At 45.3% G+C, this 60,648-nt stretch overlaps 1 protein-coding gene across 3 annotated transcripts; it reads left to right on the top strand.

Moving 5' to 3' along the window:
* The first annotated feature begins 22,085 nt into the window (after positions 1-22,085).
* On the top strand, positions 22,086-51,568 carry SLC35B1 (solute carrier family 35 member B1). Of its 3 annotated transcripts, XM_073683226.1 has the most exons (11): positions 22,086-22,191; positions 25,859-25,960; positions 31,007-31,222; positions 32,383-32,486; positions 34,882-35,015; positions 36,565-36,595; positions 40,669-40,829; positions 42,763-42,889; positions 44,987-45,093; positions 45,520-45,673; positions 51,332-51,568. In XM_073683226.1, exons 2-11 carry the CDS (start codon positions 25,905-25,907, stop codon positions 51,382-51,384), a joined length of 1,143 nt encoding a protein of 380 aa, XP_073539327.1. In that variant the 5' UTR covers positions 22,086-22,191; positions 25,859-25,904; the 3' UTR covers positions 51,385-51,568. The 3 variants fall into 3 exon arrangements, with proteins under 3 accessions (XP_073539327.1, XP_073539326.1, XP_073539328.1); XM_073683225.1 differs by lacking the exon at positions 22,086-22,191 and having other exon boundaries at positions 25,649-25,960; XM_073683227.1 differs by lacking the exon at positions 22,086-22,191 and having other exon boundaries at positions 25,848-25,960; positions 31,002-31,222.
* The last annotated feature ends 9,080 nt before the right edge of the window (positions 51,569-60,648 follow it).

The following is a 60,648-nucleotide window of genomic DNA, read 5'->3' as shown; positions in this document are numbered from 1 at the left end:
CCCCTTAGGGAACTTATCTAGATGTGTGGTGAGCACCTTGCACCCCCAGCTGCTTCACAGAAGTTTATAATATTGAGCCGTAAAAATAAAATTTTCACATTTTTCCCATAAAAAATGTTTTTCATTCCCTAATTTTGCATTATCATAAGGGTAACAGGATAAATTGCACCATGAAATTTGTTGTACAATTTCTCCTGAGTACGCCGATACCCCATATGTGGGGGAAAACCACTGCTTTGGTGTACGGCAGGGTTCGGAAGAGAAAGAAGCGCTATGTTGGCTGGGATAGGCAGCAGACACCATGTCACATTTGAAGAGTCGCTGACATGCCAAAACAGCAGAAACCCCCACAAGTGACCCCATTTTGTAAACTACACCTCTCAAGGAATTCATCTAGGGAAGTAGTGAGCATTTTTTAATTTTTAAATTTATACCATTGGGCAGTGAAAAAAGCATAATTATATTTTTACCACAAAAAAATGTTTTACCCTCAGATTTTACATTTTCACACAGGGCAATGGGTAAAAATGGTGCCGAAATGTGTCACACAATTGCTTCTAAAAGTGTCAATACCCCATATGTGGCTGTATCGTACCACTTAGCCATACGGTGAGATTTGAGGGGGAAGGAGCGCTATTTGACAATTGGAGAACAAATTATTGTAGAATAGGCATTTGGATTTGGGAGCACAAAATTTTCTGAATTTCTTTTGGGGGGCAAGGACCATTTTGCTTTTCCAGAGCCTTTCTGCTACCAGTAACTTGGAAGTCCCTTATATTTTTAACAGATGATGGACCTGAGTGGGGACTAGCTTTTTTTGAGGACTGAGTTGAAGCTTTTATTGGGAACATTTTACGTAACATTTATCCGGCGCTCTAGGCTGAGCACTTACATCGGGGTTTCCATCTAAATTTCCAAGTGATGTAATTCAGATGAAACCCCTGCAGGATCCATTCACTGTAATGAGGCAGCAGAGTTACTCTGGACTCCGTCTGGCCTCTGTTTAGTGGTGTCCTTTTTTTCAGAAGTGCACAAAACTGTGGCCAACCGCACTTTTATGCACGCCTAAAACAAATGACACCGTGGGATCCCAGGCTAGACGGCATCCACAGTGGCCTATATCTGCCTCATTACAGGGAATCTTCCATCATGGGTTCTGGCTGAATCACGTATTTCAGAGATTTACACGGAAACTCTGGCGTAAGTGCTCAGCGCAGAGCACAGGATAAATGTGAGCAGAGCCTTACTGGGATCTTTGGGAGACATAATAAACAAATCAGTAGCAGGTGAATAATATTTGTTTTATTTATTTTTTATGCCGTTCCTAGTGTGATATAACTGATTAGATTACTTTATTCTTCGGGTCGGTGCGATTACAGAGATACCAGATTTATATCGGGTTTTTATGACTGACAGCTGTCACACACTAAAATACGCTTTTTTTGCAAAATCTAGTTTTTGCATCACCATATTTTGAGAGCTATAATTTTTCCATATTTCGGCCGATAGAGTCATGTGACGGCTTGTTTTTTGCGGGACGAGTTGAAATTTTTATTGGAACCATTTTTGGGCACGTGACATTTTTTGATCGCTTTCTATTCCGTTTTTTGGGAGGTAAAGTTAACAAAAACAAACACTTCAGGAATTGTTTTTTGAGTTTTTTTTTATGCCGTTCTGCGTGTGGTAAAAGTGATCAGGCAGCGTTATTCTTCGGGTCAGTACGTTTACAGCGATACTACACTTACTGTATTTTTTTTATGTTTTGGCGCTTTTACACAATAAAACAATTTTATAGAAAAAAAAATATTTTTTTTGCATTGCTTTATTCTGAGCGCTATAACTTTTTTATTTTTTGGCTGATGGAGCTGTATGGCGGCTTTTTTTTGCGGAACAAGATGACGTTTTCAGTGGTACCATTTTTATTTCTATTCTGCTTTTTGATCGCATTTTTTTCCACTTTTTGTTTGGCGATATGATGAAAAAGCATATTTTTTTGCTCCGTTTTTTATTTATTTTTATTACGGTGTGCACAGAAGGAGTTAATTAGTGTGACAGTTTTATAGCTCAGGTTGTTTCGGACGCGGCGATACCAAATATGTGTACTTTTTTTGGTTTTGTAATAATTTACGGATTTATTGGTTTAATATTTTATTTATTTATTTTTATTTATTTTGTGATTTTTTTTTTTGATAGTTTAAAAACTATTTTTTTTACTTTTTTTTACATTTGTACTTAGTCCCTGTATGGGACATTAATTTTTATTTTTCTGATCACTGATCTCATGTAATGTAATACACATATATTACATTATACGAGATCTTCACTGACTGTTTCAGTCAGAGTCTCCTGTCTGACTTCAGCTACATACAGGCTGAAGTCAGACAGGAAGGACACCATATATGGCAGAGCTGGAGGCGGTCATGTGACCTCCAGCTGCCATAGCAACCCCAGGTCCTCAAACGAAACGGAGGTCTTCGGAGGTAAGTAAGACGACCCCCTCTCTTCCTGCTGTCTCCTATATGCCGCGATCACTATAGATCACAGCATATAGAAGACAGCAAAGGGTTAACATCACTGGGACCTGATCTAATCAGGTCCCGATGATGTACCCTGTCAGAGCTAACGCTCTGCACCGGAATCGCAGTGCTTGCAGGACCCTGGGGGTCCTGAGCACTGCGAGACCACCCACCGTTTTTAAACGTCGGCACTGCACAGAGCCCGGCAAGCGCCGACGTTTATCTACAGTGGGCGGTCGGGAACCGGTTAACACCTAAACAGAAGAAAACAAGGTTACAATGGGCTAAGGAAAAGCAATCGTGGACTGTGGATGACTGGATGAAAGTCATATTCAGTGATGAATCGCGAATCTGCATTGGGCAAGGTGATGATGCTGGAACTTTTGTTTGGTGCCGTTCCGATGAGATTTATAAAGATGACTGCATGAAGAGAACATGCAAATTTCCACAGTCATTGATGATATGGGGCTCCATGTCAGGTAAAGGCACTGGGGAGATAGCTGTCATTACATCTTCAATAAATGCCCAAGTTTACATTGATATTTTGGACAGTTTTCTTATCCCATCAATTGAAAGGATGTTTGGGGATGATGATATCATTTTTCAAGATGATAATGCATCCTGCCATAGAGCAAGAACTGTGAAAACATTCCTTGAAAGAAGACAGATAAGGTCAATGTCATGGCCTGCAAATAGTCCGGATCTCAATCCAATTGAAAATCTTTGGTGGAAGTTGAAGAAAATGGTCCATGACAAGGCTCCAACCTGCAAAGCTGATCTGGCAACAGCAATCAGAGAAAGTTGGAGCCAGATTGATGAATAGTACTGTTTGTCACTCATTAAGTCCATGCCTCAGAGACTGCAAGCTGTTATTAAAGCCAGAGGTGGTGCAACAAAATACTAGTGATGTATTGGAGTGTTCTTTTGTGTGTTTGTTTTTCATGATTCCATAATTTTTTTCCTCAGAATTGAGTGATTCCATAATTTTTCCCTCTGCTTGGTCTGAAAAAAATTACCCTTACTGAGTACCACATTTTTTATCTTGATTTCTTTTAGTGTTTCTTAAAGCCACAAAGTTGCCATTGGAAATGACTTTAGTTTTGTGCCATGTCTGTGATCTGCTTTTTTTCAACAACGTTAAATAACTGAATGAACATCCTCCGAGCCCGGTGATTCCATAATTTTTGCCAGAGGTTGTATTATTTATTATTATGAGTAAGACCCGGACTGGGTCGTAACGTTAACTCTATTTTGTTGCATGTTTCCCGGCACCTGTGTGTTTGATTTGCTTTAGTGGATATACAATAAATTTTGCATCAACAAAGTCCAGAGTGTGCAGTGAATTCTCTTTCCTTGGACCGCGGGTACATACCAGGTTCCACCTGCACCTCGCCATACGACAGAGTGCACGCCACTCTTCCCAATTATTACCTTGTGAGACGCCCCCATGGAAAAGATTATAACAATTAACACTAGATAAAAAGGTTCGTATGGCAGATTTAAAATAAAAAACGGAAAACTCAGAAGCAACAGGAATAAAATAAGAATAAAAAAATGGACACTTTTCACCTGGTGACAGGTCCTCTTTAAAGGGTTTGTTCCAAGTTACAAAGTTATAACTTATTGATCGCTGGGGGTTCGACCACTGGCAACCCACCACCAATCCAGAGCCTCATGTGACGGGCAAGCATGCTCACTTCCGTTCCATTCATTCACTAAGGGACTGCTGGAGATAGTCAAGTCCAGAATTCAGCTATGCCAGGCAATCCCATAGAGAATGAATGGAACAGTGGAAGTCACTGTGACCATAGACGGGAGGAAGATGTGCGCCTTGCGAAAAAAGTGAAGTCCGCAGGTGCGGGATTTGGGTGCCGCAACTGCACATCACAGGGCACTGGAATCATTAAAATTAACACAGTAGGCAGGGATTTCTTCTGGGCCCTGGGCCTGCAAGCATCAGGAACTTGTATGAATAAAAAGAAATTTCACAGCAACAAGACCTCTAATATGAGGCAAACAGGTAGGTATAGATTTACATTTCTACAGCAACAAGACCTCTACTATGGGGCATGCAGATATGTATGGATTTACATTGCTATTGTGGCGCCCCTGAGGGTTCAGTCGCCACAGAGGTACTGCATCTCAACCAGAGGTGTGGTATCTCACTCTCAGGTAAGGAAGGAGTACAGCTCAGGACCCTAACACCTGCATCCAACACATACCCGCAGTGGGGGTAGGACGAGATTGTTCCTAAGGGAGAGCACAGTCCCGGGTCCCTAGCTGGGGGGCAGGAACTATGTAGTGGGTGTGGGTGGAGGAAGTAGCTTAGGGGAGCACATGAGAGGAAGGTATAAAAAGTGAAGCCATCTTAGAAAGCCAGTCAGTCTGAGGAGAGATAGAGAACAGTCTACAGTGAGAGGAGTGGAGCAGGGCTCTGCAGGAGCTCTGCTCAGGCAGAGGGCCTGAGGAGAGGCCCAAGACTGAAGAAAGAGGAGAGAGGGAGCAGGAAGGGCTCCAGGAACGGAAGAAGGGACCCCAGGGGTACGGGCAGTGCTGGAAGCCACCCGTATGCATGAATCTACCGGGAGGTGGAGGGGTCAGGCCACACAAAGGGGACCGGTCCCTCAACTAGCAGAGAACTTTATGACTCAACTAGAAACCGGAGGCTGCAGTATTTCAAGTCCTGCAGCCAACAGTCCATATCAGTCTCACCAAGAAGGTAGCTATAGAGGACCCAGGGGACGGAACAGACGTCGCCCGACAAGGCCCGCAGGTACCGGATTGGGACACTTGGCATGAGGTGCAGGGAGACGGCCAGAGAGAGGACACAGAAGGGGGTCCTGCTAAGTACTCCAGAGATATCTGAGGGTGGACTGAACCCCTCCCTGAGTAAGCGCAGCCCGACGAGGGAAGTTATTGTGGTACCTGTAACTTGGACTGCAACAACCGTGAGTAAAGACCCTGAGGACTGCACTTCATTGTCTCTGTGATTATTGCTGCGCCATCAAACCCTGCACTACAACGCCCAGCACAACCCATAACATCTACACTGCCCTGGAGCTAAGCTCTACCTGTGGAGAGCCACACCATCCCTGCTGCAGTAACATCAGCTCCAGAGGACCTGCTCCGCAGCGGCAGCTCCCTTTTGCCGCATACCACAGGTGGCGTCACAAACTTTGTACAGAAATCCCCTGTAAATAATTCCCTATTGAAAGACCGCCCTGGGTCACGGACCAGGTCACCGCCACTGTGACATCACCCCCCCAGCATTTACCGGCCCGGCACCGGGTACCCCACGGCCCAGGGGGCGCGTCACTATCACCTGTATGCCCATATTAGTAGGTTATATACGTCCCGGGGGTGACAGATTCCCTTTAAAAACACAAGGATGGCATGCGGACATAAAAAGCGGACACATGGATGGTGTGCGGCCATAAAAAGCAGACACACAGATGACATGCGGATATAAAAAGCAGACACACGGATGGCATGCGGACATAAAAAGCGGACACATGGATGACATGCGGACATAAAAAGCAGACACACAGATGATATGCAGACATAAATAGCGGACACACGGATGGCATGCGGACATAAAAAGCAGACACACAGATGACATGCGGACATAAAAAGCGGACACACGGATGGTATGCGGACATAAGCAGACACATGGATGGCATGCGGACATAAAAAGCTGACACACGGATGGCATGCGGACATAAAAAGCAGACACGCGGATAACATGTGGACATAAAAAGCAGACACACGGATGACATGCGGACATAAAAAGCAGACACACAGATGACATGCGGACATAAAAAGCAGACACATGGATGGCATGCGGACATAAAAAGCAGACACACGGATGACATGCGGACATAAAAAGCTGACACACAGGTGACATGCGGACATAAAAAGCAGACACACGGATGGCATGCGGACATAAAAAGCAGACACATGGATGGCATGCGGACATAAAAAGCAGACACACGGATGACATGCGGATATAAAAAGCAGCCACACAGATGACATGCGGACATAAAAAGTAGACACACGGATGGCATGCGGACATAAAAAGCAGACACATGGATGGCATGCGGACATAAAAAGCAGACACACGGATGACATGCGGACGTAACAAGCAGACACGCAGATGACATGCGGACATAAAAAGCAGACACACAGATGGCATGCGGACATAAAAAGCAGACACACGGATGACATGCGGGCATAAAAAGCAGACACACGGATGGCATGCGGACATAAAAAGCAGACCCACGGATGGCATGCTTACATAAAAAGCAGACACACGGATGGCATGCGGACATAAAAAGCAGACACACGGATGGCATGCGGACATAAAAAGCAGACACACGGATGACATGCGGGCATAAAAAGCAGACACACGGATGGCACGCGGACATAAAAAGCAAACACACGGATGGCATGCGGACATAAAAAGCAGACACACGGATGGTATGCGGACATAAAAAGCAGACACACGGATGGCATGCGGACATAAAAAGCAGACACACGGATGACATGTGGACATAGAAAGCAGACACACGGATGGCATGCGGACATAAAAAGCAGACACACGGATGACATGCGAACATAAGAAGCAGACACACGGATGACATGTGGACATAAAAAGCAGACACACGGATGGCATGCGGACATAAAAAGCAGACACACGGATGACATGCGGACATAAGAAGCAGACACACGGATGGCATGCGGACATAAAAAGCAGACACACGGATGGCATGCGGACATAAAAAGCAGACACACGGATGACATGCGGACATAAAAAGCAGACACACGGATGGCACGCGGACATAAAAAGCAGACACACGGATGGCATGCGGACATAAAAAGCAGACACACGGATGGTATGCGGACATAAAAAGCAGACACACGGATGGCATGCGGACATAAAAAGCAGACACAGGATGGCATGCGGACATAAAAAGCAGACACACGGATGGCATGCGGACATAAAAAGCAGACACATGGATGGCATGCGGACATAAAAAGCAGACACACGGATGACATGCGGACATAAAAAGCAGACACACGGATGGCATGCGGACATAAAAAGCAGACACAAGGATGGCATGCGGAGATAAAAAGCAGACACACGGATGGCATGCGGAGATAAAAAGCAGACACACGGATGACATGCGGACATAAAAAGCAGACACACGGATGGCATGCGGACATAAAAAGCAGACACACGGATGACATGCGGACATAAAAAGCGGACACATGGATGACATGCGGACATAAAAAGCAGACACACAGATGACATGCGGACATAAAAAGCGGACACACGGATGGTATGCGGACATAAGCAGACACATGGATGGCATGCGGACATAAAAAGCTGACACACGGATGGCATGCGGACATAAAAAGCAGACACGCGGATAACATGTGGACATAAAAAGCAGACACACGGATGACATGCGGACATAAAAAGCAGACACACAGATGACATGCGGACATAAAAAGCAGACACACGGATGGCATGCGGACATAAAAAGCAGACACACGGATGACATGCGGACATAAAAAGCTGACACACAGGTGACATGCGGACATAAAAAGCAGACACACGGATGGCATGCGGACATAAAAAGCAGACACATGGATGGCATGCGGACATAAAAAGCAGACACACGGATGACATGCGGACATAAAAAGCAGCCACACAGATGACATGCGGACATAAAAAGCAGACACATGGATGGCATGCGGACATAAAAAGCAGACACACGGATGACATGCGGACATAAAAAGCAGCCACACAGATGACATGCGGACATAAAAAGCAGACACATGGATGGCATGCGGACATAAAAAGCAGACACACGGATGACATGCGGACGTAACAAGCAGACACGCAGATGACATGCGGACATAAAAAGCAGACACACAGATGGCATGCGGACATAAAAAGCAGACACACGGATGACATGCGGGCATAAAAAGCAGACACACGGATGGCATGCTTACATAAAAAGCAGACCCACGGATGGTATGCGGACATAAAAAGCAGACACACGGATGGTATGCGGACATAAAAAGCAGACACACGGATGGCATGCGGACATAAAAAGCAGACACACGGATGACATGCGGGCATAAAAAGCAGACACACGGATGGCACGCGGACATAAAAAGCAAACACACGGATGGCATGCGGACATAAAAAGCAGACACACGGATGGTATGCGGACATAAAAAGCAGACACACGGATGGCATGCGGACATAAAAAGCAGACACACGGATGACATGTGGACATAAAAAGCAGACACACGGATGGCATGCGGACATAAAAAGCAGACACACGGATGACATGCGAACATAAGAAGCAGACACACGGATGACATGTGGACATAAAAAGCAGACACACGGATGGCATGCGGACATAAAAAGCAGACACACGGATGACATGCGGACATAAGAAGCAGACACACGGATGGCATGCGGACATAAAAAGCAGACACACGGATGACATGCGGACATAAAAAGCAGACACACGGATGACATGCGGGCATAAAAAGCAGACACACGGATGGCACGCGGACATAAAAAGCAGACACACGGATGGCATGCGGACATAAAAAGCAGACACACGGATGGTATGCGGACATAAAAAGCAGACACACGGATGGCATGCGGACATAAAAAGCAGACACAGGATGGCATGCGGACATAAAAAGCAGACACACGGATGGCATGCGGACATAAAAAGCAGACACATGGATGGCATGCGGACATAAAAAGCAGACACACGGATGACATGCGGACATAAAAAGCAGACACACGGATGGCATGCGGACATAAAAAGCAGACACAAGGATGGCATGCGGAGATAAAAAGCAGACACACGGATGGCATGCGGAGATAAAAAGCAGACACACGGATGACATGCGGACATAAAAAGCAGACACACGGATGGCATGCGGACATAAAAAGCAGACACACGGATGACATGCGGACATAAAAAGCAGACACACGGATGACATGTGGACATAAAAAGCACACACACGGATGGCATGCGGAGATAAAAAGCAGACACATGGATGGCATGCGGACATAAAAAGCAGACACACGGATGGCATGCGGACATAAAAAGCAGACACACGGATGGCATGTGGACATAAAAAGCAGACACACGGATGGCATGCGGACATAAAAAGCAGACACATGGATGGCATGCGGACATAAAAAGCAGACACACGGATGACATGCGGACATAAAAAGCAGACACACGGATGACATGCGGACATAAAAAGCAGACACACGGATGACATGCGGACATAAAAACCAGACACATGGATGACATGCGGACATAAAAAGCTGACACATGGATGGCATGCGGACATAAGAAGCAGACACACGGATGACATGCGGACATAAAAAGCAGACACACGGATGACATGCGGACATAAAAAGCAGACACACAGATGACATGCGGACATAAAAAGCAGACACACAGATGACATGCGGACATAAAAACCAGACACACGGATGGCATGCGGACATAAAAAGCTGACACACGGATGGCATGCGGACATAAGAAGCAGACACACGGATGGCATGCGGACATAAAAAGCTGACACACGGATGGTATGCGGACATAAGAAGCAGACACACGGATGGCATGCGGACATAAAAAGCAGACACACGGATGACATGCGGACATAAGAAGCAGACACACGGATGACATGCGGACATAAGAAGCAGACACACGGATGACATGCGGACATAAAAAGCAGACACACGGATGACATGCGGACATAAAAAGCAGACACACGGATGACATGCGGGCATAAAAAGCAGACACACGGATGGCACGCGGACATAAAAAGCAGACACACGGATGGCATGCGGACATAAAAAGCGGACACATGGATGGCGTGCGGCCATAAAAAGCAGACACACAGATGACATGCGGATATAAAAAGCAGACACACGGATGGCATGCGGACATAAAAAGCGGACACATGGATGACATGCGGACATAAAAAGCAGACACACAGATGATATGCAGACATAAATAGCGGACACACGGATGGCATGCGGACATAAAAAGCAGACACACAGATGACATGCGGACATAAAAAGCGGACACACGGATGGTATGCGGACATAAGCAGACACATGGATGGCATGCGGACATAAAAAGCTGACACACGGATGGCATGCGGACATAAAAAGCAGACACGCGGATAACATGTGGACATAAAAAGCAGACACACGGATGACATGCGGACATAAAAAGCAGACACACAGATGACATGCGGACATAAAAAGCAGACACACGGATGGCATGCGGACATAAAAAGCAGACACACGGATGACATGCGGACATAAAAAGCTGACACACAGGTGACATGCGGACATAAAAAGCAGACACACGGATGGCATGCGGACATAAAAAGCAGACACGGATGGTATGCGGACATAAAAAGCAGCCACACAGATGACATGCGGACATAAAAAGCAGACACACGGATGGCATGCGGACATAAAAAGCAGACACATGGATGGCATGCGGACATAAAAAGCAGACACACGGATGACATGCGGGCATAAAAAGCAGACACACGGATGGCATGCGGACATAAAAAGCAGACCCACGGATGGCATGCTTACATAAAAAGCAGACACACGGATGGCATGCGGACATAAAAAGCAGACACATGGATGGCATGCGGACATAAAAAGCAGACACACGGATGACATGCGGGCATAAAAAGCAGACACACGGATGGCACGCGGACATAAAAAGCAGACACACGGATGGCATGCGGACATAAAAAGCAGACACATGGATGGCATGCGGACATAAAAAGCAGACACACGGATGACATGCGGGCATAAAAAGCAGACACACGGATGGCATGCGGACATAACAAGCAGACACGCAGATGACATGCGGACATAAAAAGCAGACACATGGATGGCATGCGGACATAAAAAGCAGACACACGGATGACATGCGGGCATAAAAAGCAGACACACGGATGGCATGCGGACATAAAAAGCAGACCCACGGATGGCATGCTTACATAAAAAGCAGACACACGGATGGCATGCGGACATAAAAAGCAGACACATGGATGGCATGCGGACATAAAAAGCAGACACACGGATGACATGCGGGCATAAAAAGCAGACACACGGATGGCACGCGGACATAAAAAGCAGACACACGGATGGCATGCGGACATAAAAAGCAGACACACGGATGGTATGCGGACATAAAAAGCAGACACACGGATGGCATGCGGACATAAAAAGCAGACACACGGATGACATGTGGACATAAAAAGCAGACACACGGATGGCATGCGGACATAAAAAGCAGACACACGGATGACATGCGAACATAAGAAGCAGACACACGGATGACATGTGGACATAAAAAGCAGACACACGGATGGCATGCGGACATAAAAAGCAGACACACGGATGACATGCGGACATAAGAAGCAGACACACGGATGACATGCGGACATAAAAAGCAGACACACGGATGACATGCGGACATAAAAAGCAGACACACGGATGACATGCGGGCATAAAAAGCAGACACACGGATGGCACGCGGACATAAAAAGCAGACACACGGATGGCATGCGGACATAAAAAGCAGACACACGGATGGTATGCGGACATAAAAAGCAGACACACGGATGGCATGCGGAGATAAAAAGCAGACATACGGATGGCATGCGGAGATAAAAAGCAGACACACGGATGACATGCGGAGATAAAAAGCAGACATACGGATGGCATGCGGAGATAAAAAGCAGACACACGGATGACATGCGGACATAAAAAGCAGACACACGGATGGCATGCGGACATAAAAAGCAGACACACGGATGACATGCGGACATAAAAAGCAGACACACGGATGACATGTGGACATAAAAAGCAGACACACGGATGACATGCGGACATAAAAAGCAGACACACAGATGGCATGCGGACATAAAAAGCAGACACACGGATGGCATGCGGACATAAAAAGCAGACACACAGATGGCATGCGGACATAAAAAGCAGACACATGGATGGCATGTGGACATAAAAAGCAGACACACGGATGGCATGCGGACATAAAAAGCAGACACACGGATGACATGCGGACATAAAAACCAGACACATGGATGGCATGCGGACATAAAAAGCAGACACACGGATGACATGCGGACATAAAAAGCAGACACACGGATGACATGCGGACATAAAAAGCAGACACACGGATGACATGCGGACATAAAAAGCAGACACACGGATGACATGCGGACATAAAAAGCAGACACACGGATGGCATGCGGACATGAAAAGCAGACACACAGATGGCATGCGGACATAAAAAGCAGACACATGGATGGCATGTGGACATAAAAAGCAGACACACGGATGGCATGCGGACATAAAAAGCAGACACATGGATGGCATGCGGACATAAAAAGCAGACACACGGATGACATGCGGACATAAAAAGCAGACACACGGATAACATGCGGACATAAAAAGCAGACACACGGATGGCATGCGGACATAAAAAGCAGACACACAGATGACATGCGGACATAAAAAGCAGACACATGGATGGCATGCGGACATAAAAAGCTGAGACACGGATGGCATGCGGACATAAAAAGCAGACACACGGATGACATGCGGACATAAAAAGCAGACACACGGATGGCATGCGGACATAAAAAACAGACACACGGGTGACATGCGGGCATAAAAAGCAGACACACGGATGGCACGCGGACATAAAAAGCAGACACACGGATGGCATGCGGACATAAAAAGCGGACACATGGATGGCGTGCGGCCATAAAAAGCAGACACACAGATGACATGCGGATATAAAAAGCAGACACACGGATGGCATACGGACATAAAAAGCGGACACATGGATGACATGCGGACATAAAAAGCAGACACACAGATGATATGCAGACATAAATAGCGGACACACGGATGGCATGCGGACATAAAAAGCAGACACACAGATGACATGCGGACATAAAAAGCGGACACACGGATGGTATGCGGACATAAGCAGACACATGGATGGCATGCGGACATAAAAAGCTGACACACGGATGGCATGCGGACATAAAAAGCAGACACGCGGATAACATGTGGACATAAAAAGCAGACACACGGATGACATGCGGACATAAAAAGCAGACACACAGATGACATGCGGACATAAAAAGCAGACACACGGATGGCATGCGGACATAAAAAGCAGACACACGGATGACATGCGGACATAAAAAGCTGACACACAGGTGACATGCGGACATAAAAAGCAGACACACGGATGGCATGCGGACATAAAAAGCAGACACGGATGGTATGCGGACATAAAAAGCAGCCACACAGATGACATGCGGACATAAAAAGCAGACACACAGATGACATGCGGACATAAAAAGCAGACACACAGATGACATGCGGACATAAAAAGCAGACACACAGATGACATGCTTACATAAAAAGCAGACACACGGATGGCATGCGGACATAAAAAGCAGACACATGGATGGCATGCGGACATAAAAAGCAGACACACGGATGACATGCGGGCATAAAAAGCAGACACACGGATGGCACGCGGACATAAAAAGCAGACACACGGATGGCATGCGGACATAAAAAGCAGACACATGGATGGCATGCGGACATAAAAAGCAGACACACGGATGACATGCGGGCATAAAAAGCAGACACACGGATGGCATGCGGACATAACAAGCAGACACGCAGATGACATGCGGACATAAAAAGCAGACACATGGATGGCATGCGGACATAAAAAGCAGACACACGGATGACATGCGGGCATAAAAAGCAGACACACGGATGGCATGCGGACATAAAAAGCAGACCCACGGATGGCATGCTTACATAAAAAGCAGACACACGGATGGCATGCGGACATAAAAAGCAGACACATGGATGGCATGCGGACATAAAAAGCAGACACACGGATGACATGCGGGCATAAAAAGCAGACACACGGATGGCACGCGGACATAAAAAGCAGACACACGGATGGCATGCGGACATAAAAAGCAGACACACGGATGGTATGCGGACATAAAAAGCAGACACACGGATGGCATGCGGACATAAAAAGCAGACACACGGATGACATGTGGACATAAAAAGCAGACACACGGATGGCATGCGGACATAAAAAGCAGACACACGGATGACATGCGAACATAAGAAGCAGACACATGGATGACATGTGGACATAAAAAGCAGACACACGGATGGCATGCGGACATAAAAAGCAGACACACGGATGACATGCGGACATAAGAAGCAGACACACGGATGACATGCGGACATAAAAAGCAGACACACGGATGACATGCGGACATAAAAAGCAGACACACGGATGACATGCGGGCATAAAAAGCAGACACACGGATGGCACGCGGACATAAAAAGCAGACACACGGATGGCATGCGGACATAAAAAGCAGACACACGGATGGTATGCGGACATAAAAAGCAGACACACGGATGGCATGCGGACATAAAAAGCAGACACACGGATGGCATGCGGACATAAAAAGCAGACACACGGATGACATGCGGACATAAAAAGCAGACACACGGATGGCATGCGGACATAAAAAGCAGACACAAGGATGGCATGCGGAGATAAAAAGCAGACACACGGATGGCATGCGGAGATAAAAAGCAGACACACGGATGACATGCGGACATAAAAAGCAGACACACGGATGGCATGCGGACATAAAAAGCAGACACACGGATGACATGCGGACATAAAAAGCAGACACACGGATGACATGTGGACATAAAAAGCAGACACACGGATGACATGCGGACATAAAAAGCAGACACACAGATGGCATGCGGACATAAAAAGCAGACACACGGATGGCATGCGGACATAAAAAGCAGACACACAGATGGCATGCGGACATAAAAAGCAGACACATGGATGGCATGTGGACATAAAAAGCAGACACACGGATGGCATGCGGACATAAAAAGCAGACACACGGATGACATGCGGACATAAAAACCAGACACATGGATGGCATGCGGACATAAAAAGCAGACACACGGATGACATGCGGACATAAAAAGCAGACACACGGATGACATGCGGACATAAGAAGCAGACACACGGATGACATGCGGACATAAAAAGCAGACACACGGATGACATGCGGACATAAAAAGCAGACACACGGATGACATGCGGGCATAAAAAGCAGACACACGGATGGCACGCGGACATAAAAAGCAGACACACAGATGGCATGCGGACATAAAAAGCAGACACACGGATGGTATGCGGACATAAAAAGCAGACACACGGATGGCATGCGGACATAAAAAGCAGACACATGGATGGCATGCGGACATAAAAAGCAGACACACGGATGACATGCGGACATAAAAAGCAGACACACGGATGGCATGCAGAGATAAAAAGCAGACACACGGATGGCATGCGGAGATAAAAAGCAGACACACGGATGACATGCGGACATAAAAAGCAGACACACGGATGACATGCGGACATAAAAAGCAGACACACGGATGACATGTGGACATAAAAAGCAGACACACGGATGGCATGCGGACATAAAAAGCAGACACACGGATGACATGCGGACATAAAAAGCAGACACACGGATGACATGCGGACATAAAAAGCAGACACACGGATGACATGTGGACATAAAAAGCAGACACACGGATGGCATGCGGACATAAAAAGCAGACACACGGATGACATGCGGACATAAGAAGCAGACACACGGATGACATGCGGACATAAAAAGCAGACACACGGATGACATGCGGACATAAAAAGCAGACACACGGATGACATGCGGGCATAAAAAGCAGACACACGGATGGCACGCGGACATAAAAAGCAGACACACGGATGGCATGCGGACATAAAAAGCAGACACACGGATGGTATGCGGACATAAAAAGCAGACACACGGATGGCATGCGGACATAAAAAGCAGACACACGGATGGCATGCGGACATAAAAAGCAGACACACGGATGACATGCGGACATAAAAAGCAGACACACGGATGGCATGCGGACATAAAAAGCAGACACAAGGATGGCATGCGGAGATAAAAAGCAGACACACGGATGGCATGCGGAGATAAAAAGCAGACACACGGATGACATGCGGACATAAAAAGCAGACACACGGATGGCATGCGGACATAAAAAGCAGACACACGGATGACATGCGGACATAAAAAGCAGACACACGGATGACATGTGGACATAAAAAGCAGACACACGGATGACATGCGGACATAAAAAGCAGACACACAGATGGCATGCGGACATAAAAAGCAGACACACGGATGGCATGCGGACATAAAAAGCAGACACACAGATGGCATGCGGACATAAAAAGCAGACACATGGATGGCATGTGGACATAAAAAGCAGACACACGGATGGCATGCGGACATAAAAAGCAGACACACGGATGACATGCGGACATAAAAACCAGACACATGGATGGCATGCGGACATAAAAAGCAGACACACGGATGACATGCGGACATAAAAAGCAGACACACGGATGACATGCGGACATAAGAAGCAGACACACGGATGACATGCGGACATAAAAAGCAGACACACGGATGACATGCGGACATAAAAAGCAGACACACGGATGACATGCGGGCATAAAAAGCAGACACACGGATGGCACGCGGACATAAAAAGCAGACACACAGATGGCATGCGGACATAAAAAGCAGACACACGGATGGTATGCGGACATAAAAAGCAGACACACGGATGGCATGCGGACATAAAAAGCAGACACATGGATGGCATGCGGACATAAAAAGCAGACACACGGATGACATGCGGACATAAAAAGCAGACACACGGATGGCATGCAGAGATAAAAAGCAGACACACGGATGGCATGCGGAGATAAAAAGCAGACACACGGATGACATGCGGACATAAAAAGCAGACACACGGATGACATGCGGACATAAAAAGCAGACACACGGATGACATGTGGACATAAAAAGCAGACACACGGATGGCATGCGGACATAAAAAGCAGACACACGGATGACATGCGGACATAAAAAGCAGACACACGGATGACATGCGGACATAAAAAGCAGACACACGGATGACATGTGGACATAAAAAGCACACACACGGATGGCATGCGGAGATAAAAAGCAGACACACGGATGGCATGCGGACATAAAAAGCAGACACGCGGATAACATGTGGACATAAAAAGCAGACACACGGATGACATGCGGACATAAAAAGCAGACACACAGATGACATGCGGACATAAAAAGCAGACACACGGATGGCATGCGGACATAAAAAGCAGACACACGGATGACATGCGGACATAAAAAGCTGACACACAGGTGACATGCGGACATAAAAAGCAGACACACGGATGGCATGCGGACATAAAAAGCAGACACGGATGGTATGCGGACATAAAAAGCAGACACACGGATGACATGCGGACATAAAAAGCTGACACACAGGTGACATGCGGACATAAAAAGCAGACACACGGATGGCACGCGGACATAAAAAGCAGACACGGATGGTATGCGGACATAAAAAGCAGCCACACAGATGACATGCGGACATAAAAAGCAGACACACAGATGACATGCGGACATAAAAAGCAGACACACAGATGACATGCGGACATAAAAAGCAGACACACAGATGACATGCTTACATAAAAAGCAGACACACGGATGGCATGCGGACATAAAAAGCAGACACATGGATGGCATGCGGACATAAAAAGCAGACACACGGATGACATGCGGGCATAAAAAGCAGACACACGGATGGCACGCGGACATAAAAAGCAGACACACGGATGGCATGCGGACATAAAAAGCAGACACATGGATGGCATGCGGACATAAAAAGCAGACACACGGATGACATGCGGGCATAAAAAGCAGACACACGGATGGCATGCGGACATAACAAGCAGACACGCAGATGACATGCGGACATAAAAAGCAGACACATGGATGGCATGCGGACATAAAAAGCAGACACACGGATGACATGCGGGCATAAAAAGCAGACACACGGATGGCATGCGGACATAAAAAGCAGACCCACGGATGGCATGCGGACATAAAAAGCAGACACACGGATGGCATGCGGACATAAAAAGCAGACACATGGATGGCATGCGGACATAAAAAGCAGACACACGGATGACATGCGGGCATAAAAAGCAGACACACGGATGGCACGCGGACATAAAAAGCAGACACACGGATGGCATGCGGACATAAAAAGCAGACACATGGATGGCATGTGGACATAAAAAGCAGACACACGGATGGCATGCGGACATAAAAAGCAGACACACGGATGACATGCGGACATAAAAACCAGACACATGGATGGCATGCGGACATAAAAAGCAGACACACGGATGACATGCGGACATAAAAAGCAGACACACGGATGACATGCGGACATAAGAAGCAGACACACGGATGACATGCGGACATAAAAAGCAGACACACGGATGACATGCGGACATAAAAAGCAGACACACGGATGACATGCGGGCATAAAAAGCAGACACACGGATGGCACGCGGACATAAAAAGCAGACACACAGATGGCATGCGGACATAAAAAGCAGACACACGGATGGTATGCGGACATAAAAAGCAGACACACGGATGGCATGCGGACATAAAAAGCAGACACATGGATGGCATGCGGACATAAAAAGCAGACACACGGATGACATGCGGACATAAAAAGCAGACACACGGATGGCATGCAGAGATAAAAAGCAGACACACGGATGGCATGCGGAGATAAAAAGCAGACACACGGATGACATGCGGACATAAAAAGCAGACACACGGATGACATGCGGACATAAAAAGCAGACACACGGATGACATGTGGACATAAAAAGCAGACACACGGATGGCATGCGGACATAAAAAGCAGACACACGGATGACATGCGGACATAAAAAGCAGACACACGGATGACATGCGGACATAAAAAGCAGACACACGGATGACATGTGGACATAAAAAGCACACACACGGATGGCATGCGGAGATAAAAAGCAGACACACGGATGGCATGCGGACATAAAAAGCAGACACACAGATGGCATGCGGACATAAAAAGCAGACACACGGATGGCATGCGGACATAAAAAGCAGACACACGGATGGCATGCGGATGACAACATGGATGAAAAATCGTCATTTTTTTCTGGAAGTAAAGCGGACGATTTTACTTATTCTTGTGTGAACCCGGCCTAACTTGTGCAGTGTCCACCCAGGACACCATGGCCCTTCAGTCCCTGACATTTGCCCATGAAGGACACTACAATTGTGTAATATTTTTGGTGAATTTGTCCTTATGTCACATATAAATTGCACCAATCAGCCAACAAGAAAAAAATGTCGTCGAAATGGCACTTTTTTTTATGAATGCGCCTTGTTGTGTCACTTCAGCTTATCTGAGAAGGAGCCATTAAGGAGAGCCGCCTCGTACCTATTACCTCCTTTTCTCTCCCCGGTTCTCTAATATTTAGCAGTGTAAGTTGATGGCTGAGAAAGCGTTTCTGCTTCTGGTTTGTTTTTTTTAATTTCTCTTTCTCTCTTAATTAGTTCCAAAAATACCCAGGGGGCGTCTGCTGTGCTCAGAGACCACTCTTTTGAATGCAGAATGAGTTTGCCGTGTACATAGGGGCCTCTGGGAGCAAAGATTCAATTGAAATTGTAATACAGCCTCATGATCTGTGTCTGGCTCAGCTTCCCAGAGAAACACCGCCGCAGTACCAGCAATGTCACGTCTGCGCCGGCTCCCACGAGTTAACTGTTACCTGCATGCGCCCCTGTACTTTATATTTGGCTATGTTCACAATGAGTTTTTTGATGAAAATTTTAAAGCAGATCTGCTCCAAAATCCACATCCAAAGCCAAAATAGTTTTTTTTCCAGCGAGGTTTTGAAAACTGTAGAAAAGCAGAAACATGCCACTTCTTTTAGGGTATTTTCAGAGCAGAACCTCTCCAAGGGTAAGAGCACACAGCGTCATTTTTAGGGGGATTTCACCAGGAAAAGCGCCCCATAAAGTGGGCATAATGCATAGCAAGGTCAAAACAATACCCTGCAGCGGTTAAGAGAAGTGACGCACATTATTTGGACGGCATCTACTGGGAAGCTGCCCGCTCTCTATGAGGGCGCAGTCAGACGACCATATAAATCGGGCCGAGATTGGACCACAATGCTTGGACTGGCTGGCTGGGTGTCCCGACCAGAACATATATTTCTATGAAGCAGTCACGCTTGGGTCAGGAGACCCTCCAGCCAGTTTGAACATTGTGGCCAATCTCGGTCCGATTTATACGGTCACCTGACTGCGCCCTATTTAACAGCATAGAGAGAATGCCACCACCGGCAGAACTGCAGCAAGAACGACGGAGAAGCCACCTCAAGAAAACAACCACTAGCATTTTCCTGAAGCTTCACCTGGAAAAAATTATGCTGTGTGCACATTTTTGAACTTCTCATGGTTTTTAGAGAGTTTCTCCCCAAAAAACTCTGCAAAAAAACCCTCAATGTGGTCACTCTCTAATGCACATTCTTCGAACTGTCAAGTCAAAATGCTTAAAAGGAATTTTATGGAAAAAAATGCTTTAAAAATGCTTCACGGAAAAAATGGCTCTCAAACCAAAATTCCCTGTGACCGTACTCTCAGAAGTGTCTGAAAGCTTCTTCAGGGTACGTGCACAAAGTCTTATTGAAGAGTTTTCAGGGGAGAAACTTGCTTTTGAGATTTGGAGGATTTGGGCAGCACAGTGGCTCAGTAGTTAGCACTGCAGCACTGGGGTCCTGGGTTCAAATACCACCAAGGACAACATCTGCAAGGAGTTTGTATGTTCTCCCCATGTTTGTGTGGGTTTTCTCTGGGTTCTCTGGTTTCCTCCCACACTCCATAGACATACTGATAGAGAATGTAGATTGTGAGCCCCAATGGGGACAGAGATGATAATGTCTGTAAAGCGCTGTGGAATTAATGGCACTATATAAGTAAGTAAAATAAAATAAATAGATTTATAGAGTTTCTGCTCCAAAAATTCCTCAAAAAAAACTCTGTGAACATAAAGGGTGCTTGAAGCAGTTTTTGAAGGGAATTTTGGAGCAGAATACACTTCAAAATTCACATGAAAAAACAGACTCTGTTGACATGGATTTCGGAGCAGATTCTGCTGCAAAATCCACATTGATCAATAAGGCTTCAGAAGGGCTACACCATGTCAAAAATGTTTTGAAAGTGTAGTTAAAATTTAAGTGATGACTTGTATTAATTTTTTATAGAAGGAAAGGGTCAGATAGAAGCGGTCATAATGAATCTGGCCTTTATCAGTGGGGTCAGCGTGATCCCTGTGTGGAGGGAGGTGACACAGAGCAGCTCCTGGAACACTGTGACTTAGAGTTTGGAAATGAAATGAACTGGAACAGTGCAAGTGGCTGTAAAAGCAGAGAAGAACAGACGCTCCCTGTGATATACTGCCCAGGTAAGGCAGGAGGGGGCCGCACTGGGGGACAACCAGGTCTCATCATAGGCAGGAGTAAGCAATGTTCTGCATCGTCTCTACCAGGCAGCCGGCCAGTCAGAAAATTAGAAAGTTAATAATAGAAAAATTGCTTGGGTCGCGAAAAACTGTAAATTAAATGACTGAGTCTTCATACCTGCACTTCGGTGTGGTGGTGGTTTAAAGGGCCGCAGCATCTGTAGGAAGAACTGGAGATGAGAGAAAGTAGTTATAATCCCGTCAGCAGATATTTATCTGAAATGGCTGAAAACAGGGAACAATAGACTTAGACTTCAGCTTCATGACAAATGTAGATAATGTAGCTATAGGGAATACAAGAGAAAAAGCCTCTGCATGAAGCAGGAGACAAAAGGAGGTACAGTAGAGGCCTCTGTAAAAAATGAAGCTTATTAAAGGGGCTTCCTACTAAATACATTTATCACCTATCCTGTGAATGGATAATTGCTGTGGATCCCAACCAATCCTAGTGGGGTCCCCCGAGTCCAAATGGTAGGGAGCATGCGGTCACTGTCTATGACACAGAGGTTGGACCCTCATCCATCTCGAGAATGGGAATCTGCACAGCCCCATCTGAATAGAGTGAAGGTGGGCATGCCGAGATCCCCTCAATTCATTGTATAGGAGGCTTTTCCGGCCATACATATTAAATGCTTGTTAGTTGAATGATGCTTCAGCTGATCATTGGGCCGACAGCTATCTCAGCTGACTCTCCATTACACAAGAGCGCTAGTTCGGTCGAGCGTTTCTGTGTTCTCTATGACAAAGCCTCCGTCTGACACGTTGGCTTGCCGCTTATGTCCGGGAGAACAATGTGATCGGCAGTCAGAAATCAGGTATGCACAATCAACATCTCTCCTAACCAGTAGTTGGCCAGTGCCCCCATACAGATTAGACCGCCGGCTGAACCCGCTGATATCAGCGGGTTCAGACGATTTAGTATAATGTGTATGGAGGCCTTAACATAAATAGCTGAATTCTCTACTCAGGTTTCTCCAGCAGTCCTATAGACAATTAATGGACCAGAGGTTGAGCATGCACTTCCACTCCATTCATGCCCTTTCCCATGATGACTGGGGGTCCCAGTGGTCACACCCCCTAGTGATCACTAAGTTACAGATAAGGGATAACTTTAAATTAAACAGGTCAGATTATTGTTTTGGGTGTTTCAGAGTTTATTGAGGTTTACAAAATAAGGGTAGACCTCCTAAATGTTATGTCTCACCTGACGAGGTGGATCCTCAAAGTCTTTGATCCAGTTGAGAAGATGGAATGCAGCAGGAACCGAAGATTTTGAGGAATCGAGGAGAACCAGCCGGAACAAAGGAGACTAAAGTTGCTAATGATGGCTGGAGGTAAAGTGGCTGTAGTGGCGGGATGGCAACTGGAGCTGAGTATGCTGGATGGCACCTTGGTTGAGGAACAGCAGAGCTGAATATGCAAGATGGCACCTTGAAACTGCAGAGCACAGAATGCGGACAGAGACCTTAGAACAGCTGAGCCGAGCATGCGGACAGCAGAGTTGAGTATGCTAGATGAAGCCTTGGTTGTGAGCTGAGTATGCAAAACGGAACTCTGAAGCAGCAGAACCAGGAATGGGGACAGGAACGTTAGAAAACCTAAGCTGAGTATGTGGACCACAGTGCTGGATATGTCAGAAGACTCATTTGGATGGAGTAGCAGAGCCAAGCAAAACAGCGGACCTGGATTTTACAGGAACTAAAGACTGGGTGGAACGCCAGCTCACCTGGGAATTAGGTGCACAGACCAGATAGAGGCATCATATAAGGCAGGAAAAAAAGAAGTACGTCCGGAAAATGGTAGTAGCTCTATTCTTTGTGATAAAATCCAGAACAAGAACATAGAATTCTTCTGACCCGTTTCGGACACTATAGTTCCTCTTAGTCGTAGCCATAGTGGGTTTGACAGGAGGTACACTCGAAATGGTACAGCAGAGCCCAGCAGACCTGGAGATTTGTCAGAAGACACACTGTATGAGCAAAGCCCATTGGATTGGTAGTTGTGAACACGCCTAACTACCTGAATACTTAAGGCCCCGTCACACTTAGCGACGCTGCAACGATCCCGACAACGATACGACCTGTCAGGGATCGTTGCTGCGTCGCTATGTGGTCGCTGGTGAGCTGTCAAACAGGCAGGCTCACCAACGATCAGGGGAGCAGCGACATCGTGGAAAGAATCTTTCCACGATGTCTTGCTCCTGGTTACCAGCCTGCTGAAGCAGGAGCAGGCTGGTAACCATGATAAACATCGGGTTACTAGGGGCACACGCGCACCTAGTAACCCGTTGTTTATCATGGTTACCACTCTGCTATGGTGAGCGGGAGGTTACCGCTCACTTTAGCAGGCTCGTAACCATGATAAACAACGGGTTACTAGGAGCGCGTGTGCCCCTAGTAACCTGATGTTTATCATGGTTACCAGCCTGATCGCTGCTCCCGCTGGTCACACACAGCGATGTGTGCTGACCAGCGGGAGGGCAACGACCAAAAAATGGTCCAGGACACTTTGCAGCGATCAGCGACCTCACAGCAGGGGCCTGATTGCTGCAAAGTGTCACACATAGCGACATCGCTGGTGAGGTCGCTGTTGCGTCACCAAAACCGTGACACAGCAGCGATCTCGCTAGCGATCTTGCTATGTGAGACGGGGGCTTTAGATGGCACTCAGCTGCCTGAGCCAGTGGCTTGTGACATCAAAGGTGCTTGTCATGGTAACCTGACGGGCACAAGAGCGGAGGGAGATGGCCATATGGGAAGAAGAACGCAGAGCTTGGCACTGAAGCTAAGACATGTGAGGAATACTAAACCTGACAAATCTCCATTGTACTGCAAAAACTTTCCAGAAAGCAAGAACTCCCGAGAGGCTTCCTGTTCATGGGGCTGGAGCGCTCTGTTGTCCGTCATTAGACTTCACTCACTGGCATTGGCCTGTCTGCTCTACTCCAAAGTTTAAAGAGGAGATGCAAGAGAACAGAGGAGATGAAAGTATTATTTTTTTATATATTTTACCCCACTAGTACCGTACTGATGGGCCATGACGGCTATCCAGTCAGGAGATAATTGCTTTATTTGAAGGTCACTTGTTAATGGTCCAACCGCTGGGGGCACAATTTTCCATTATAGATTGGGTTCTCTGCCCAGATTGGAAAATATCTGAAATCCAAAATTGTGGGCATTTCTTTATTCCCATCTGCTTATTGGATGCATATATTACCTTGCTTAGGGTGCAGTCACGGGTTAATGGTTGACATTACGTCCCCATTGCTCAGCACAGTAATACAAACATCTCTAGCGCCAGTTCATGTGTACATAGATTTCCATTTCTCCCCGCAGCTCGCTGTTTGCTATTATCTGGTTGGCAGGATCTTCTCCAGTCCTCTGTAAACAGGAACAAGACTTGCCAAAGAGTTACACTGTGGGTTCTGCACTGTACTCCGCAGCTAAATAATGGATGGGTTACAGTCAGTAGCCAAATGTGCACCCCCACCCAAATACACAGTTTACTTATCCTCATGCCTCTACGACTTTCCTTAAAGTTTGCTGGCAAACAACCAGTTAGGAGTATATAGAATCCCTGTAATTATGACTGACGTTCTCTTCTCCGGCAGCCGCTGTTCCCTTCCTGTTCAAGACGGAAAACACATTCTAGACGGGATGGAAGGCAGAGATGTAGACCTGGGGGTCTTGGATCTGGCTGTTGGTGATGTCAGGTGAGAGGCTGGTTATCAGCACGACTTCCTTCTTGGGTAGCTTTGTAAGTACTTGTAGTAAAGGGGCTAGAAAGCTCTATGGAGCCCCTTTGTTTTAGAGATCATTAGTTATCCAGGAACATAGACATCACCAAACCTTCTTAAAATGGGCAAAATGTAGCACTAGACACAAACGCATGGACATTTGCACAGGTATAAGGCCACACTGTCCTGTGGGATGAAGGGGATGCAGTCGCACCCGGGCCCTAGAGCCTAGGCGACCCTAAAGAACCCTCTATCCCATATTTTTCTACTAAATGTATTATATCCAGCCCTTAGTCCACGTACCCTCTAGTCTAAGTTCCTCCTGTTCTCCATGCACATGGTATCTATGGAGTCCCATGAGCAAATTCCCTCCGATACTTAATTATATTTGTTCATCTTGCTTTCAGCATACCCCCTGCCCACCGTAACCTCGTCAGTGCTCTGCCTCCTCTTTCCCCCTGAGGTGCCCGATTTATTCATGCAACCCACAAAGGCTCAAATCAATTCTCTTGTCTGCGAAATGATATCTGCATGATCCCGCTTTCTCAAGATGTGCATTACAGTTTCAATTAGATGGCTCCATAAATGTGCCTTCCATGAAATCACCAGGTTTATCTGCTGGCGGCACACAGATGGCTGTTTAAATACAATGGAATGAAAATTGGTCTAGGCGATGTAACTAGAGACCTTGCGGATTAGAATCATATTATTTTAATCCAGCGGTGTAGGTGTATAGAAGGCAGAAGTTGCAATTGTAGCCGGTAACCAATAGGGGGCCCCTATGTTACACAGAATGAGCCGTGATGGTAGAACACAGAAAAGTAATAGATGTGATAAGAGCCATCTTTATCCATTAGAGACGAGCAAATCGATTCGCAGGACTCTGGTCCAGCAGTCACGTCAGGAGTCCGTGGCCCCAAGACAGGAACCTTGCAAACTTCCTACTACAGTACCTGTGTCATTCCCGACGCCTCTACTAATAAGTAGGCCTGCGCAACATCATGCATGCATCGCGACAAGCTTACTAATCAGAATGGGGATCAGGGATGCCGGCAGGTAGGATGTGGTTTTCAAGGCTCCCGTCCACGACCATGTAATATCGACATCGATTCTGGTCCAGGGTCCTGCAAATCTTATTTCAAGTGGATATGCCATAAATGTCTGTGACGAGAATACGCCTTTAATGTTAACGCTCATTCCTTCTACCCCATCGCTGCAGGTAAAAGGCCACGGTTCCAGCTGTGATAAAAGAATGTCTATCTGTAAATTGGCATCCCTGAAGTGTGCCAATGTTGTTATAATTATTTATTTATATAGCACCATTGATTCCATGGTGCTGTACATGAGAAGGGGTTACATACAAAACACAGATATCACTTACAGTAAACCAACTAACAATGATAGACCGGTACAGAGGGAAGAGGACCCTGCCCTTGCGGGCTTACATTCTACTGGATGATGGGGAAGGAGACTGTAGGTTGCAATAGCTCTGGTGTGCTGAGGTGGCAGCGGGGTCATTGCAGGTTGTAAGCTTTCTTGGGTTTTCAGGTTCCGTCTGAAGTATCTGAATTTGGTGGCTAATTGGACGTGTTGAGGCACAGAATTCCAGAGGATGGGTGATATTCAGGAGAAGTCTTGGAGGCGATTGGGTGAAGAACAAATAAGTGTGGAGGAGAGAAGGAGGTCTTGGGAGGACTGGAGATTACGTGAGGGAAGACATTGGGATATTTGTTCGGAGATGTACAGAGGAGAAAGGTTATGGATGTCTTTGTAGGTCATTGTTAGTAGTCTGACCTGGATACGCTGGGGAATTTGGAGCCAGTGAAGGGATTGCAAAGGGGGAAGCAGAGGAGTAGCGAGGAGAGATTAGCTCGTTGGGCAGCAGAGTGAAAGAAGGACTGGAGCGGTGAAACAGTGTTAGCAGGGAGGCCTCACCGAATGATGTTGCAGTAGTCGAGGTGGGAGATGATGAGGGCATGCACAAGCAGTTTAGTAGATTGAGAGTTGAGGGAAGGACGGATTCTGAAAATATTTTTGAGCTGGAGGTGACAGGAGGTGACTAGAGAGTGTGAATGTGGGGTTTGAAGGACAGAGCAAAGTCAAGGATTACTCCAAGGCAGCAAATTTACGGTACAGGGGAAAGTGTGATGTAATTTATTGTGATAAAAAGATCAGGTGGGGAAGTTACGTGACATGGAGTAAAGATAATGAGTTCAGATTTGTCCACGTTGAGCTTGAGAAAGCAAGAGGAGAAGGAGGAGGATATGGCTGATGGACACATTGTAATTCTGGACAGCAGAGAGTTGACATCTGGGCCAGAGAGGTAGATCTGAGTGTCATCAGCGTACAGATGGTACTGGAAGCCATGGGACTTTGAGTAGTCCCAGGCCAAGGGTATAGATGGAGAAGAGTAGGGTTCCTAGGACAGAGCCTTGAAGGACTCCAACGGAGAGAGGGTGGGATGAGGAGGTAATGTGGGAGTGGGACACTCTAAATGTGCGGTTGGAAAGGTATGAGGAGATCCAGGATAGGGCAAGGTCTTTGATGCCAAAGGAAGAGAGGATCTGTAGTAGGAGGCAGTGGTCAACTGTGTCAAAGGCAGAGGACAGGTCAAGAAGGAGAATTGTCTGTTAGCTTTGGCTGTAAGTCATTAGTAATTTTGGTCAGGGCAGTTTCGGTGGAATGGTTGGGACGGAAGCCAGATTGTAGGTTGTCGAAGAGAGAGCTAGATGATAGATGAGAGGTGAGAGGAAAGTTCAGCATGAACGTGTTGCTCAAGGAGTTTGGAGGCAAATTGGAGCAGCGATATGGGGTGATAGCTGGACAAAGCGGTTGGGTGGAAGGATGGGTTTTTGAGGATGAGCGTGATTGTGGCATGTTTGAAAGCAGAGGGTAAGGTAGCAGAAGTCAGTGATACGTTGTAGAGATGAATTAAGGATGGGATAAGTGTGAGGAGGAAGTGGGATGGGGTCAAGTGCACAAGTGGTGAGCTGTGATTTGGAGAGGAGACCAGTAAGCTCTCCTTCAGTGATGTTGGAGAGGGAGGTTATGGGGGAAGGGCATTGGCTTGGTAAACAAAGGGGTTGTGGTGCTCCAACAATAAAGACTTGCCTTGTTTGGTCGATCTTGTTTTTGAAGTGTGTGGCAAAGTCCTCAGCAGAGAGTAGGGAGGTTGGAGGGGGCAGTGAAGGGAGTCAAAAGTGTTGAATAACTGTTTGGGGTTGTAGGATAAGGAAGATACAAGGGATGTAAAGTAGGCCTGTTTAGCAGAGGTGAGGGCTGATTTGAATATGAGTGTTGCTTGTTTGAATGCAGTGACGTCTTCTTGCGAATGTGTTTTCTTCAGTGAAACCTGATGTCACAGAACGATGTGCTGCCGAGAACGAAGTTCTTTTACGCTGTGCAAAAGATCGTTTCACCCAATCGATGAAAGTTTTGCCCTTTCTATGGGTGATTGGCAACCGATTTACACGGCAAGATAGTGGTGAAAGATCAGTTCTTAACATCACTCATTCCCGATTATCTAGCAGTGTAAATGCCCCTATAAGACCACGTTCACATGTTCAGTATTTGGTCAGTATTTTACATCAGTATTTGTAAGCCAAAACCAGGAGCTGAACAATCAGAGGAAAAGTATAATAGAAACACGTCACCACTTCTGTATTTATCACCCACTCCTAATCTTGGCTTACAAATACAGATGAAAAATACTGAAAGTGTGAATGTGGCCTAAATGGGATTGTCTACATAATCTCTCCCACCCGTCCTGACCCCAGGACTGGAGAGATGCTGGTGGTGACCACCAAGACAACATCCCTACTATAAAATAAAATGGTCCTCAAGGTCTGTTTACACTGGCCTCTCCTTTCAGTGGTAAAAGAAAATATCCGCCATTTGTTAAGCAGAAGATGCTTCTTTTCTCTGGAGCTTTGTAAACCTGAAGCGTCTTTTCATTCTTTCTTGAGCTCCTCTTTAATGTTGTTTTCCACCTGCCCTTTTTTTGAGCATTTTTTTTTTTAATCCAATAAAGAATTGAAAAATTGAAAAACCGCTAGCATATTGTTAAAGCAAAAACATTGACAAAAACGCTCAAAAAGATGCCCGGGTGTCTTTTCAGACATCCCATTTACTTTTATTGAGCGACTTAAGATCAGAATCCGCCCAGAACTGTCAGGTTATTTGTTGTAAAAGTTTAGTGTCTTTGAAAGCTTGAAGAGGTTAAAAGAATTGAAAAAAACTGACTATATGAACAGCAAGTCGCCTTCCCATACAGATTAATAGGACCATTCTTTTGACAATTTTGTTTGTGGTCCTTCTGACTTTGCTTCTTTTTTTTTATTTCTTTAACGTGGATCCACTAAAAAAAACTGCAGAAAAAGATGCAGTGTGAATGGTTAGAAAAGATTGGGAGTAAAGCCGCTATTGACCACAGAAAAATGTCTCCTGCACCAGAGACAGCGCGCACTACGGCCTCTAGTGATCCGTTCCCCTCCACCGCTCATTGGGCTAATAGTCGCTACCCGGCAGTTGGTTCCTTACACGTGTAAACAACAGCCAATCAGAGCTCTCCACATGAGGCTACGTCACCACACGTCTGCACAGTGGCGCTATGGGCCCTGAGGTAGGCGTCTATGTAGATGCCTGATATTTATAGTCTGCACTGTCCGCTATGGGGAAGTTCGCTCAGTCGCCACAGTAATAACGAGGCAGTCACCACCACAGAGAGCACAGAAACAGCTTGTTCACCGCATTAGAGCTCACTGAATTGGCACGGCGCTTACTTTATTTACTGAACTTTTGCATAAACTTCCCAGCCGCTGGGTGTACCAATATGGCTGACTGAGGCTCACCTGCGTGGCGTCACAATATGAGTTCCATCATGGCTGCCAGTGTCAGCTAATCTCTGCCTGAGATAATAATTTACTTGTAATCGATCCGTGTGAGCCGTATAAGCGGCGCCATGTGACCTGGACTTTCTCTCACTGATGTCATCTCCCCGTGTGTTCTCTTCCGGCAGTGCAGTGGGCAGCCCCAGCCGGGTCCTTCCGTGGTGTGGACACGCTGTGGGTGTATGAGGTCCCCGGCGGCAGAGAGAGATGTGCGGCTGGAGGTGCCGGTGACAGCTGGAGGCGACATGGACGGAGGGGGAGTGCTCGGCCACGGGGGGCTGAGGCTCCTGGCCTGTTTTCTGGGGGTCTTTGTTTGTTACTTCTACTACGGGATCCTGCAGGAGACAATGTGAGTAACTGGAGGCATTATACTGTATATAACCGAGCTGCAGCCATCCTCTAGAGACCAGGGGGCGCTCTCCCCCTGCCCTGATCAGTACTAGAGTACTATACATTACTTATACACTTCTTATGTTATGTACTCCAGAGCTGCGCTCAAAATGCAGCCTTCAGAGCTGAACTCTGCTGCCCGGCATCATGTGCTAGCTCAATGTCTGCACTGAGCTCATGGTAATAATCGCAAGTACACCATGACACCACCGTGGAACAGTGAGTGCAGCTCTGGAGTATAAAACGAGACGTAACACAGGCAATATAATACATGTACACAGTGACTACCCCAGCAGAACAGTGAGTGCAGCTCTGGAGTATGAAATGATATGTAATGTATGCACACCATGTAGTGACTCCACCAGCTGAATAGTGAGTGCAGCTCTGTAGTATAATACAGGATGTAATATATATTGAGATATTGAGTGCTGCTCTGGAGTATTATACAGTACTTAACTCACTATTGGTGGGAGATAGATTACATTATTGGCGGAATAGTGAGTTCAGCTCTGGAGTATAAAACGTGATGTAACTCGGGATATGTAATGTATGTACACCATATAGTGACTCCACCAGCTGAATAGTGAGTGCAGCTCTGGAGTGTTATAGCATAAGTTATATTTATACAAGTTGACATTATTGGCAGAATAGTGAGTGCAGCTCTGGAGTACAATATTCAGTCTGTAACTCAGGATAAGGCTAGGTCCACACGTGTCTGTGACCATTATCAGGTGCATACGCTCAGGATGATGCCAAGGCCTCCGTTCACCGTACGGTTTACCTGTATTCACAGAGGCCCTTTGTATAGAAAGCACAGTCTGCTGCAATCTCCCATATGGCGTAAACAGTCACTGGCCAGATGGAGAACACACCATCGGCCTCCTGGTGGATGGTCGCCTATAGCGATGTGATACATCGGGGAACGCTCCTGACGAATACTGTAGGCCAAGATGCAGTGTGCACCTAGTGTTAGTGATGCCTGTATGTAGTGTCTCCACCAGCAGAATGGTGAGTGCAGCTCTGGAGCATCGTACAGGATGTAACTCTGGATCAGTGCAGGATAAGTATTGTAGACTAATGCTGAATATAAGATGTGCAATGCACCTTTTGCCTTTGCAGTACACGAGGGACGTATGGTGAAGGACAGAACAAGGAGAAGTTTCGTTATGCGCTGTCTCTGGTCTTTGTTCAGTGTGTGATTAATGCTCTGTTTGCTAAGTTATGTGAGTATTTTCTGGTAGTCATCATCATTTAGATTTGTGGCTCTGACTATTAAAACCACAAATATATATTGATCCCCAGTGCTCAGATACATATCACCGATCCCTAAGATGGGTCATTAATGTGGTAGATGGAGCAACCCCTTTATGTGGTTGTGTATGATTAGTTAGCCAAGGCTGGTTTTATCCAGGCTCGGCACCAAATGTCACCATGGTTTATGTCCGGTGTTGCAGCTTGGCTCCATTGAAGCAAATAAGGCTGAGCTGCAATACCTCTTGTAACCTTTGAACTGATGTGGCGCTGTATGCAGTGGAAAGTAGACATTTAACCCTGGGCAGTTCCTTTACCTGTGGCACAGATGTGGGAGTTGTATTTGAGATCGGGCCTTGTATTTCCAGTAGGTGACACTACACGGCCCCAGTTACCATAGTCGTGCCCTCATTTGTACTATTCTCCTAGGCTTCCTCCTTTACAACTGTAGTCACTGACACACCGATCCTTCATGCCTGATCCCAATGCGACAGCACCCAGGGCTGAAAGGCACATCGTGGCAGAATTTCCACAGTGGCGTTCTAGTCTGTGGTATGCAGTGGCTTGTGAAATTATTCACCCCTTCCCTCCCTTTGAATTTTTTTCATTTTTTGCTACCTCACAACCTGTAATATCACAGGTTTTTTTGAAGGTTTGCATCAGTTCTTGTAAAGAACATACCTACACCTGTGAACATTTGGTTTTCTTTTTATTGTGACGAAAACAACAAATAGGACAAAATAACTGAAAACTTCATTGTGCTTAACTATTCACCCCCCTAATGTCAGTACTTTGTAGAGCCTCCTTTTACAGCAATTACAGCTGCAAGTCACTTTGGATAAGTCTCTATGAGCTTTCCACAACTTGCCACTGGGATTTTTGTCCATTCCTCAAGGCAAAACTGTTCCAGCTCCTTTAAGTTAGGTGGTTTCCTCTGAACAGAAATTTTCAAGCAATATCCCTTTATTTCGCACTATCCATTTTCCCCTCGACTCGGACCATGTTCTCTGTCCCTGCTGCCGAAAAACATCCCCACAGCATGTTTCTGCCACCATGTTTCACCGTGGGGATGGTGTTCTTGGGGTAATGAGCTGTGTTGGTTTGGCACCAGACATAGCGTTTACTTTGGTGGCCAAAGCACCTTCCTTCATACATTTGGGGAGTTTCCCATACCTTTTGGCAAACTCAAAACAAGCCTTACAATTTGTGTGGAAGAAAAGGCTTTTTTCTGTCCACTCTTCCATGAAGGCCACCTCTATGGAGTGTACGGCTTATTGTGGTCTTATGGACAGATACTCCAGTCTCTTCTTGGGAACTATGCAGATCTTTCAGGGTTACCTTTGGTCTCTGTGCTGCCACTCTGATTAATGCCCTCCTTGCCCGGGCTGAGAGTTTTGGTGGATGACCCTATCTTGGCAGGTTCATTGTGGTACCATGTGCTTTCCATTTGTTGATAATGGATTTGATGGTGCTCGGGGGATCCTCAGAGATTGGGATATTTTTTTATAACCCAACCCTGACTTGTACTTCTCAACAGCTTTGTCCCTGACTTGTTTGGAGATCTCCTTGGTCTTCATGGTGTTGCTTGGTTAGTGGTGCTTCTTGCTTAATGGTGTTGCAGCCTCTGTGGCCTTTCAGAAAAGGTCTGTATATACTGACAGACCATGTGACACTTAGATTGCACACAGGTGGACTTCATTTCACTAAGCATGTGACTTATGAAGGTAATTGCTTGCACCAGAAATGTTTAGGGGCTTCATCGCTAATGAATACATATGCACATGCCCCATAAATTTAATTTATGCCAATATTTTCTCACTTTACCAACTTGAACTATTTAGTACTGATGCATCACACACAAATCAGATTACAAAAATATTTAAACACAGGTTGTAATGTAACAAAATAGGTAAAAAGCCAAGGAGATGAATACTTTCGCAAGCCACTTTATATACCTCATTGTTCAATATTTTCCTCTAAGTTACCCCGATGGTTAAGCATTCAAAGGGTTATCAATATCTGGACAAGTTAGCACCTGCCCCTCAAAGTGATAATTTGCCGAGTTGGGAATAACTCCTAATGGAGTGGCCATGCCTCATTTTTTTGGAGGCGATTTCTCAAAACTGCAAATACTGGAGCTTCTTTACCATAAAAAATATCATGGCTGCCAAGTCTGACTTCAGCAAATCATTACAGTTCCTCCATAGGCTCTATTTAAAGGCACTGTATACGATTAGAAAAAAAGGTTTCCCAATTTTCAGTCCGCAAATTGCCAATAGGATAAAGCTGCCATACCAGAAACAGCCATGACACGAGTGTGGCGCTGTGTGATGGGTGTACACTGACTTCTGTTATGCTCTTTTGCAGTGATTCAATTCTTTGATGCTAAGGGTAAGCCTGACCGCACTCAGAGCTGGCTCTATGCTGCCTGTTCTCTCTCCTACGTTGGGGCCATGGTGTCCAGTAATTCAGCACTCCAATATGTGAACTACCCCACACAGGTGAGTTATGTCTTATTGTAGTCTGCCAGGGGAGGCGCCTCTCTTGTCAAGTGGCTTTCCTCTCTGGTTCATGACGTGCATGCAGCAAGGCAACCCCTCTAATGGGAACCTGTCACCAAAAAACAAACAAAACACTATTAACCTGCAAATATCGGGTTAATCTGCAGGTTAATAGTGTTATTATGCTGCCTGCAAGTAGCCTAACACTGCGGGCAGAAAATGAACTTTATTCTCCCCAGCAGCGTTCCCGTTTCAGTTACGGGGGCAGCGCCGGCTCTGGTTTAGTCACTGTGCTGTAACTGTCCCCGGCCCTGACTGATGCTGGCCCTAATACCGGGGGGCGCGGTTACAGCGTCCTTTCTGTATACTCAGCCGTGGCTGGAACGGAAACACTGCAGGGGGAATAAAGTTAATTTTCTCCCTGCAGCATTCGGCTAAGTGCAGGCGCCGGGCAGCATAACAACGCTATTAACCTGCAGATTAACCCCATATCTGCAGGTTAATAGCATTTTTTTCTGGTGACAAGTTCCCTTTAAGTAAGTGTTAAATTCTGATTTAATCAGGAGGCTGAAGCGGCATTTACACTGAAAGATTGTTGTGACCCAGTGTTCTTTAAAAGGCTTGTTTCCTGATAATATTTCAGTGTAAACAGGCTGCCGATCACTCAATGAAGGGGCAAAACGCTCGTTCATCAGGTGAAATGATCTTGTGTGTTGCACAAGATGTGGTCATTCTCCGCGGTGCATTGTCCTGTGTAATCAGAGCTCGCACTATGGCAGCCTATGGGCACTAGGTGAATTTTACAGCTTGCTCAGTGCCCATCGGTTACTTTGGTCTGCCTGTGGAAACAGGTAATTGAATGACCGAGGATGGTTTAGTGCGGCTGGTCAGTCCGTGTAAACGACCCCTGAGAAAGCATTGACGATTGGTTGTAAACGATGCCATATATTTGTTTGTTGCCCACCGTATTATTTTTTTTTTTTTTGATTAGGGGGGCAGATGTTGTCCTTAGTTAATTAATGTTCAATTTTATATTGGTCATCCAATCAAAAAGGAAGTATAGCTGCTTAATTATAAAAATGTAACCTCTTTATTTCAAACATATCTTCAAAAATGTAAAAATCAGCAGAAGTAGCAAAGAAACCCACAAACCAGGTATCATATGGTAACTATCTAGAATGTTGTAGGCAAGATATAATAAGTCAGAAAGTATAAAAACAATAAATAAATATAAGGACAAATGTCCTTTTAGTATATCTTTACAGTCTGTGCCTTGTTTGAATAGTATTTACTCTAAAAACACTTCTAATTCTTCTGTGCATTGCATTGGATGTGGCTGTAGCCTGTTAATTCACATGCCGCGGGTCACAGGGGGTTAATCGATAACTCCTACTCTGAATAATGAGCTTCTTTCTCCCTGGGGGAGGTTGTAACCAGGTGTCCTAAAATGCATTCCTTGTCTCTCCCCTGTGGCAATTCTAGCGTCCAAAAACGATTTTTTTCAAAAAATTTTTATATGTTTCTTTACAGCTTTTGCTTTGTTTTGTAGGTGTTGGGGAAATCCTGTAAGCCTATCCCAGGTAAGGAGATCTGCTGTGCTGCTCCCATGTAGGATAACCTTCAGTCCTCCGCAGAGTCGCTGTGCTGACGCTCTGCCCTTTGGGGGATATGCCTGCCGTAACCCAACACCCGCTTCTTTCCTGTCTTCTTAAAGTCAATACATTCGCTTTGACCTTTGCCGGAACATGTGCCTGTGTACTAAAATAAACCTCCCGTGTCTGCACGCGTGCTGTTGCTGTATACTACGCTGTATACTGCTGCAGGTCTCTGTGTGCTTGTGTAAATTTACATCATAAAGACTCGGCTATTACTAGGTTCCTGCAACCAGAAAGAAATCAGACTATAGAGAGAATCTCTTGTTTCTTAATTAAAGGGGTTCTCTCATTACTGTTTGACCCCCCCCACAATCAGTTGTTATCTGGGTGACACCTGGCAGTGTTTCCTGCAGCGCTAGTACAGGAGAAAGCAAGTATTAAACAGTGCCCATGCAAATCTGTGGGTTTTCTGTTCTCCAGAGCGAGAGACGCTATCTATAACTTTTCTCCAGTCCCTAAGCAGAGGACCCCACCTCTATTCTCTGATACATCTAACAAGATGAATGAGAATATGTTTATATACATAGGACGACCCCTTTAGAGAGGGGCTGGTGGAAAAGTTAGTTATACTTCCTAATTGATGTCACAAGGTGTGAATCTCTGTGACATTTTTTAGGATATGTGATAGGTGGCTCTAGAGTTCTAGTCCTCTTCCTCTCTGAAGAGGCTATTTGCTTCCTTGTTTTCTAACCTCTTTAAACTAAGGTCCCCAGAGATCACCAGAATGATGAGACCATGGCAGCCGACTGATCGCTGTGCCCCCGTGTGCATTACAGAGAAAAAACACTATTAACCTGCAGATATGGAGATAATAAGGTTAATAGCATTACTAACCTGCCCGGCGCCTGCACTTAGTCGAACGCTGCAGGGAGAAAATTAACTTTATTCTCCCTGGCAGCATTTGGGTTTCAGTCACAAGGGAGTCATTGGGGCTGGCTGTCAGTCAGTGCCGGGGGCGCAGTTACAGCCACCGTTTGCTCTATACTCAGAGTGGTGACTGAAACCGGAACGCTACTGGGTAGAATAAAGTTTATTTTCTCCCAGCAGCATTCAGCTAAGTGCAGGCGCCGGGAAGGTTAGTAATGCTATTAACCTGCAGTCTAACCTCATATCTGCAGGTTAATAGCTTTTTTTTTCTGGTGACAGGTTCCCTTTAAAGGGGCAAATGGGCTTTAAGCATGGTGTATGAGTCTTGTTTCCATAACAGATGCGACATGAATAATGTACCCCAGTGTGTCATTACATGGGGTAATTTTTCCTCATATGTTACTGTCTCTAATGCCACTTATGACAGTAGATCATTTAAAGGGAATTTGTCAGCAGTTTTTGCTATTTAATCTGAGAACAGCATGATATAGGAGCTGAGAGCCTGACTCCAGTGATGTCACTAGGCTGTTTCAATAAAATCAGTGTTTTATCAGCAGAAGATTATCATTACAGGACTAGGTGTCTCATGCCTCTTAGTCAACTGCTCTGTATAACTCCACTCCCTACCATTGATTAGCACCTTGTTAACAATGCAGAGTGTACACAGAAAGCTGCCAATCAGTGGTGTGGGCGGGGTTATACAAGGCTCAGCATTCAGAGCACTGCTAGATCTGCAGCAGAGATAACTGTGACTATCAAAATGACAGCAAGCAGCCCAGCGAGTGACACATCGATGGAATCAGAGTCTCTGTCCCTGCATTATGCTGTTCTCTCATTACATGGCAAAAACCTGCTGACAGATTCCCTATAAATGTGTTGACCACCTCTTAGGGACATTTTTTTTACTTAAATGTATGTAGTTTGGGCTAATAATAGTAATTATAAACATTTTTTTATGTAATTGGGTTTCATTAAGAAATTGCACCGTTTGCTTTCTATAGTGTTTGTGTTGAATTATCTATTGCAGAATGAGTTAACTGAGGTGAGAATCAGTGAGCTCCTGATGGTTTTAATAAGTGTGTAAGGCTATGTGCCCACGATGCAGAAATGAAGCAGAAAATTTCTGCAGCGTTTCTGCATCTCCCTGGCAGAAAAAACGGATGCAGATTGTGCATGCTTTTTTCCTGCAGAATACATAGGGATTCACATGCGTTTCCGCATGTGGACTGACAAGCACTTTCCAGGCGATAGCATCACTTGGAAAGTGCTTGACAACTAGGTCACACTATATAAATACATGCAAATGGCATAGATTTATACAGTGTGACCGTAAAAATAAAAAAAATAAAGCTATACTTACCCCCGATCCCCCGCCGCGTGTGCTGTCGCGCTCCTTCCTGGTTCCTTTCTGGCTTGCCGGCATCTCGCGAGACAGCCTGCGGTCACATGACCGCGACGTCATCTCAGGTCCTGGAAGGAGAAGCGCTGCAGGGGCCGCCGGACAGGTGAATATAAACTTTATTTTATTCTTTTTTTCACAGGTACAATGGTACCCAGGTCTGGATGAGAGTCTCTTCTCCTCCAGAACTGGGTACCATCCGCACATTGAAACGCATATTATCCGCTTGTACAAATGTACAGACACGGATTCTATGCGTCTCAATGCAAGTCAATGGCGGCGCTTCCGCAAAATTAATGAACATGCTGCGGATTTATGAGCGCTGCAGAAACGCTGCCGAAAAATCCGCAGCATGTGCATTGACATTGCGGAATGCCATTGGGGACCATGTGGTGCGGATTACCATGCGTGTTTGATGCGTTTCCGCTGCGGAAATTCCGCAGCGGAAACGCATGAAAAACACATCGTGTGCACGCAGCCTTACTTTATCTGTCTTTTTCTGAGTTGCTGTCAGCTGATTGATGACCACAGACCACATCACAGCTGAATGTGCAGCGACACAGACTGTAAAAGCCAAACGGTGCAAGTGTTTTAAGGCTAAGTGCCCACGAAGCAGAAATGCTCTGGATTTTTTCTGCATCTCCCTGGCAGGAAAAACGTATGCGGATTTTACATGCGTTTTTCCTGCCAGGTGGAAGCATTTGTCAAGCGTTTTTGCATGCATTTCTGCATGCGGGTTATCAAGTGCTTTCCAAGCGATTTTAGCATCACTTGGAAAAGTGCTTGACAACTTGGTCACACTATATAAATCCATGCAACCGGCATGGATTTATATAGTGTGACCAAGTAATAGTTAAAAAAAGAATAAAAATGGTAAAAAAAAAAAAAAAAACATTATACTCACCTTCCGATGGCCCCCGGTCTCCTTCTCCGGTGCATCCGGTGTCTTCGGCTGCTCGCGGTGGTGTGAAAGGACCTCCCATGACGTAATTTAGTCATGTGACAGGTTACGCAACTGCCGACGTCAGCGGTCGCGTGACCTGTCACATGACTAAATGATGTCATGGAAGGTCCTTTTACACCACCGCGAGCAGCCGAAGACACCGGATGCACCGTACAGGAGACCGGGGGCCATCAGAAGGTGAGTATAATGTTTTTTTCAATTATTTTAGTTTTTTTTTTTTTTTTTTTACAGCTACTATGGTACCCGGGTCTAGAGGAGAGTCTCCTCTTGTCCAGACGCAGGTACCACCCGCGCATTGAATCGCTTAATATCCGCATGTGTACATGTACTCATGCGGATATTATGCAAGTCAATGGCGGCGATTACGTCGCGTTTCCGCAAAATGAATGGACATGCTGCAGATTTTTCCGCAATGATGATCCGCAGCACAGCACATGCGGATTATCATTGGGGATCATGAGGCACATATTACCAAGCGTTTTTTAAGCGTTTTCGCTGTGGCAAAAAAACGCTTGAAAAATGCATAGTGGGCACGCAGCCTAATAAAACACAATTGTAAATATGATTTTTAGACACAAATATATGCCTCTTGTTCTTTTTTAAAAAAAAAAAAAAAATCAAAGGTGTACTACGTGTATGGACCCTTCACTTCTATGGTTTTTGGGTTGGCGGTATTAACCAGACCTCCTGCTCGTGTCCATTGCAGGGTGTATTGTAGAATATTCCTGTTTTTAATAAAGATGTTCTCTTCTTTGTGTTTCTCTCCAGTTATGCTCTTAGGAGTCACCGTCCTCCGGAAGAAATACCCACTGACCAAGTATTTGTGTGTCCTGCTCATAGTGATGGGAGTAGCCCTATTTATGTACAAGCCTAAGAATACCGGTGCCACCGGTGATGACCATGTGTTCGGCTATGGAGAGCTGCTGCTGGTACAGTATGGCTATTTTGGGGCATTGATCATGATGAGCTGAAAATATGGCCGGTGTCCTTATACCATTAGTGTTGTTTTCTGCCTACCTTATCAATGATGGAGTGAAAAAAAACAACACAGTCAAGTATTAGGCGTCATACACACAGGATCACTGTATGAATCCAAAATCAATGGTGGCATATGCTATCTAAGGGGAAACATTTCTCCTTGTGTTGAGCGCCAAGTCGACATAAGGAGAATTATAGGCCATGCAATGCTGCTCTGGGAATTTCAATATGCCAATATCCTTTTCTCAGCGGAAAAGGACAGGAAGTGTAGTGTCACTTATTGGGTCTAGCAACCCTAAAAGTTGGTACACCTTAAGAAAAAAAATCCATAAATTCAATTTCCAGACAAGTGTTTTGCCCCTCATTAGTGAAACTAGGAGGACTGCATATTTAAATTCACCTGGGAGAATTGCATAGCCCATACGTCTCCCTTTGCCGACTGGCCACTCTCCACAAAGAGAAACTTTACCCCTTACATCCCTTCAGTCTCTTACCCAGCCATACTAGTCTTCCTGCTTTGCACTGATGAGGGATAAATACCCTAAAACATGGGTCTGCAAATGGAGCATCTGGTTTGTCTTTTTATCCTAACTCGTGTGGCCCTTTGCAGAGTCGTTACTGACTTTTTAAGATTGCTATCTCAAATAGGTGGCGCTAGAGTTCAAGTTCTTTTTCTTATGAAGAGGCTGCTTGCATATACAGTGGGGAATATAAGTATTTGATACACTGACTATTTTGCAAGTTTTCCCACCTACAAAGAATGGGGAGGTCTGTAATTTTTATCGTAGGTGCACTTCACCTGTGAGAGACAGAATCTAAAAAATAAACCATAAAATCACATTGTATGATTTGTACATAATTAATTTGCATTTCATTGCAGGAAATAAGTATTTGATAAAATAGAAAAACAGAACTTAATATTTGGTACAGAAACATTAGTTTGCAGTTAGAGGTCAGACGTTTCCTGTAGTTCTTGACCAAGTTTGCACACACTGCAGCAGGGATTTTGGCCCACTCCTCCATACAGATCTTCTCCAGATCTTTCAGGTTTCGGGGCTGTCACTGGACAACAGTGAGTTTCATCTCCCCCCCAAAGATTTTCTATTGGGTTTAAGTCTATAGAGACTGGCTAGGCCACTCCAGGACCTTGAAATGCTTCTTACGCAGCCACTCCTTAGTTGCCCTGGCTGTGTGTTTCGAGTCATTGTCATGCTGGAAGACCCAGCCACGACCCATCTTCAATGCTCTTACTGAGGGAAGGAGGATGTTGACCAAAATCTCGCAATACATGACCGAATCCATCTTCCTTTCAATATGGTGCAGTCGTCCCGTTTCCTTTGCAGAAAAGCATCCCCAAAGTATGATGTTTTCCCCACCATACTTCACAGTTGGGACGGTGTTCTTGGGGTTGTACTCATCTTTCTTCTTCCTTGATCAAATACTTATTTCATGCAATAAAAATGCAATTTAATTATGTAATAATCATACAATGTGACCTTGTGGATATTTTTTTTTTTTTTTTTTAAGATTCTGTCTCTCACAGGTGAAGTGTACCTACGATAAAAATTACAGACCTCTCCATTCTTTGGAGGTGGGAAAACTTGCAAAATCGGCAGTGTATCAAATACTTATTTTCTCCATAGTATAGCTATATGGTGCTATATACGATCTTGTGTGGGTGACATATGCAGGAGTCCAGTCATTTATACACAGCGGTATCTGTTCCCACTTTCCTTAGGCTGTCTCTCTGCAACTACCACCAGAAAGTAAAGGTACCTCCAGCATCATATGGCTGGTCATACTGATCTGTTGTGCCCCATATCCAATATTTTAGCACGATCCTGGGAGTTAATGTTGTTGTTATCTTGTATCATCTTTTCCCAGTTGCTCTCCCTCACGTTGGACGGACTGACCGGAGTCTCTCAGGATCACATGCGTGCACATTACCAGACTAGCTCCAACCCAATGATGTTTCATATCAACCTCTGGTCCAGCTTATTTCTAGGAGCAGGTAACCAAGTCATGTTCTATATTCAGTGTCCAGGAAACCTTTTTGCTGGCACCTACAGTTGTTTTTTGGGGTTTTCCATTGCTGTCTGTAGAAGTTTGTCCCTCTCCAGTAACATCTATGGGAGTTATGACCAAAGTGACATCCTCTACATCAGACCTGGGCAAAGAGTGCCCCACAGCTGCACAGTGCCCTCCATCTGCATCCACATGATGCAGACAGTGGTGAATACATTGGTGGAGGAGGGGCTGCCGGCGCCTTCTTCCACAAATCAGCGTGAGACAGCTGGTGCCATGATGTCATTTCATCTTGTCTGTTATGCACTGCAGAGAGTCAGTGCATCGGAGACGGGAGCAAAGGCAGAGCGCTGGGTAAACGGGAGCGAGATCAGCATGTGGTGTATCTTTTGTTTTCTTCATGTGTATGGGATATTTGTATGTATATAGGAGGCTCTGTGGGGGCTCACACTGTATATATGGAGCCTATCTGGAGCTCATACTGTCAAAAACATGAGAAAAAGGAGTTCAGAAAAGCTCAATGAAAAAATTACAATAAATTAAAAACAAATAATGAGGTTCCAAAACTTGGTCACTGGTGAAAGAAGTGGTGACGGGCTGGACAATATTATCTCTCAATATAGGGTTTACAATCTCCTACATAAGTTGTATATGTTTTCATGATGTATTGGCATCCTCTCACTCCATATATTATCCCATATAACATATATATTTTTAGGTGAATGACATACAAATAGTTGCTATATCATAATAAGGGGGCATTCACAAACCACATTAAATTAACATACTAACTATAATTATTTTATATTAATTGTTTTACTTAATATTGAGCAGAATCAAGTATGCAGACACCCCCCTATATACAGCTTGAGCCCCCACATAGCCTCCTGTATACAGCATGAGCTTATCTTGCGTGTATACATAAGCTATCATTCAACAGTAAACACATCAGGCGTATGTGAGCAGATAGTTACCCACAGTAATGTCTATAACAGTGCTGCACCATTGCCCCAACGCGCCTTTCACCTTACTCGCTTCCTCAGGGGGCTCATACTGTATACTGTATATAGGAGGCTATGTGGGGTCTCATGCTGTATATAGGGGGGTATCTGCAAACTTAATTCTGCTAAATATTAAGTAAAACAATTAATATAAAATAATTATAATTGTGTTAATATTCATATTGAGCAAAATTAATTTCAGCCTATTGGGTCATCTCTCCACAACAGTCACGGTCTCTCATTTGGCCCCTTGGGAAAATTAATTGCCCACCCCTGCTCTATACTGATTCATAATTGTCACTTTGAGGTGGCAAGCACTGACCCACAGGCCCTTTTCACATTAAGTGGTGATCCTGCCATCTATTGGGCATTTATGATGTATCCTGCATGCAGTACCAGTTATTTGCACGTTGTAGAGGAACTTCAGTGCAGTCTATAGAGGAGCGTCATTGTGCTCTGGCTGAGAGCTTTGTCCACCATATAGACTGCAGAGTAGATCTAAAAGCATGTGATTAAGCAGGGCTAAGCTACAATGCCTGATACAGCCTGCAGACAAGTGTGGCGCTATTATCTTGAATAAGACACATGTTTTTCTAGTTGTATATTTTTACATATAGGCATTTTCCATGTACCCTTCCTTCTATATTTCCATGCTGACTGTTGTGCTTCTTGTATATAGTTTGGGGTTTTGCCACAGTTATATATGCTCTATAACAGTAATCTACCCACGTATAAAAAAAAATTTAAAAAAAATTGTATTCTAGGATATGGTATCCTACATATATCATATGCAGCCAGAAGGTGGCGCAAACGCACACCCACATGGCTCTGAATATTCTCTAGAATTCTTATTTAGAAACCCACCTATGTAATCATGTATGTATCAATGCTTTGTGATCTGCTATACCTTATCCCGGGGTCGTGGACCTTTATCCGCATTCGGTTGGAGATCACGGCTTCATCCCATACACGTCTGCACTTTGCAGTGTTTTGTAGGGAGCAGTGACAAGGCGATCCAGGACAGTGCATGCACATGGTACCTTGCTGTAAATCAGACTCTAATTGGTGTTTCTCCACCACAGGTATTATATTTACAGGAGAAGTATGGGAATTCATAAGCTTCACTGAACGGTACCCAAGTATCATCTACAACATTCTGCTCTTCAGCCTGACCAGCGCCTTAGGACAGGTAAGTGCATTATCTGAACATTGGGGGAACATCTTGTGCTCCAGCGTCTTCCTGGTAAGCACCACGTGGTCGTTTTATCGTCTGTTTGCTCCAAGAAGGAGGCTTGATATAAAATGTGTAGTGTCCTTACGTGACATCACCATTGCTGCTGAGAGCTTCACCAAACCCCACCTCTGACTGTAATATTCATGTTGTCCAAACACTTCTTATTAAAGGGTTTGTCAGGAATAGATACAAGGATCCTTCTTTTTTTTTTATTTTCTTTATTTCAAAAATAGCGCTACTCTTGTCCATGAAGGCTGAGTCTGGTATTGCAGCTCAACCCCAATCGGTTCCATAAAGGTGAACTGCAACACCACATATGACCTTCATAACAGAATGGTGTTGTTTTCTGTCTATTAGAATGACCTTCACTTTTTCCTATAGACCTTCATCTTCATGACCGTGGTCTACTTTGGTCCTCTCACCTGCTCCATCATCACCACCACCCGGAAGTTCTTCACCATCTTGGCCTCTGTAATTCTCTTCTCCAATCCGATCAGTGGCTTACAGTGGGTTGGCACGATGTTAGTGTTTTTAGGTAAGTGGCAGGATCTTGAAAATGAGACTAGACAGGTCAAGTTTTTTTTTACAACTACACACTGTTTAATGTCAAGACCAAGGCTGTTTTCATACTGCATTTTTGTCCTTAAAGGTTTTGTGTTATGTTTCAAAGTTAGTCCCTATCTATGGGATATGGGCTAACTTTCTGATCTCTTGGGATTCACACACTATAACCCCCAATGTTCCTGAGAACAAGGTTCTGGGGGGCTCCATGTGGATAGAACCGAGGTCAAGCATGCATTGCACACCTCTGCTCCATTCATTTTCAATAGGTCCGCCAGATGTAGCTCACCAGCAATCCCATTAGGAATGAATGGAGCTTAGGTGTGCATGCTCGACCTTTGCTCAATTTATGCAGGGTCCTTAAGACCATGGTTCTCAGGATTAGTGGGGGGGGTCTCAGTGGTTCGACCTCCAGCATTCAATAATTTAACCTATATTCTTATGGATAGAGGATAGCTTCCAAACTTGCGACAACCCCTCTGAATGGAAACATCTAGAAAATGCCCATTGTGTACCTGTTTTAGTAAGGCGACTATGGATGCCATATTGTTGCATCTATGCCCTGTAGGAATCCAGTGTTTAGGAACGTATTATTTTATGTGATACCGCTGTATGGAATAGTACAGCTCCACTGATTCATAGTATACTGCAGAGAAGACGGGGACCCTAGCGTATACAACTTCGCGGAAGCTCTGGAGCAAATTCAGAGAAGAGCTACCAGAATGGTGACCGCTCTGCAAACCATGTCCTATGAGGAACGGTTACAGGATTTGGGAATGTTTAGCTTGCAAAAGAGAAGACTGAGAGGAGACTTAATAGCTGTCTACAAATATCTGAAGGGATGTCACACTGTAGAGGGATCAGCTTTATTCTCATTTGCACAAAGAAAGACTAGAAGCAATGGGATGAAACTGAAAGGGAGAAGATACAGATTGGATATTAGAAAAAACTTTTTGACAGTGAGGGTGATCAATGAGTGGAGCTGGCTGCCACGAGAGGTGGTGAGTTCTCCTTCAATGGAAGTCTTTAACCCCTTAATAACATCTGACGTACTAATACGCGTCTGTGCCCTGGGACTTAAGAGCCAGACCCGTATTAGTACGTCATCGCGATCGCGCGCGCACACAGGCTGTGCGGGCGCGATCGCCGCCGGGTGTCAGCTGATTGTCACAGCTGACACCCGGTACTATGTGCAGGGAGCGGTCCTGCACCACTCCCAGCACATTAACCCCCGCGATGCTGCGATCGAAGTCGATCGCGGCATTGCGGGGGCAAGGGGAGGTGATCGGCGATACTCACCTCCTCTTCCGGCTTCCAGCGCAGTCTGCAAAGGCTTCCCGGGTGTTGCCATGACGACCCGATGTCGTCATGACAACATCCGGGTCACCAGAGAGCAGGAAGATTGCTTGGACATGCGCAGTACATCTCCAAGCAATCTTCACACTGTGCATTTCTGACAGCCTTCATGGCATAGGGATGGTGCTCCATTCCTGTGCCATGCAGGCGATCAGAAAAAAAAAAGTGAAAGTCCCAGAGTGGGACAAAGTAATAAAGTGTATAAACTGTGTGAAAGTGGGAAAAAAAAAAAAAAAATGTGCAAAAATATTATAAAAAAATAAAAAAAATAATACACCAAAAATAAAAATATAATGTACCCATCAATAAATATTATTATAAAAAAAAAACAATAAAAGTACACATATTTGGTATCGCCGCGTCCGGAAAAACCTGACCTATAAAACTGTCCCACTAGTTAACCCCTTCAGTGAACACGGTAAAAAAAAAAAAAAAAAAAAAGCAATGCTTTATCACCATACCGCTAAACAAAAAGTGGAATAACACGCGATCAAAAAGACGCATATAAATAAAAATGATACCGCTGAAAACGTCATCTCGTCCCGCAAAAAACAAGCCGCCATACAGCTCCATCAGCCAAAAAATAAAAAAGTTATAGCTCTCAGAATAAAGCGATACTAAAAAATATTTTTTTCTATAAAATAGCTTTTATTGTGTATAAGCGCCAAAACATAGAAAAATGATACAAATGTGGTACCGCTGTAAACGTACTGACCCGAAGAATAAAGCTACCTCATCAATTTTACCACACGCGGAACAGAATAAAAAAAAAAAAAACAATTCCTGAATTGTTGGTTTTTGTTTATTCTGCCTCCCAAAAATCGGAATAGAAAGCGATCAAAAAATGTCACGTGCCTGAAAATGGCACCAATAACAACGTCAAGTCATCCCGCAAAAAACGAGCCGTCACATGACTGTCTGCCAAAATCTGGAAAAATTATAGCTCTCAAAATATGGCGATGCAAAAACTAGATTTTACAAAAAATGCGTCTTTTAGTGTGTGACAGCTGTCAGTCATAAAAACCCCATATGATTCTGGCATTGCTGTAATCACACCGACCCGAAGAATAAAGTCGTCTAATCACTTATACCGCACAAGGAACGGCGTCAAAAATAAACTCTTGGGTTAGGATTGGGTTTGGGGCTAGGGTTGTGCTGGGGCTAGGGTTGTGCTGGGGCTAGGGTTGTGCTGGGGCTAGGGCTAGGGTTGTGCTGGGGCTAGGGCTAGGGTTGTGCTGGGGCTAGGGCTAGGGTTGTGCTGGGGCTAGGGCTAGGGTTGTGCTGGGGCTAGGGCTAGGGTTGTGCTGGGGCTAGGGCTAGGGTTGTGCTGGGGCTAGGGTTGTGCTGGGGTTGGGATTTTTTTCAAAAGTAAGAAAAAAAGATGACGATATGGCGACTAGTGTTGAGAGCAAGTGCTCGCTACTTGAGTTTGCATCGGGTGCTCTGGTATGCATTGAGTATCGTGGGTATTTGAGTGACATGCTCGAGTCTCTGCCCCATATGCTTCGCGGCCAAAAAACTTTACGGGGATTGCCTGCCATGCACGAGCGATCCCCGCATGTTTTTTTTTGGGTGTCTAATAACCGTGAAACATGCGGAGCAGGGACTCGAGCATGTCACTCGAGCACACGCTGTACATGGTGCATACCTGAGTACCCGATGCAAACTCAAGTAGCGAGCATTTGCGCTCAAGAATAATGACAACTTATTCAATATGATGACCTAATGTAAACAAATTCTGTGCCGTACCTCTGGGTTCAAAATGTTCACTATACACCTTAATAAAATCCTTGAGGGGTATAGTTTCCAAAATGGGGACACTTGTGGGGGAGCTCCACTGTTTAGGCACATCACGGGCTCTCCAAACGCGACATGGTGTCCGCTAACAAATTGAATGGAAAATCGGCTCAAATTGTTAGCGGACGCCATGTTGCGTTTGGAGAGCCCCTGTGTGCCCAAACATTGGAGCTCCCCCACAAGTGACCCCATTTTGGAAACTAGACCCCCCAAGGCACCTATCTAGATGCATAGTGAGCACTTGGAACCCCTAGGTGCTTCACAAATTGATTCGTAAGAATGAAAAAGTGTTTTTTTTTTTCATTTTTACGAATCAATTTGTGAAGCACCTGGGGGTTGCAACTGCTCACTATGCATCTAGATAGGTGCCTTGGGGGGTCTAGTTTCCAAAATGGGGTCACTTGTGGGGGAGCTCCAGTGTTTGGGCACACGGGCTCTCTAAACGCAACATGGTGTCCGCTAATTATTCAAGCAAATTTTACAATCAAAAAGTCAAATTGCGCTCCTTCCCTTCCGAGCCCTACAGTGCGCCCAAACAGTGTTTTTTCCTCAAATATTGGGTATCTGCGTGCCCAGGGGAAATTGCACAACAAATTTTGCGGTCCATTTTTTCTTGTTACCCCTGTGAAAATAAAAAAAATTGGGTCTAAAGTAACATTTTTGTGAAAAAAGTTAAATGTTCATTTTTTTCTTCCACATTCAAAAAATTCCTATGAAGCACCTGAAGGGTTAATAAAGTTCTTGAATGTGGTTTTGAGCACCTTGAGGGGTGCAGTTTTTAGAATGGTGTCACTTTTGGGTATTTTCTGTCATAAAGACCCCTCAAAGTGACTTCAAATGTGATGTGGTCCCTAAAAAAATGGTTTTGTAAATTTTGTTGGAAAAATGAGAAATCGTTGGTCAACTTTTAACCCTTATAGCTCCCTAACAAAAAAAAATTTTGGTTCCAAAATTGTGCTGATGTAAAGTAGACATGTGGGAAATGTTATTTATTAACTCTTTTGTGTGATGTATCGCTCTGATTTCAGGGCTTAAAAATTCAAATTTTGAAAATTGCAAAATTTTCAAAATTTTCGCCAAATTTCCGTTTTTTTCACAAATAAACGCAAGTGATATCGAAGAAATTTTTCCACAATCATGAAGTACAATATGTCACGAAAAAACAATCTCAGAATCAGGGGAATACGTTGAAGTGTTCCAGAGTAATTACCTCATAAAGTGACAGTGGTCAGAATTGTAAAAATTGGCCTGGTCATTAACGTGCAAACCACCCGCGGGGCTTAAGGGGTTAAACAGAGGCTGGACAGACATCTGTCTGAGATGGTTTAGTGAATCCTGCATTGAGCAGGGGGTTGGACCAGATGACCCTGGAGGTCCCCTCCAACTCTAACATTCTATGATTCTTAGCCACATTGGCCTTTATCCATTGATCAGGGGATCTATGGATCTGTTAAACACTCCAGGAGCTTTTCAGGTGCATACAATAATTGGAAATAAAAAGAATCTGAAAAGACCCCAAGCAGCGTTCTCTTAAATAGTTATGAGAGAACTAAAAATGGAAGACCTGACACATTTGTGAACCGAGACTACAGAGATCCAGAAGTTCAAGTATTAGAGAATCTTGTAATCTGTTATTTCTTCTGCCTACACTAGGTGGCAGAGTGGAGCAGGGGAACTGCAAATTCCTGGCAGATCAATGACTGGCTTCATACTGGTTGTGACAGTCCAGAGTCAGTGGTTTATTGATGGGATCCTGGACACTGCCCTGCTCTTGTTGGAGGTTGAGCTTGTGCACAGATATCTGGAAGTTTCTTATAATAACAGAAAGCAGTTAAATGATATGTTCACCTTTTTAAAAATATTATAGATCTTGTATTACAGCAGAACGCAGCTTTCCGAATCTAACAGGTCGTTAGTGGAAACAGTCAGTAAGGCAGTAGCTTAATTGGGCTAGAGTGCAGCAGGCAGTTCTCCGCTATTATATAATGTATGGTGTAAAGGTGACACTCCCCAGAATGCGAATCAGCAGAACAAGCTCTGAACAAGCAGCGACTGTCAGGAGATTACAGGCATCTGCAGAGTGTAGTATTCTGGTGACGAACGTCATTTTACTGTATATGAAATACATTTCAGGCCTTAGCTCTTTGTAGTGAAATTAGATAATTTTTGTTCCTATGCCCCCAACATGATCTGCAGAAAACGAATGCTGAGCCAGCTGGTGAGTGGTGCCGTGCCAATGTGTAATCTGACCCTGCTGATGTTACTGGTCACTTAACAGTGCCAATGTGCAATCCTGCTAATGTTTCTGCCTAGTAATATGGGGAGGAGGTAGGGGTTTAGGAATGTGTTGTCAGCCGGCCTTGGCACACACTGTCCGACAATGAGCCACCAGCACCTACTCATGCTATATGACAGTATAGTGTGCATCCGTTCCCACTCTCTTCCTGCCACACTCACCACTCTGTTTTGTTTTCCACAGGTCTAGGACTGGATGCCAAATTTGGCAAAGGATCCAAAAAGCCGTCCCACTGATACCCTTTTTACAGGAGCCTTCAAATGACGTATTCAGACCTCACTCACTGTTTGTCTATAGAAATGTGTTTTTTTTTGTTTTGTTTTTTTTTCTATTTTCTGATATGTGAAACTATTTTATTAATGACGGAAGGGCTGAAATTTTAAGCTGAGCGAGTGAGAGTATTAAATGCGGGAAGATGGAGCGCGTCTCTTTGCCTTTTACTTCTGCTTGGTGTAACTATTGTGCAGCAGCAGATCCTCCATTCCCAGATGCCCAAACAGTGCCCATCTCTAGTAAGTCGCCAGCCTATCCCCTTTAATAAAAGATCTGATGAATATTACAATGCAGAGGCGCCAGGCTTCAGCTTGGCTCTGAATTGTACCATTTGCATAACTGCGGCTTCAAAGTTGGAGAATCGGGCCCTCCGCAGACTTCACCCACCGCACATAAAAGCAGAGGGAGCAGCTGGGTAGAGTTTTCCATCTGGTGCCAACAGCCTTCAATCCTATCCCAGCCCCTGGATCTCATTAATACCCAGGCATGGCACAACTAGTCCGAGGACCAGTTTGGCTGCTGGCGGTGGAACGCGACCAAGGACAAGAAAGATTTAGAAGAAATAAGAGCTGAAGGAATATTAATAGACAGGCTGATGTTTTTATTATGGCTGGAGCCTGGCGGGTCAGAACTGGCATGAATGATGGGCATTTATAGCTAAAGATGTCGCTTAGAAGGTGCGACTCAAGACTTACTGCATTATTATACAGATATAACACTATATTGCCTGCGGAGCCGGAGCTTGAGGTCACCCTGTCGCTTTCGCAGTGAAAACTGGAGTAATATACGGAGAAAGTGTCAGAAGCCATTATTAATCCTTGACGTGAACCTCACATTTTTTAAAGAGGGCGTAACTAATCAACGGCTGTGCCAATTTATTTATAAGCTGGTACTTTTTTTTTTTTCCCCCTTTGGCACAATATACTGTTGTGTACGTAGAATAACATTTGTGTTGGCATGCCGCAAGTCATGCCAAATATGTAGATGTGTGGCATTTATATAGAAAGACTTATAGCAGCCAGTCACATTCCAGCTCTTAATTTATTAGGATTATGTAAAAATGCAGCTTTTTTTGCACTAGTTTTTAAAGTTGCACATGGTGAAAATATTCTCTTCCCCGCAAAGCGGCGCCACCATCTGTGCTTAGGAGGTTTAACCATGTACTGGAGGACCAGTCTAATTATTTATTTTTTGTCAGGCCATAAGACCCTTTCCATTGCAGTCTGTGGAGGGCTTAAGACCCGCATAGGTTGGATTCAGACCTACATAGGTAGGAAGGAAGACTATAACGTCCTGTTGGTCGGGAAAGCAATAATAGATATTGATAATTCTAAATATTATATTAAAACATACCGCAGTAATGTTGTACTTGTGTAGAATTTCTCTAGCATCTTATCAGTGGTGGGGTTCAGATGGGCTTATTTTAAGATTTGCAATGGATGGACTGACCGATTTTCTCAACCAAAATTACTGCTTCAAAGATTCATATAAGGCTCTAAGTTCGGGTTGGGAGACCTGTGTTCAGTTTGGCATTGTGATCTGTATACAGACCATGCAATATGCCTGTCTGCACCCCACCTACGGGTGCACGTTGTGGGTAAATTGTGAATTTTACTGTGGTGTTTTGCCACTACTACGCAGATTAGGGAAGAGCCAGACAGGCATATATCTCAGGCGAGAGCGACAGCGCAATGCTTGGACTGGCCAGCGGCTCTCTCGACCCGAGCTGATGGCTGTATAGAAATATATGCTTGGGTCGGGAGAGCCCCCAGCCAGTCCAAGCATTGTGTTGCAATCCTCGTCCGAGTTGTACGCCTGTCTGACTCTTCTCTTAGATTACCCTTCATACAACTGGTGCTTTAAACCTGCTTTATTATTAACCACATGGTGCCATGGTCATTGTTGACTTAGGAGCAATACCTTGCCTTTCCTCCACCACCCCTGATCACTCTGTCCGTGCGTTGCTTCCATGATCGTCCTGTCCAGTACAGAGTAGATTTGAGAGACTGCATCTTTAAGCTAAATCCACACTGCGTCTGTGCACGTAGATTACAGTGTACGTCAGGCACTTTTCCCAACATATACTGTAACGTCGCAGTAGGTGACAGCTCACCAGAAGGAGGTCGAAAGTGTAGTTTTTTGGCCTCCATTTGGCTGCTAAGTGCTTAAATACCTTTAATTTAGCTGTATAGGAAAGCGTGGCAGACTGCACTTTCTTGTACAGAGGACCTTGCATTGTATGTTTTGGTACAGTGCGTACCTTTGGTGAACAGGTGCATCGACCTCCATCCTGACTGCACAGTCATTGCCTCCTGCACCTACCCATGGGCACAGACGCACTGCGGACAACGCCAAACTCAACCATTGGACATGACTACATACAACTCTGGTTCAATTATATCCTAGTTTTTGATTCTCATAGACCACATGCAGTTTTGTAGACCCGGTGCACTTTTTTCTTACAGATTAAAAGGAATCTGGCCCCAGGTTTTGGCTACCTCATCTGACAGCAGCAATGTATCTCTTAGTTTACTGGGTGCAGCAGTTGTGCTACAATCCAATTTCTTAGGTGCAGCAGAGCTGTCTGCCCACAACAGGCTCTCTATGAACAATGTCTATGGACAGTGAGCTGCTTATCACAGGAGGGGGCGGAGTCGGCCTAGTGCTTGCGCGCCAGCTAGTCCCAGCAATAATAATGTCCTAGTGATAAAACCTTCACTGCAAGTAAACTGCACACAGCCTAATAAGTGACACATTGCTGAATTCTGTGTTTTAACCCCTACCTCATGCAGTCATCAGATTACATAGCAAAACCCTACAGACGGATTCTCTTTAAAAGATATTGAAAAAAAATTCCCCTTAACTGCATGTATTTTGGACTAAAAATCATTTTTGTAATTGGATTTCATTAAAAATTTTTGCATAACTTTCCCTCTATAGCTTCTGTGTTGTACTGTCTACTGCTGGCTGGCTGCAGAATGAGTTGACTAAGAATCCATTAGTGAGCTAATTTTCATGGGTTCAGCTGTTCTTGATCTCCTCTTTTTCTGAACTCTTTGAGCTGATTTCTGACCCCACGAAAGGGCTTTTTCACACGTCAGTATCTTTGGTACGAGTGGTAACAGTTTCCACACGTCCTGGAGACACTGACACAGGCAGACCTATTCAAATAAATGGATCTGTACACACATCAGTGTGTTTTCACGGCCCGTGTGTCCATGTGCCCCACACAGAGACAAGTCCTTTTTTTTTGCTGACACACGGTCCGCACAACGTACCACACAGATGACATCCGTGTGACACTTACCGGCGCCTGGGAATCAACACTACAGTTAGCGCGGTCCCCAAGCACCTGTGCTGAACACTGCCCTCATCATGGTTCCCTGCCAGCGCTGCGATCAGCACCAGCAGGGACAATGATGAGGGTAGTAGTGTCTGCTCCCGGTGTCCACCTGTGTAAAAATAAGAATAAAATAATAAAATCCATATACTCGCCTGTCCTAAGAATCCCCCGCTGTAATCCATGCAACCGCTGAAGCTGGGAAGATTGAGCCGCTCTGGAGCTGCATCTCAAGAGCGGTGTCCTGTTAGTCACTGAGTGCATCTCCGGCTCATTCTCCTTGGCTTCAGCGGTTGCATGGATTACAGCGGGGGACACCTAGGAGAGGTGTGTACATGGATTTTATTCTTATTTTTACACTGGTCGGCACCGGGAGCAGACTACAACTACATTCATCATAGTCCCTGCTGGTGCTGATCGCAGAGCCAGCAGGGAACCATGATGAGAGCAGCGTTCGGCACCCGGCGCTTGGGAACAGCGCTACTTATAGCGCTAGTCGGTGTGATCCTGATGCGGCACACAGTTGCCACACGTGTGACACACGGGACAACGATATCTCCAGTACTGGAGATATGCGGACGTGTGAAACCGGCCAAAGTTGAGCTGAATTTTGATTTGGTTATAGCTTTTCACAGAGGAGCTAAGAAAAACGCAATTAAGAGTTACAAGCTCTCCTGTTAGAACAAGTTTACTGATGGATTCTTGGTTAACTCATTTTGCAGCCAGCAATGTTGAGGGAAACAAAGAGCCTGTAAATACCCAACAGTGCATCATTTGTTAGTGAAACATATTTGCAAAAATTTTAACTAAAAATACATACATTTTAAGTAATGTCCCCAACAGTGTCCCTTTTTTCAAAGGGGTTTTCCCATGAAAACAAATTATCTATCCCCACGATAGGTAATCACTTAATGAATGGTGGGGGTCCGACTGCTGGTACCCTCACCAAGTGGCAGCATGGGGAGATTTTATCCACTTAGAATGGAGCAGTAGTGTACATGCTCGACTGCTGTTCCATTCATTCCCTATGGGGCTGCTGAGCGACTCGCTCAGCTTTTTCCTGTTGCCCCATAGAGAATGAATGAAGCGACAGTCAAGGTTGCACTCCATTCTAATGGCGATCTCAGTCTTTGGACCCCCAATAATCAATTATTTTATAGATGGGGGATAACTTTTCATAATTGCTTACTGTCTGTTATGCATTGATTTCAGTGATTGTGAGAGAACTTAGAGGACCTGTCTCTATTGAGCCCCCATAATCCTCTCTGCATTCACTCATTGAATGCATAGATCTGTACACTTCAGAGTGAGGTTTTGAGCAATCGGTGGGAGTCTCATGACCCGGACCCTGACTGATCGGCAGCACTATGTAGTGTATATATTATATACATTTTTTTTAAATAATTACCCTTTACAGGTCAGTCTATTTAATGGTCCTTTCTGGAGCAGCTCTAGCTGTCGGATGATTAATGGTCAGCTCGATGCTTTTGGTTTTTAATAGTTGGCATGCTCATTCCAGAGTCTATTTGGGGGTCCTGGCATTTTGTGTATTGCATGGCGATCAATAGGTTGTCCATGTGATTCTTCATTTTGCCTGTGATGGCGCTACAGATAAATTGAACACCACTCTCCTTAATGTTCTCCTGCAGCTTACACCTGATCGCTGGAGGACTCTGCAGCAGGACACCCTGTGATCAGCTTATTTTCCTGGAACTCTTCTAAAAATAAAAATTTCTCATAGTGGAAAACCATTTCTACAATGCAGTCCGATCTGTGGACAGAATGGTATAGAGAAGGAGAAGCTGAGCAGAATGATATATGGGTTTGTTGGAAAATATTCAGAATAACTTGTATGTTATTAATTGAAATCCCTGGTGTTTGTGTGTATAGGAGTCCAGTGGGCGGTCCTACTAGTGATTGACAGCTATCTCTGCATGCACAGCCATACAGGGAAGACTGACAGTCACTGAATAGAGATCAGTATTAAAAAAAAAAAAAAAATACCATGATATGGGCGCCACAGGATATATATTTCCAAAGGATGGTATTTAGGATAAAACTTTTATTAGGCTACGCGTTTCACAGGTTCACCTTTGAAACACGTAGCCTAAATAAAAGATTTATCCAAAATATTTTCCTTTGTACATATACATCCTGTGGCGCCCATATCATCTCGGATTATTTTTATTCCTGATCACTTGCCATTACGAAGTGGAACACCCGGAATCCCTGCGGTCGAGCTGCCATGATCAGTGTTTTAACTTTGTGGAGTTATGCCCACCCAACTTGCTCAGGTGAGTGTTTAAACCACCTCTCCTTTGTATATAAAGTATCCTATATGGACCTACTACCTTAGAGGAGCATCACTGTTTATTCTTTTTGTTTTTCTTCAAATCTCTAAGTAGGACCGCCCTCCTGACTCATATGTATGCAAATTTACTAAAACCTTCCCCACAAAAATGTCTATCAATCTGATCGGCACCTCCTGCCTGCAGATCAGATGACATTTTCAATGTGACAAGTTCCCTTTAAGAGGTCTCATCCACTCTTGTTGTTAAACAGGATACTTTCTGGGCTATTTTCTGTATGTAATGTTTCGGCCATGAATTTATGAGCTAGGAACTGGTGCAGATGGCATTGCCTTCTTTCTGCTTATGCTAATGAATCGCACCTTGCTCCACGTGGTAGAGTCCTGCACGATTGTTCCAGACCTCTGCAAGGCAAGCACCTCTGTGCACGCCGCTCTCCTGAGGAGCCTTCTTCCCAAAGCAGATGCCAAGATGGTATGTGCTGAGGAGCGCGGGTATATTAGTATCTGCCAGTACGCAGGTGCTGCCTGTGGGCAACCCCTTCCACGACTCCTAAGTGCTGATCTAATATGGCTTTGATTTATAGGCAACCATGGCTGGAGGTGGCAGACCTTTCACGCTTAGGAAACCCTTTAGAATGCAAATGGATGTGGGGTATTAATACTCATTAGAAGCTGCCAACGAGACCCCGCGTCTCCATGTCACCTTACTCCTCATTAGTTTCCCAACTGCAGTAACCTGGATAGAACAAATTAATTGATGCTGAAGGTAACCTGTGTTCATTAACCAGGCTAAGGTTATTGGGATTGGAAAATCAATGGGGACAGGAAAAATATAGGGCGGCTGGAAATGCTTGGAAGCCAGGAATTACAGCAAGTGATCAGAATTGTCTGGCTCATGGCATTTCCCCGCTTTGCATTGCAGCTTCTGGCTACATAGCAACTAGCAGCCAAGTTGGTGGTATAATCAGCAAGGTATGGGGGGAGGAGCAGGGAGATCAGTGCACATTTCCTGCATTATACTATTTACTGGCACAAAGTGATTTACATCTATAGGTGCCATAGGTCTGCCCCTTATATGTGCATTAGCCCTTAGGATGTCCTATATGTGCCCCTTCTGGTACCTATCCTAGGTGACCCAATAGCCCCAGTTGAGAGCTGTCGTTGGGCCCTTTGCAGCATCATTAGCTCATCATGATGGACAATGCCAGCTGCTTTGGAGGTAAAAGTAGCCTCACTTACCTCTTGGGCGCACAGGTTGCGCCACTCCTGGCATTACCCGTTTTGTCTGACTGACGCTTATCTCCATTGTTCTATAGACAAGGTGAACGGTTAAGCCCCCGTCTCACATAGCGATATCGCTAGCGGTTTTGGTGACTCACCAGCGACCTCACCAGCGATGTCGCTGTGTGTGACACTTTGCAACGATCAGGCCCCTGCTGTGAGGTCGCTGATCGTTGCAAAGTGTCCTGGACCATTTTTTGGTCGTTGGCCTCCCGCTGGCCAGCACACATCGCTGTGTGTGACCAGCGGGACCAACGATCTGGCTGGTAACTATGGTAAACATCGGGTTACTAGGGGCACGCGCGCACTTAGTAACCCGCTGTTTACCATGGATACCACTCTGCTACGGTGCACGGAGGCTCCCGCGCACCGTAGCAGAGTGGTATCCATGGTAAACAGCGGGTTACTAGGGGCACACGCGCACTTAGTAACCCGATGTTTACCATAGTTACCAGCCTGCTCCTGCTTGCAGCAGGCTGGTAACGGGAGCAGGACATCGTGGAACGATTCTTTCCACGATATCGCTGCTCCCCTGATCGCTGGTGAGCCTGCCTGTTTGACAGCTCACCAGCGATGTATTAGCGATGCAGCAACGATCCCTGACAGGTCGTATCGTTGTCGGGATCGCTGCTGCATCGCTTAGTGTGACGGGGCCCTTACATTTATGGGGCAATCTGAGAAGATAGTTCTCAGCAGGACAACTACCTCATGCTAACAGCCAGGGTTACGGCCACCAATGCTGCATAAAATTTGACCTAGTGATGCCAAATGAATACCCATCACCCTACTTAGTGCTACCAGTCAGGACCACAAGGGCCCTCTTCTGTCTGTCCGCTCCTGGGTGATGCCTATCTCAAGAAAACAAAAAGATTAGATGGGTTAAAATCTAATTTTTTTCAACACAGAGGATGGCATCTGGACACTTACCTTAGGCTGTTCCCACAGATGTTTGATTTTTGGAAGGTCCCAATCCAGAGCACATGAGGGTAATGGATGGATGCATAATCCATATCATGAGGTTCACCTTGGCCATTCTCCCATTATAACAATATTCAAAGATAACTCTTTTTCATTCAATCAAATCCTGGGGATTATGGATTTTGGGGGTTGGTTTTAAGCAAATTCAGGCAAAAGAGTATATTTCAGTTTTGAACCCTTTTGTGGAGTTGACGATTCCTTTAGAAGATAGTAATCTGTTCACAAGAGTGTCGCACTACTCGAACCCCCAGCGTTCATCTGTCACCTTTGAGGAAACCCTGCAGCCAGCGTTCATTTCTCCTACAGCACCGCCACAGGTCAAATTAAGTATTACACAGTGTCCTTCAAAACCAATGTGCTGGTTCTTCTAGAAAAAATTTTCTCTATCGCTTCATTGGGGGACACAGGACCATGGTGTATGCTGCTGTCGCTAGGAGGTTGACACTGCAAAAAAAGGAAAATGACTCCTCCTCCGCAGTATGCACCCGCCTACAGGCACCAAGCTCACCAGTTTAAGCTTAGTGTCTGTAGGAGGTAGACCTGGATCCTGCTGATCCAACCCTGTTTCAAGAAGGTCAAGACAGAGGGAGTTCCAGTTCTCCTAGTGGCCCCAGATTGGCCCAGACGCGTCTGGTACGCAGATCTGATTAATCTGCTTGTCGATTCCCCCTGGAGACTACCAGACCGTCCGGACCTCCTCTCTCAGGGTCCTATTCTTCATCAGAGTTCTCGTTCTCAGAATTTAATGGTATGGCCGTTGAGGCCGCGGTGTTGAAGACGGCGGGCTTTACTGATAATGTCATTCAGACCCTAATTAACGCCAGAAAACCCGCTACCTCTTGCATATACCACAGAACTTGGAGAGCCTTTTATCGTCACTGCGAACAAGATCAGCTAACTCCTATGTCCTTTTCTTTGCCAGTCATTTTGGCCTTTCTTAAGTCTGGCCTAGAGGTGGGACTATCTCTCAGCACTCTCAAGGGCCAAGTTTCGGCCTTGTCCATTCTATTCCAACATAACTTAGCTAGCCGTCCTCAGGTCAGGACCTTTCTACAAGGGGTGGCCCACCTGGCACCCCCCTATCGCCCTCCAGTGGAACCATGGGACCTTAATATGGTCCTAAGCGTCCTACAACAGCCTCCGTTTGAACCCATTCAGGACATTCCAGCCTCTCTTCTTTCCAGGAAGGTGGCTTTTCTGGTGGCTGTTACCTCTATTAGAAGGGTCGCAGAACTCGCAGCCCTCTCTTGTCGGTCGCCTTTTCTGGTATTCCATCAAGACAAAGTAGTGCTCAGGCCGGTGCCTTCCTTTTTGCCA

This window comes from Phyllobates terribilis, unplaced genomic scaffold, assembly GCF_046119375.1.
Source record: "Phyllobates terribilis strain yellow unplaced genomic scaffold, ASM4611937v1 Scaffold_5__5_contigs__length_657084704, whole genome shotgun sequence".
Taxonomy (NCBI): Eukaryota; Metazoa; Chordata; class Amphibia; order Anura; family Dendrobatidae; genus Phyllobates; species Phyllobates terribilis.
Note: the sequence above shows the minus strand (reverse complement) of the source record. Positions and strands in the feature narration are given on the sequence as shown.

Bases quoted from the DNA above. Each gene is read 5' to 3' on its own strand.
- SLC35B1 (XM_073683225.1), top strand. From the start codon at position 25,833: ATGACTGACGTTCTCTTCTCCGGCAGCCGCTGTTCCCTTCCTGTTCAA. The intron at 25,961-31,006 runs GTGAGAGGCTGG...CCGGCAGTGCAG, and splicing joins CTGGCTGTTGGTGATGTCAG to TGGGCAGCCCCAGCCGGGTC. The intron at 45,674-51,331 runs GTAAGTGGCAGG...TGTTTTCCACAG, and splicing joins CACGATGTTAGTGTTTTTAG to GTCTAGGACTGGATGCCAAA.